At 36.2% G+C, this 72,089-nt stretch overlaps 1 protein-coding gene across 3 annotated transcripts; it reads right to left on the reverse strand.

Moving 5' to 3' along the window:
• Positions 1-2,679: 2,679 nt before the first annotated feature.
• Positions 2,680-22,997, reverse strand: LOC138304864 (serine/threonine-protein kinase WNK-like). 3 transcript variants are annotated; one of them, XM_069245199.1, is made up of 16 exons: positions 21,105-22,997; positions 18,491-18,666; positions 17,965-18,185; positions 16,932-17,089; positions 16,663-16,751; positions 15,658-15,883; positions 14,827-15,187; positions 14,534-14,598; positions 14,142-14,204; positions 12,744-12,857; positions 10,869-11,029; positions 10,300-10,513; positions 9,864-10,052; positions 6,569-8,383; positions 4,649-4,860; positions 2,680-4,097 (listed from the first exon to the last, which is right to left on the reverse strand). In XM_069245199.1, the coding sequence occupies exons 1-16, from the start codon at positions 22,128-22,130 to the stop codon at positions 3,104-3,106; spliced, it is 6,084 nt and encodes a 2,027-aa protein (XP_069101300.1). In that variant the 5' UTR covers positions 22,131-22,997; the 3' UTR covers positions 2,680-3,103. The 3 variants fall into 3 exon arrangements, with proteins under 3 accessions (XP_069101300.1, XP_069101297.1, XP_069101299.1); XM_069245196.1 differs by having other exon boundaries at positions 6,182-8,383; XM_069245198.1 differs by lacking the exon at positions 12,744-12,857 and having other exon boundaries at positions 6,182-8,383.
• Between the last annotated feature and the right edge of the window lie 49,092 nt (positions 22,998-72,089).

Raw genomic sequence — 72,089 nt, forward strand, 5'->3', positions numbered from 1 at the left:
GTAACTTTTTTTGAACTGAAGTAAATTATTCTCTAAAACAATACAGCTGTTTCTCCCTCTAAATAAATATTGCAAAAATAGCAAATTTGATTAATTTCTAGACAAAACTAGCAACTCTAATTAAAAGGTGAATAAACAATAAATTTCAGCTCATTAAAACAAAACAATCAAACATATTGCCAGAAAGTTAGATACTATATAATACAGTTTCTCATTGAATTTGTAAAAGTAATTTATTCAAGAGTATTGAAGATTTGAGCAAATGGTTGTGTGTTATAGGGAAATCATTTGTTAAAAAGACTAAATTTTCCTCTTGTCAATGTCAAATTCAAAAAGCAGGATTCATTTTCCAAAGGTGAGGGTTTAGAACTTGCATGTGTAATAAAGACAGTGTGAAACTGGACAACTAGACAAAGCTTCCACGCCGCTAACAATACTCACGAAAATAATTGTCTTTTGTTTTAGCTTTGTTCACACTCATTGTTCCAATAAATTGATCAAACAGATTGTTTTCCTTTATAATTGATTTTATTATTCCTTATTAAATAATTTTGAATGAAAAAGAGAATAATGCATGAATTTCAAAATTTACAAAAAATATCTTGTTCTAAGATTTATAGAGTAGGTCATAAAAACACTTCAAACAGCACGTATGTGTTTTGTTTGTCGATCCAAACAACAGCAATATTGGGTGTATCGAAAACCCATAATCATACACTGAATGATATTTAACAGATCATTTTCGTGTGAAACTACAGCTTGATTTTTTTCCAACAAGTGATCAACTACATCATATTTACTACATATATATATCTCAACACTTGTTTTGATACAAAACACATGTCACCTTGATCGTATGCATCAAACTCAATATTGCTGTTGAACATTGTATTACTACTCAACCTTGACACCTGGACAATGTTATGTCAAAAGTCACAGACCCATGAAATCACATGACAGGACATGCAAAATGTTGGTAAAGGAATAAATAGGAGCGAAATGAAAAACTGCTCTGCAAATGTTTTTGTTATTTTTAAATAATGAGTTTTCGAAATGTCAGAATCCGAAAGGAAATTGTTTCACTGACAAAAAAAACAGAGAGATGTTTGATGAAACTAAAGCACACTCGTTTTGAATTTTAAATTATCAGAGTTTTAGCCAATTTTCACATTCCTCCACATTATCACTGAGGGCCACCTGTGTTGATGCAATTAAAAGGAAAAGATGTAGATATCTAACAAATTTGGACTAGCAACATTTCACTTACTCAACAGAACCTAACATATTACCGGGATGTTTCTTCACAAAATTAACAATATGTATGTAAAACAGTAACGAAATGAGTAAATGAAAGTTGGGGGCCATTACATAACATTACATAATAACACATCCTTGCCTAACAACATCTAACCATTTAGATTTAGGGGAAGTGCAATTTGGCGACCAGTTGATGCTTTTCTTATTAGGATGTACATTTGTTGTGTGTTTGATTAAAACAAAAGATTACTGAAACATTAATGTAGGGTATATGGATGACACATAAAATGCAGAATTCAAATGCATATATATAAAATAAATTTTGACAAATGACATTATTCTATAATACTGAACCACTTCAGTCAATCAACCACCTTGGCAATGTTAGTTAAGTGTGTATCACGAATCGTATCACCAGTAATATAATCAAATGACAATCAAATGTCTTTTTTCTTCAAATGTCAAATTGGACACCAGCACGCACTGAACAACATAACTTGAGTAAAATCATTTCAATCTTAATCGCTTGTAACATGTGCTATTGTATGAATGGATGGCTTAATTCTAGAAGACTTGATAAAAGATGCGAGTGCTAGGGTATGCCGAGTATGTACAGCACAGGAGTCTTTTGAAATAGTGACTTTTTCTCCGTTATTGCAACAGTGTCAAGCTCAAATTAGAGGTGATTCCAAGTGCATAATGATCAAACTTCATAAAATATTGTGCTTAGTTTTCAAGGAATGATCAATTTTGTAAGACAAAACATATGAGAGATTACCCTAAAATACACAGTACTTATTATATTCAAAATGTATCCTGAATGTTTTCAATTTACTAGAAATGGTATTTAAACAATCCATACAAGGCTTTTTAATGCCCAACTCAAATCAAATCTTTCTTTTAAAACTTTAGTATGATTCATAAGAATAAAATACTAATTACATATCAATAAATTAAAGTCTCGAATTTTAAGATTTTAAAGGAATCCGGGGCCTTTTACATAACTTTGTAGCACATACGATGTAATCATGTTATCAAAAGAAAATAATTAGCTTGTTTATAACCATGAATTATACAAATTAAAGCTGTAATTCTGATGTTTTGGTTTCAAAATAGAAATAATTCAAATATTTTTATTGATAATTCCTACACAGACGACCAACATATTCTATGCCACTATATATATATATATATATAAATTGCAATAATGTTGTTGGTCTTTGGATTTCGATACAATATGTATACAAAATTTTCTTATTTTCTTTCATAGGAACTAACGGCCAGCAAAAAAACTATTACGTATATACATATCATCAATTGATTTGTTATTAAGTGTATGTCACGCGGCATTCAAAGCTTTTGAAGACAAAGTCAATATCTCCTTCCTCTATATCAACATTTTAAACATACAGATTGTCAACATTTTAAACATAAAATACAGATTGTCGTTCTCATTTTGCTTTACCCATAATGATTGAATTAACGAAAGTTGCAATGAAACTAATACATCTGAAATCGATAAACATACTCGCATTCAACCACTCAAGAAAACAATCGCCCTGCATTACGTACGTAGATGATATATGACGCAATGGTTTGATTATATACCAATTCCAGGTTGGATACACATATATGCAAAATACAAATATAATCATAATAATAATACTTTTGTTACATGACCCTTGAAGAGCCATTTTGTTCCCTTTTCACCAGACAGACCAACATCAATAATTTCATTATCTCGTCAAGTCTGTTTTGAATGAATGTAAGTTACTTTATATAGTAATATAGTAGCCAGGTGCATAAAACACTATTAACATATGAAAGACCTTTGGCAAAGAATGAGTTAGCTAGAGGAGTCCTTGGCTTGCGCAGGCACCGCCTGGGTTGTGGTGCTTTGTGTGGTGGTGTAATTCATGTTGGGTAAGATCGGATACTGACTGTATGGATTGCTTTGTAGTTGATTAAATCCCATTGGCATAAAGCTTGAGGAGGGCAGGTATACTGAACTCCCTTGAGGAAAATTGCTAGGCACTTGAGTTTGGACATTAGTAGGAAGCATCTGACCTCCTCCTTGAAACTGAAAGCTCGGGCTATAAAAGAATGGTGCTTGTTGGTACTGCTGTTGTTGTTGTTGGTACAGAAACTGTAATTGCTGTGCAGAGAGCTGTGAAACATTCTGTTGTTTTGGCTGTAAACTGCCAGCTCCCCCGGGATACGAAGACATGTCCGTACTTGTTTTCCTACTCACTGACGTACTAGAACTCAATTTAGTGTCACTTTCTTCTCCTTCTTCTGAACTAAACACATTGCTTTTAATGCCATCAGAACTGTCTAGTTTTTGGTCAGAAATTTCTCCACTCTCCAGCGAATCTGTCCTATTGACGAGATACTCTGTATCTAGTAACTGTGTAGAGGATAACTGTTGTGACTTGCCAGTGACATCCCCTACACCACTACCCTCAGTCTGTTTATCAGATTGCACATTTTGACTATCCTTGGAAGAATTGGGATCGTCCACTGCCACCTTTGGTTTTGATTTCAGAGGACTCATTGAAAACTTTGAAGACGAAGGCATACCTTCCGATGAAGAAACAGAAGAACATGACGACACAAGCTGAGTTGCAAGAGGATTTGGAAGCGTGGCAAAATTTAAGGGACTTAACATATTCCCGTTGCTACATCGGCCCATGCCTGGTAGAGGAGGAGGAGGTGGAGGAGCAGGAATCATGAATTTTATCTTATATCCTTTAGTCTTCATGAAATCCTTCAGTTCGTCATCATGTTTTTTATGAAGTCGAGTCATCATCTCACGAAGTTCAGTCATTTCTTCCCGATGCCTAAAAATATCAGGAAAAAAAAAGTTATTAGAAACAGTCATCAATATTAATAGAAATACAATCAGTCTGGTGTGTCTAAATCACAAGAATTCAACGGAAGTGGATGTGTCGCCTGCAAAGACTCATAAAAAATATTTATCTACAGTTGAAAATATTGTTACTAATTAGGTAAAGTTATAAAGTCCTGTTACTCTTGCAAATATTGCTGGATTTTGACCAGTATCGAACCCATCTAAGATCTCATTGATATAAAATATACCAAATTTGGTTGAAATCGGACAATAAATACTATTAAAAGTTATCGAGCAGAAACTATGAATTTATCTGTTTTGACGATTTTAAAGTCCCGTAACCCTTGCAAATATTGACGGATCTTGACCATTATTGAACTCATCCAAGATCTCACTGATATAAAACAATTTATAAAATTTGGTTGAAATTGGACGATAAATATTTAAGTTATCGAGCGCAAATCATGGATTTACCTGAACTTACAGAACCTTGGATAATGAGCACCGTTATTTACAAAATTTCTTGTTGTAAATAATTACCTTAACATCATGGTATTGTATTCTGGATCCTTAGCCATGCGTTGATAGGAATCATCTTTTACTTGTTTCTGTGTTGTATCCACCTGAATCGGAGTGTTCTTGTCTGTAGAGTCTTCCTTAACACTTGCGTCTTCCAAGAATTCTTTTTCAATCACATCTTCCATTATGTCCTCTCCAGTTGCGGAATTGGACTTCTGGCCCCCGTCTTGCTCCTAACAAAATAATATTTGTTATTTGCATATGAAATTTAATAGTCCTCAATAATACAGTAAAACATGGGGACAAAACGAAACACACAAAAAAATATCTGTGTTTCCGGTAACATGACCAACCCTAAAAAATCAGGTTGAATAAATGTTATTTAAGCATTTTTACTGTAAGAAACTGGGATGATGACAAAAATATCAAAAAAAATAAATAAAAAAATCCTTCCTATCAACACTTCATTTTTAAAGGGTGTTACCGGAAACAAGAATATTTTTTAACTTTGCCTTAGAAACATTCTTCATTATACACACATAATATTTCATAATATATAAAACACAAATTCGACTGAAATTCCCAATAAGTGTGTTCTTTATAAACGCCTTTACTGCACTAATTAAACCAAACATGTACCGGTATAGGAAAGAAAACAAAGAAACAAAATTAAAGGAGCAGAATAGAAACAGGTACAATATTTTAAGCAATATTGAAATAGAACTTCTCAAGAGAACAAATACCGGTAAACAATTTCTTAATACATAGCATGCATAAAATCATTATTAAAAACTATAACCTCACTTTAACTTTCCTTAGGAAACAATATATAAAACTTAAAGTATACACCTGATGATTTATTACCAGATTGCACTTGGTTTCAAAAGCAGAATTCTTAACAAGAAAACAACAAGATGTATCCTGGGACATAAATGCTCCTTCCTCAATCTTTCAAAGTGGGAAAGGACAGTACAAAATAGATATATGGTTATTAACACTATTTGCCCTCCACCACATTTCATTTACAAAGAGCCAGGACTTTCTAATTGAACAACATTTAACAAATCTAAAAACGTTCTAATTTAAACGTTATTAGTTATTTTAGTGAGATTTTAAGTGATTCAACGTGTATGGTTTCATGTCAAAAATAATATGAAAAGGTAAAGAATTAAGTAAAGAGTCGATAACAATATAAATGAAAGCGAAACTCAATATTATAAAGGTTGTCTCGACAAAATTACTCCATTTTCCCTTTAATTGGCTTTATACTACATTCTGAAACTCCTGCAATGATAACTTGCGTTACTTCCTCTTCCTTCAAAACCCAATTTGAAGCACAATATTTTTTTTTTTCTCTTTGCAATAAAGTACCGACCATGTCATCAGACTCTTTGTGTTCAGCCCTCAATGTGAAGTGAAAAGCTCTCACTTGTGATGTTAATCACTAAGACATGTTAGTCGAGTGTTATTAGGAAGTATAGATTTTCTACTCTAGGACTAGCAGAACTAGCACGCACTTGAGTATACATGGTTTTAAATTAATCTTAAAAGTACCTTGGACTTTTTCGACGATACCCGTGGCAAGACATTGAGCAATGCTGGTGAGGTTTGAATACCACTATCTACACTCTTTAATTTGGGACCTATCCCATGATAAGAACTATCCTCTGATAGGGGACCATTGGATTCCAACTTCACTGTAGGCAACTCGGCATCTTTCACCTCCTGATGCTCGTGGAGGCCATAAGAAGGATCGCTGACATTACCACACTCAGGACAGTTAAAGGACAGATCGAAGCTGCCCGTTGATTTGATTCGACGCCGTAAAAGATAATGCTGTCTAGAATATTTTCTATTAACATTACTACATGCAGGAGGAAAAGTAGACACCATACCACCATCCCCAACCAAAAAGCTCATGCATTTTTTCCGATTACTTACTAGGTCATTCATATTAAGTTGGCTAGAATCAGAGGGATCTTGACTACTAGAAGCCCCACCACCACCAGCTTCACTATCAACCACCACCTCAGTCGTAGACTGCGATGATGTTTCTTCACTCTTCTTTTCCTCTGAAACTTTTGTCACAAGGAAACGGCTTTTCCTGTGACTTTTTGGAGTGTCTACTGAATTAGATCTTACTTTTACATCGTCAATAGCAACATTTTTCAGTATCTTTTCTAATGTTGCTTTCACCTCAACATCATCACTTTCCGATTTCGTTGTGTCTGTTGCACCGTCAGGAACGTCCATGTCCTGTTTATTTAGGGAGTCCTCGTTCACTTTACTGACACTAAACCTCGACTTTACAGCCTGAGTTTGTTTACACACCGAGTCTCCATCTTCTCTAACATCACTCACACTACCGTCGTCTGACAATTGATCTATTTGTGACTGAGAAGTATCAGTTCCAACATCTAGTCCTTGTTTCTGGCCATCTTGCCCATTAGCACCAAGTAATTCCTTCTCTTTTGCTCTGCCGTGTATCTTTTTTAATCCTTCCTCCAGGCTCTTAATGCTGTACTCCGCTTTTTTTGGCATCGGAGAGGGCAGATCTACACCATCGATAATATCAAGTCTTTTCCTACTTTGTGAGGGAGAAGGTGGCTTAGAATCAGTCAGAGGCGCACCAGCTACACCATCGACCTGCTGTGGAGGCATTGGCTGCTGTTGACCTGGTGCTTGTTGAGCCGGAGTGGTCTGCATCTGAGGATAAAATCCCATCTGTCCTGGCATAAATACCGGAGGCATAAACATCTGGGGCCCAAACTGATTCATTGACTGTGCGTTTGGCTGCTGAACTTGACCTTGCTGTTGTTGTTGTTGTTGCTGCTGTTGCTGCATTTGTCTCAGAACCATTTGCTGCAGAACCTGCTGATTATAGAACTGCATCTGTAGCATGTACGGATCCGAGTACAATGGTGGGGGAGGCATCATCATGCCCGGGTACTGCGCAAACATCTGTTGCTGTTGTGGCATATTACCCACACTGGAGTCCAGATTCTGCCCTTGTGCCATGAACTGTTGTAGCATAGCTTGAGAGACAGACCCACCTTGGGAGGTCTGGCCCTGCCCTTGGAATTGTTGCTGATAAGCATCTATTGACTGCGGAGGCTGTGACTGCACTGTCGGCCCAGACACACTCTGTGGAATTTGTTGTTGTGGCTGTGCTTGCGAGGTCTGAAGAGATTTTGGTTGTTGATCCGACTGTGGTGGCTTCCCCTGATTTTGGAGATCCACCATACTCCCATGTGTGTCACCGACAGGGGTGGGAGCGGCGCCACTACCAGTGGTTGGTGGCGGGAATGGCATCCCTTCTGGTAACTGGAGAGAACCAACACCTTGACCTGGAGCAGATTTCTGGGTCAGTTGGTTAAGCTTTTCATTTAGATCACTAATGTCCACAGGAACCTTAGACGATCCCTTTAACGACTTTTCTGAATCTGACAGGGCTGAACCGTCCCCTTCTGCAGGATAATGGTTAACTGTTGTAGTGCTGGAAGATGGCAACGACTTTTGTGTATTTTCTGGCGACACATAGTTGTCCCACTCTCCTCCATCATCCTCAGAAATTTTGGAATCTAACACAGTCTTTTCTGGAACTCTGCTAACGATGAAGCTCCTGTTTTTACTCTCCACTACACGGGACTCCTCAGTCTCTGTCGACTGGTCTTGTTTTCTCTCTGTTATCACATGAACTCCCACCTCTGATCGACCATCGTCCGATGTCTGCTCCAAATCAGCATCAAACAGTTTCTAAAAAGAAAAAACGAAATTGTTTTATTTCTCGGATATCCCATGAGAATCTATGCAAGTATATAGTTTTATGCACTACATATGTACACGTAAGAGAGTTATAAAAATAAAATAGTTATGTTTTTAAGAAACAATCCTTCAATACAAATAATTTAAAGCATTTTTTAAGTTCAATGAGAAACAGAATTTTTCCTTATTACAGAAATTTAGGTCAGGTGGATTTCTGCAAAGGAAATTAAATGAAAATTTAGTTAAAAATTGCAAACAAAATGATTAAATCCATAAATATTTGCAAATTTGCTAAGAAAAGAATATGCATTATATGTTTCAAAACAAATTATTAAATCTAATAGCTTTTTTCTGCAGCCATCAATAATGCAATGAATAGTTGCCAAATGATTTGATCATGACTAAAAATATTTCTCTTGCTTCTTTTTTCCACAGTTCTGGGAAATAAAGGAATTATCTACCAAAAAATGCCAAGATTTCATCATCACTTAACGACACTGATTGGATTTGCACATTGAATTTTCAGCTCCACAGGAGGGATATAAAAACACAAGGACTAACTAAACAATACAGTGGAATGATTGTCAAAGATGACTAGGTGACATGAAATCAGACTTATTATTTAAGTGATAATCATGAAGATACAGACTTAAAGTATAAATTACTGATTATCTACCAAAAAATGCCAAGATTTCATCATCACTTAACGACACTGATTGGATTTGCACATTGAAAATAGGAATGAATTTTCAGCTCCACAGGAGGGATATAAAAACACAAGGACTAACTAAACAATACAGTGGAATGATTGTCAAAGATGACTAGGTGACATGAAATCAGACTTCTTATTTACGTGATAATCATGAAGATACAGACTTAAAGTATGACAACAAATTCTTAAACATTTCAGTCTTATAATAACAGTTATTAACTGGTAATGAAAATTGAGATGGAAAGATGAGATTCAGCTTGACGCAAAAAACAAATATCGGAAGCCTAAAAGTGAAATAATCCAAGTATGAAATGTATAAAACAAAAGGCATTAGCGTGTACATCTGTAAGCTTACATGCAACAAAAGAAATGATCTAATGTTGTGGTAACCTACTAATGTAACACACCTTCAAGTATCTGCGCTTCCATAAGCCTCTCATTTTGTTTTTCCAAACCTTCAGTAATATGCAAAGAAATTAAATGATCACCCTGATTTTTCATGCATTAATTTTAAAAAGGAAAGGAAACTCTAAAACACCAACATTCAAAAATTTCAAATTGAATAATTTACTTTCTCAAAATAACTACAACTTTGAGCAATTCACTGCAATATATACATCGAATAATATGAATCAAAACACCTATCAGAACTAACTATACGAACATAAAATCACAAATTTTTACTGTAAATTTTTATTGCACCTAGACAATAGTAAACAGTGCTACAGCTCTACAGCCTGTTCCTTCAGTAATCCCTACCTTAGCAGCGTCTGAATCAGTGAGTGGTCTCGCCTTTCTGATGGAGCTAGGACTTGACGACGGGGTGCTGACATAGCTAAGACAAACATTGACTGCCTTGACTGGGTCCTCCGTCACCATCTTTATCACTTCTTGTAGAAGTTTGATGATCATGATAGATTGTACCTCTGGTAAAATATCTTCTTGTACCTGAAAAAATTAATTTCCTGACATGTAAGAATTTTAATATATGAAAACTTGAAATAGAATATTTCAATCGTTCAAGTTTAAAAACAGGAATAAAATCTTAATACCATGAAATCAAAAACCTATATTTTTTGATTTAATGATTTCCATTCGATTAACTTCATAAATAGAAATGATAGTCTTAAGTAATTGCTGACCCTGTTTTTGCTTTGTAAGCTTTACAACTAGTCATCACAAAATTAAAACTAACCAGGCTTTCAGCAATTTCTGTCGGCTTGTCATTTTCTAGTGCGAATTTGAATGTGACAGTGTTTCTGTTTGCCAAATCCAATCGGCATTCCACTTCCTCGTCATCTGCTTCGTAACTAAGAATTGTAAGTCTTGGTGCCCTTTCCAACGTCTTCCTTCGTTTAGGACGAGTTCGTCTTTTTCGGTCTTCGCCTTTACTGCTCATCTCACTTTCACTACAAAAATGAAAAATATATAAAGATGTGAAGATTAGAAAAGCAAATACTATGTCATTGGGATATTTACTAAAACATGCTAAGATCAACAGCTTCCAAATACGATCTGACAGCAGATAAACTTTTGTATGATAAATGTGGCCGAGATTCCTCTGTGCTATAAACAATGGCACCATTATCATACAACGTAACAAACTCGTATTGAAATTTCAAAACTAATAACTATCCAATCTTATAATATCCACATTTGTGATATTAGAAGAGTTACTTCATTCACATAAATCGGATTTGTACAAAAAATTTCTGGATATACTTTTAGAGAATCAGTTTTCACTAATTCCATGAAATAGCTTACCTCTCTCTGTGATCCTCGTTGAGATTTCCAGAGGACAGACTGTTGGTAATTGTAGAGGAGGGAGTTGCTACCACACTGCTAGAAGGAACTGCCTTGGTTGGTCCTGCCTGCTGCTGGTGTTGCTGGGCAGCAGATATGTTCAACTGTTCCAGATTTGCAGCCTGATTAAATGAAAGCCATTATAAGCAAACACCACATCATATTTTGTCGGTATAAGAAAATTTGTTAATTTTCAAAAAACATGCCAATAATCTCAAAAGTTCACAAACTTCAAACAATGAAATCTCGCAACAAGAAAATCTAAAAGCAAACTAGAGTGTAATAAATCAATAATTTATAATAATGAATGAAAAAACTAGTTTTAGTGCAAACTTTTTGGCCTAAAGCAAGAATTATGCACATAATATATATACTTGCACTATACTGGTATTTGAAATGATATTAAATTTCAGTAATGATTCAGGCATAGGTAATTTTTACACTATCATCAAATTAATCAAAACAACCTTATAAATAGAACAAATCTTTTTTTACCTCCACTACATATGACTTTTTGGGGAAAAACGAATGTAAAATGAAGGTGCTTGAAATAGATGAAAATATTGGGATATGAGTGCAAAAGAAAACAAACATATAACCTAATAGTTTCAATGCGGAAAATGGCCATGACTAATAGATGGGAAACTTATTCTTGTCCTTAGAAGCAAATACACAATCAGCTACAGCTTCTACTGGAGAAATCTTACTCTCTGTGCGATACAACCAACATGCTGGAACTGCCTTTGTAATACTCTTTTCTGTTATATATCCATGAAATAATGACTACTCTTTTTAAACTTAAATATATTTTACAGTTTGTCACTAAATCAGAAATTATATAATTTATCATATTCAGTGAAAGAGGTCAACTCTAAGAATAGATGTTACTGGAAGTATATAGATATATTGTATCAACACTCCAAAAGGGACTAGTAGCAATATCCTTATAACCATAACTATATTAGGATGGAATGAATCATGCCTTACTGGTGTCAAAACAATTGATGCCACAATGAATATGAACATTTTCCTCTGCGAAAGATATCTTTTATATATATATATACTACATGGATATTTACCTAGAATGTCTCTAAATAATTTTACTTCATAATTTTCAAATAAATGTGCTTGAAATATGAAAATAATAGCGTAAAATTTTCCATTCATAACACAGTATTCGTCTATGCCTACAAAAGACACATTTCATTGATGTAGGAATTTATTATAAGATACAGAGAAAAGTTTTGGTAAGGAATCAAAGACCTCAGACTTAGATGAAAATATTTCAAAAGAATACAGCATTTCAAAGAAAAAAGACCCAGTGACTACTCGGATTGGTGACAAAATTTATGTAAGATAAGGCTGGTCTACATATTATTCAGAGAGAGATCTTTTGTTACTATTATTTCTGAAACCAATACAAGATATATTCATCTATGTACAAATGTGTTATATGATACAGATTTTTATCAAAGTTATCAAAGACCACAGACTAGGATGAAAATATTTTAAAAGAAAAGACCTTTCAAAGAAGACAGGCCCAGTTACCACCCAATTGGCGACAAAAGAAAAGAGTATTGTACAGTTCCTGTATAGCTCTGGTCTATAGAGAGAAATCTAATAATTGTGAAACCAACATAAGAGATATATCGTGTATTTACATCGGAACAACAGAAGATAAGCATATAAAGAAAATAAAGCTGTGTATTATGTCAACAAAAAGACACGACACCACAAAATAAAGAGTGTCAATTAAAAAGAAATATCCAGGCAACTAAAAAAACAAACGACTACATGTTAGTACACTAAATGACAGTTAATGCCTAATTATCACACCTTCATTTGAATTCGACTGGAAGAGCCTGCAGCACTAATTTGTTGTGTTGTTATAGGTTTCAGTGGAGACATTGCTTCTACAGGACCTGGGGATAAGGCTGAATGAGCTGGAACCTGCAGATGGGTGAATAACAATGAGGAACAGACCAACAAGGTTTGGTCACGCTTGGAGAAACACATGAATAATGAGAATTGTCAATGATGATCTATACACAAAATACTGCTGGATGAATGATGATAGTCACTGGAATTTAGAAATAAACATGAGAAAATTACATGAATGGATGGAAAATATTATTGTGATGGTCAGTGTTTGTTTAGATCTTTATTGCATGCATCAATGATTACAACAATTATTAATTTTATATCTCCAACCAATTTTCTATAATAAATATAAAAGCACATTAAATATATCACAAATACAAAACCACCAAACTCTCTACTTTTTTTATGAAGAATATGCACTTTCATTATTGCAGCATACATGTACAATACTAACCCGTTTGCGATATTTTTTCCAGGTCTTAGCAACTTACAAAACTTTGTGACAAAACAGAAATAATTAAGAGTCACCTTAACATAATTTTTCTACTAAATCAATGTTTTATGTTTTGACAGTACAAGACAATTTTTACAATGTCCAAGTTCATGTTAGATGTCCCTTCATTTTGCAATGAATAAAAGAAAATTCTTGAAAATATTGTTAGTTAGGAGATGTGCCCAAAAGAAATACAATTACTGAATATCACTGATTAAATCACCATACAAGTTATTTAGGGAATTAATCTTTAATGAAGCAGGATGTCATATTCTTGATAAAAAAAGTTAACTAATATATAGATGCAAATGTTCTTGAAATTCTATTTTGAACTCCAACACACAGGGGTCAACAATTGGCTGTATTTGATAAGTCCGCCATTTTATAACTCCTCACTTTGAAGTGTATCATTGGTGTAACTAGATAACGGAACCCAAACATACTGAAGCTATATATCGTCTTTTCTTTTTAACACAATATTTTATTTGCTAGATTACCATATCTCATAATTGTCAACACATGTGCGACATGGACGAGGTAATCCAACGATCATAGTATTTTATGAATGAAGTAAGATGACACATAGCTTCAGTGTGTTTATATCGGTTCCATGATACTGTTATTTTTCTCAGCAGTGTTTGCTAAATATGATTGATATGACACACCTATCAGCAAGGCGATACAAAATGGTGGATTTCAATCCAAAATACAGCCAATTGATGATATACACTTTTAAATCAAAGTTATTCTTTGATATATTGAGAATATTATGTTTTGTGACATATTCTTTACTTTTAGAATTTCAGGAATCATGTGTATATAGTATTAGTGTTAATCTCTTCTTTGTTTCATTTTTATACCTGTATACTTTGCCCATCTTGGAGAGGTTCCCCTTCAGCTTTTTCTTGCAAAGGTTTGGTTGCCTGTTAAAAATACAAAGAAAATATTATAAAAGATCATACAGACTTCCTTCGATTTTTCATATTAAAATCAATATATATATATCAATAACTTCAATTTCAATATAAAATGTTACAACAATGATTTCAATTTAAATATAATTCATAATCTATATGCTTAGATATCAAAAAGACTTTTAGTCACATTATGACAATTATTTTTCAGTTATCATTTTGTACTCAACATCTAGATAAAGACATATATTTATAAAATAAGATTACAGAATTTCTCGGGGGCTGACAGGGATTTAAATCCTACAATGGGTAAAGCAAAATGCTTGCTAATGTATTACCTGCTGTTGAACAGGCTGGGGATGGTGAGCCGGAAGTTTTGTGTCTCCATCGGGACTTGCCGTGGCTGTATTGTAAAACAAAGCTTATAATGAAGTACACAACAACATTATCTAATAAATGAAGTATCAAAACATTGATATGTCAAAATGATTAATGTGCACTAATGGTTATATGAATATAATTTACGAAGCCCTAATCACTATTTCAGTTGATTCATAATCCAATAATTACACAGTTAAAATGTCCTTGCCATAATGATAAATAATGAAGTGCCTGATTGAGCGGAGCATACCTAGTGCCTCCTCACTGGAATTGGTCTGCTGAGTGAAGGACTGGTGCTGAGACAAAGACTGAGAGACAGAAGACTGGGACTGGATAACCTGGCTCTGGGATACACTAGGTTGCTGTGACTGTTGCTGTAGTTGTGTTTGTGACGGTGCCTGGCTATCACCTGACACGTCCGTTGTACTGGTACTGTGGGAGATCTGCTGTTGGGAGGAATGAAGCTGTAACTGTGATCCACCGTGTTGCTCACTTTTACTTTGGGCCTCTGCAGCTTTGCGGCCTATGTCCCTTCTGACCACACTAATCCTATCGCGAATCTGTTTGCTTACAATTTTTACATCTTCCTCCTGAAGAAAGCCAGACTTCACCTGAAAAATCACCAAGTTAAAGATTATAGATTATAAAACAAGGTAAACAAAAAAGCATACTTGTAACGGTTACTAGTATAAATATTTTTCAAAATGTTTTGAGACCTTTGGTAATATCTAGCCTCTTCTATTCCAATGATCAATCTACCTTAGCTAACAGTGCTGTAAAATTCCAAAATGAATCCTATCTCTGGTTGGATTTCTCTCTGGTATCCGCAATAATCTTATAGATTCTAAGATAACTAAGGGATGGAAGTTTTATGTGAATATTATAGATCCAATCACTTAAATTATTTAGTGTACATTAAGTTTGAGAGACATTTCAACAACATCAAGTTATCCATTTCCTCTACTTAACACCATGATGCAAACATAAAGTGATATATATGTACATGGTGCAAAGCGGAAATTTTGTTATTTTTTTTAATGAACCTTCTGAAACTATAAATTGAAATCATCATTAACATTACCATCTCTTGAGCAACCTCTTCTGGCACGTCATTTTCAATATCAAAGTCAAACTGAATGGCTTCGTTCTCCTTATGTCTGTCTTTACGCTTTTTTGGATCAACAACACGCAATCTAAGCTGAACAGACGATAAGTCAATTTCCTCCTCTTCTCTCGTAACCACTTCAACTTTCAGTCCATTATCTTCCAGGAAGAAGTTGTGTTGAAGCAAATCTTTCACTGTGTATCTGTAATATTATATCATACATCTTTTAACATTTTTATACAAATCAAAATTTTTGACAAAACACAATATTTCTAAAATTTATGAATAATTTGTATTTTCTTTTTGTATGACATTAAAAGCATATCATCTTTTTTTAAAGCTTTCAGTTCAGTAAATTAAAGTCAAAAGGAATATAAATGATTTTAATACAGATAGCAATTACTGTAATTGTGTAAGAGTTCACATGCTTTTTTTCTCAATCATTTAATAACTTCCTTACTTTGGAAGCAAAATAACTTAAAAACAAGCAATTTGAATTATAGAAAATGATTTCTATTTTCCTTGTCAAACTGCATTATGGCCTTCAGGTCGACATGGTCGCAAAGTCACCTAATTACATATGAATTTTTCACTTACATTGTTCAAGGCTTTAGAAGTTAAGGTCAAGGTAAAGACTTATTAGAAGAACCAGTTATAACACTTTATATATCCCTTCATTACTACAGGTGGAGAGTCAGAAAAATGTCAGGAACACTGAGAAATATTTACCTTACCTTTCACTAATATTTTCATTTTGAATTTTTCCAAGCGTTACTTGTTTGAAATCACGCAAGAGTGTGATTTTGTAATCATTTGAGAGTGTGACTTTGGATACTGTCTTGCGCAACGCTAGATCTTGTGTTGACTTCCTGTTTCCGGTTTTTGAGAAAGTTTTCCAACTCTACATATATTGGATGATTTACATAGAATAACTTTACCGAGACACGTCTATCACAAGAGTTCGCTTCGCGAACTATTTACCTGTCTTCTATCTTGGATCTGATACAAGCGTCAATGATTTCCTTGATTTCAGCACCATCCACTTTAGAGAAGGCTTCAGGTCGCACTCCCTATAGATAATAAATTTAATCAATAATGATTATTGTAAATTTTCATAGACCAACAGTAATCAGTGACACTACACATCACAAAGACTATCTCAAAATAATTTCAAATGTAGAGTTGTGGCAGCATTAATTTATTATTTCATAGAAACCATAAAACAAAAACAAATCTGTATATGTACTTACGCTAGTAACACGCCGATAGATCTGTGCTGCATTAGAGCATTCCTTGTAGGGGTACTCGGACGTTGCCATCTCCAACATGCACATCCCAAAAGCGTATACATCCACGGACTCATCATAGTGTTCTTCATACATTTCAGGAGCCATAAATTCTGGCGTACCTTAAATTATATAAAGATGGTGCTTTGTACCGTTGGCAGCAGTCTACAATGGGAAAAGATGGGTAAAGGGAAACCCAGATTAGTATTTTTCATCAGGTTGGGTATGCCTGCATCTGCAAGAGGAAACAAACTTGAAAACTGAACAGTGGTAAAAGGTCATGCCTAGTACCCGATAAACTGCGGTCTTACCTCCTTCCTCAGTATAAGGGAGATGACGGGTCTATAAGAAAATGGAAAAAGGCAAAGCATAACAGTGTCACAAGAGATTAATTCAAAATGGCAGCTTTTTCACTTCTTTCCAGGGATTAATTTAACATGATCAACAACTTTTGGACTAATTTTGAAAATTATCAAAACGATTCTGTAAGAACAGATGACTTTATTCTTTATAACAATATCTATTGGATATTGAGATATCGTCTCATACTTTTGTTTTTCTTTTTTATTTATTTATTTTTTTTAAGTTAAGATGTCAAAATTATTTTCATGTTGATTACAAGTGATAAGAACTTTCTTGAATTTTGAATGATGATAAAAAATTGTCCAAAATGTTACCAAAATATGAAATCTGGTTTAATAACTTAAACCTTGACACAAACTCACTGTAACATTGACCAATAAAACACTTTGAAACCATTAAGCACATAACTTATACTTACACACATCATGCTATTTCTGTGATCTGTCCTTTTGGCTAAAATAAACTGTAGCAATTGGGATAGATGGGAAAAAAACAAAAATAAAAGTAATATCATGTACATGTTTGCCACATGCACATGAAATCAATATGTTCTACATAATACCTTAATGATCTAAGCCTTAATTAAGAACTTAATTAATTAAAAATTTGTTGTTTACAAAATCAATAAACATACCTATCACACTTTTAGCAAAGGATTTGTTCTTCAGTGTTGCCAACCCCAAGTCGCCAATCTTTACAGAGCCTGTTGTACCCGTGATGAAGATGTTGTCACATTTGAGATCACGATGGATAACCGGTGGTGTTCTCATATGTAGGTAGTAAAGGCCCTTCAATATCTGCTTACACCAGTTCTTCAGTACCTTAGGGTAAATCTTCTTCAGCCTTTTGATGTACCTGAAATTAGAAATATATTTTATGGATCAATATATTTTTAACGACAGGGCTTTTTCAATGGGTTTTTTGGGCCAATAATGGGCCCTGGCGTCCATTCCCAATGGAAGTTATTTCAAATTTATGCCCAATGAAGTGGAAAAGAGCCCTGATTAAGATTGTTATCTACGTGCTAAATTTGGTCAAACTATTGCAAATGACTGATATCGATCATGATCATGCAATTTATAACATATGAAAATGATATGGAACTTAAAACTGGTTGACATTAACATGTTGCCTGCAATCTTTTTGCTTTTATAACTTACGTTTTCAGTGTGCCTGAAGTCATGAGCTCAGTCACAAGCACAATAACTTTCCTGTTCCTTGGATTTGGTTCTTCCCATGAGTCATAGAATCTCACAATATTTGGGTGTTGCAGTTCTTTCAACATTTCTGCTTCTTCTCGAAACCTTTGTCTTTCTGTTTTATTCCATTTCTTATCCTGAAAAATCAGAAGTTGATATAGTTAACTTTTCTATCAATTTTAAAGTGTTCCAAATGGCAAAACCTCTAATTTTTCTCTAATTTAGGCCTTAAATTTCCCAACATAAGCAACTTGAATATTATCCAAAATTTTGGATTTTTAATAAATGTCAAAATATTTGCAGCCGTAACAAAACTTCAATGCCATTTCATTCTTCTGACTTTACAACAACATTCACATGTTATTAGTTTTTGCTGAATCTTGATTTTGCTATACTTTTACAAAAGCCACAGGCCCCATTCCCAAAGTAGTTTTGTAATAAAAGCCCTGGTATTAATTAGCAAGGTTTGCATTTACGCCATCCCAATGTTATTTTTAAGCATAGAAATTCCTAATGAAAAATTAAAAGACCCCACTTTTTTTCTGAATATACAGAGGTATCCCATTTCATTCGAGAAGGGCCAGGCCACATTATTGAAATAACCTGTGCAAACCATGGATAAGCATACTGAAACTACTGAAAACACTGTCTGCTTCAACCCACATAAATAACAACTGACACATACTACATACAGTGCTTACTGCTAGTGTCATAAATATAAAACTTTTTACAAGAGGTGTTGACGCTACTAGTTACCTTATACAAGCATATTTTTAATTAGTATGTATACGCTGTGATAAACTAAAGTTCATTGGAATAAATAGCGCATCAATATCATTTTCCTTAAACTACTATGTTCATGTGGTATAAATAAAGTATACCCCCCTGGGCCAACTATTTTGACAATATTTTCTAGTAACAAAATAAAGAAATTTTGTACAGTCATAACAACTGCAAAGTCTGTAATGAGTAATTTGATTTACAACAGTAAAGTTATAACATCTTTCTCTGTTTAATTTGGTTGGATTAGTTTAATATCCCATTACATAATTAGCAGCCAGTGTCATTTAATAAGGGACATGCCAGATTGCTAGGTTTAGGAAGTGGAGAAAAGCCTGAGTATCGGGAAAAAAACCTCAAACCAGCAGTCAGTACCAGGCAGCTGCCCCAAATGGGATTTTACCCCTCGACCAAGACTGTGTTATTTAAAACCAGGACATTTTAACCACTGATTCGGCCACCGCAGTCTTTCTCCAGTAAATACCAGCTAATTAATAACTAACAATATTTTAATTGATTAATGTATCATTAAGTACTTAAAAGCTATAAAGCTAAAAGTTAAATGAACTAGAACAAACAAATTTAACAATACCTCCCCATTTTGTTATCATATTCACTGGTTGGTAATAATACTTAATTTTTTTTTATAAATGCGACTATGACCAGACTATTAAAGTTCTACATGGCTTGAGACCAAAATTTGGCCTCATTCCCACAAAGCTAGCTAGTTTCCCCCAAATCCAAAACAAGCCATTCAGTACTTCATAATTGGTCCTGAATAATGAGAAGAATCCCTGTCCCTAAGCTATATTGTATATATACGGATCTATGTAAAAATACATTATTTGTCTGGCAATGAGCCTGTGTAGTGTCACTTTGCTAGCTATATCTATGCTATACAGCAAATATAATAATTATAAATTCAGTTCATTTTGCTTGTTAGAACCTCAAGAGAGTTACTTAAACCGATCACGAACTCAGGTACGTTACGTTAATAAATAAACATACTTCAAAGTGCAAATGCTTTAATTAGATGTTTGAGTCAGTGAATATACTAAAGTTATGATCAACCGCTGCTGATGTAAATCGTAACAGCGTCGAATACCTTTGCAGATTCATGCATAAAATAACAAGCAATACTATAACATTAATCTGTTACCAGGATGATTTCTAGTAAAAGCGAAGTATTTTGAAACATATATCGGCAAATTTCGCTAAAAATATATTGCAAAATTGAAAAATATTCGATTTTATTTTTAGAATTTCCCAAATATTTTATTCAAATAACCGGAGGTCATGTAAAAGTCTATGCAAATACACGGAGTTGAAAAACAAAGATAAAGAAGGAAAAAATCGGGACCGCAGAATTTTATGCAAATAACCGAAATATTTGAATAACCGTTATTCGATTATGTGGAGTCCTCTGTATTGGGTTGGTACCTGATATACGTACCAGTACAAATGTAAATAGGTAGGCAATTGTTGTGTTATCTTTCAAGTATTTTTAAGGTGGATATTGGACAATTATAAGTTAATTCTGTGACTTCGAAAGGGGGAAACTGTGACGATAATTTTTTGGGATAAATATTGTACAGTGTTATTATATATACCTGGTATGCAGAACAATTTTGAACTGAGTGAATGAAGAAAACCTTTGATTTGATTTTGTTTATAAATTAAATGTAGTAACATGGCCGATTAGACCAATTCAAGCAGACTATATTTTTAGGCAACTGCAGATGCTTAGTTTTAGGAACCATTTAGAAAAGACAATAATATAGTGACTGTGTAGTACCTGTAATTCACACCATGCAACTGCTACGCCTGTTTCTGTGTCTAATCCTTTATAAACAGTCTTGAAAGAACCTCTTCCAATTTCCACATCAAATTTCATAAAACGTCCATCTGGAGAAGTTGCTACTGCTTTTTCAGCCTTCTCATCACCCTCATCCTCCTTTTTTGCAACCTCGCCATCAACTTTCTTGTCGATCTTTTCGGATATTCCTGCATCTAATAAAGAATCCCTCTGTACTTCACCAGATTCTAACTCTTTAATGGATGTGCTACTAAGCACTCCGAGACTAATAGCACTATCTGCAGTACTTTGAGAAGAAATGTCAGGAAATATTGCAGGTTTGTCGGTGTCATTGATATCTAAATCAGTAGTAGAACCTTCTATAACAGGTTTGGGGCTACTACTTTTCACAGTACACACTTCAAATGATCTTCTCTTTGCTGGCTGCTTCAGTTTCCTTCCAGTATAGGAACTGATTTTTCTTTCTTTCTTACCCATATCGTCATTTTCTTCAACTTTCTTTATTTGAAATGATTTTGTTACCGAATCCTCCGAGTTATTGCTGGTATCGCTAGTTCTTGATTTATTATCCATAGTAGGAGAACTTTTTCCTGCAAGTTCCACATCTGATGTATCAGATTTTATACTCGATGATCGATCTCTTTTCAAATTGACACCACTGTCTTTTGTGTTGAAACGTCCTGGAAAACATGAAGTTTTCCCACTTTTCTCATATGATGGTTCCACTTTCCCTGTAATATCCTCTGAAATGCACTTTCTGCGATCACGTATTTTATTACGATTATTTGTTCTTAACACAGGACTAGGATCAGCAGAATAAGACTGTGAATCTCCTTTATCAGACTTATGAGTGATTTTCTGGCCCATTCCCGTTTGTAATCGTCTTGTTCGACCTATGGAATACGATGGTTTGACAGACCCCGATACTGTCGTATCATCTGCATTTTCAATCTGTTTATGAGATAAATCTCCATTAATAGCAATAGAAGAATGGTTTTTACTCATCTTCACTCAATTAACACTCAAAAGAAAATAAAATTGCACACAAACAAACTAATAAATAAAATGGATCTAATTATCCAAGTCACAAACTAGTTATTTACACTTTATAGCAACACTCACTATCAATGCCATGGCTTATGGTCATTGATTTAGGTCCTATATCACGAATTAATCCAAATGTGATTCATGATAAAGTAATATTACCAACACGCAGTCCGAAAACCACTGTGAATTCCGTATGTTTCAGTTTCCTTGCAAATGGAATACATAACCTGTTAGCTGACATGTGTCTAAACGAATCAGACACAACGGCATTTATTCAGTTAATGTTACTACTGAATAAGTATTCCACTAGTTAGCAATCGCTACGTGGTATGATGTATGATAAAAGAGTCGTTCCACAAAAAGTGTTCACTGAATGACCTATTTTTTGGTAGACTTGAATGAAAAATAGATCCGTCAATAGAAAAGTTGGGAAGAGAGACTGCGTAAGGCGGATCTCCGTTTGCAGTGTCCTCAAAATTTCGCCAACACTTACAGCACCTTGTGACTGATCCCACGTCCGTCATATCTGACACAGTTTTATAGTTCCTTTCAATATGCTCAGCAAACATGGTGAAGGAACACAAGAGGCCGAGATTGAACAAGACATATCCTTTCCTAGTTCACAACACAAATTAAATTCCGTCCTTCAGTGGGTTATCACACCCTAACTGGAGTAGTCTGCGAACAGACTAATCTTTGTAAATATCACATATCCATATCGAACACAGGAACATTCTTACCAACACAAAATGACATACAAATCCTTTAGCCACTCTTGTAATGGCGATTTATCTCGTCACTCGAAAATAGTACCCGACAATTTCTGTGTATTGGCGTATGAAATATAGACAGGCAAGCTATTTGTAACTTTGTCATATATTTGCTGTTTGATAGCAAAAACAATTATGAACCAATTATATAGATTGCATTATGGAGTATTCATATAGAATCTTACAACAATTAACAATGTAAAATTACGAATTCCTGCGGACTATATTCCTCAGAATGATGCATTTGAAATTCGCCGGATATCAGCGAAGGCAAGGTCGTCTGCAAGGATTTCGGTCACGAGGGGCGCATGCGGGGTAATTCATGTAAAAGGTTCATGTTCGGTACAACCTTACTAGAGGACACGTTGGGGGTAAATCAAAGTTCACAAGGAGCGCTGACCATTTCGAATTTAATGTCATTCAAACATGTCTGATGCATTTTGAGAACCTCGGGTTTTTTAAACATTCATGCTCACATATTGGTAAAAGTGACTGTCTTTATAAATAGCTTCTAGTTATTTCGAGAGTGAATAAACGTGTATGAACTCACTGTTTCATAGTACTAATCATATGTACAGTGTAGTAAAAGAGAAAATTATCCCCTAGGTTTTAATTTAAGAATAAATCGTTTTCCGATAAAAAGACCAATTTAATAAGAAAGTAAACAGGTGTCGAACTAAAAGAGATCTCCTTCGAAGAAATCGAATATGTAAAATAATGGTAGAAAAGTATTTTTCATAAAATTCAACATTTCGGTGAGTTGATGATGATTATTTGAATGATGAGTGATCATTATTCACTTGGCTGAGATGAACTTAGTTCATTCATGATTTCAGGGATGGTCTTAGCTGGCATACGGTCATGTACTTAACATTTAGGTGTGCGAGTGTTGCGACCTCGACCAGGTTTGTTTAAATGTTTAAGATTCCAGTGAGTCAGTCAAAACGACGCGGATCTTATATCTATTTACCTGTATACCTATGTACCGTGTATTAGCAGTGAAGTGTGTGTATTATCAGTTAGTAGACTCAGCAGATTTCATTCATGGATGGTGTAATACCCATAGATCTCAAGAATAAACATAGACGAAGCCTAGATTGTGTAGCTCAGACATGGTAAACCTTTACCATAATGTTATGGGAAATAATGTCATTACAGGTACCAAAAACGAACGAAGGACGGAAAGAGAAAGAACAGAAAGAAACCTAAAGAACGAAATATAAAAAGACAGAAAAAAATAGTACAAATAAATTTACGATATTTCCAAGCACGAACTATAAGGAAAGAACGAAAGAGCAACGGAAAGATAAAGAAAGGAAAGAACTAGAAATAATAATAATAATAAAACAGATAGTAAATGGCAGAATGACTATTTACGATAGTACCTCATATATTTTTAAGATGTGAAGAAATAAAATTGCGGTTACGAACTTATCCTTAATACATGCAACTGACTTATGAACCAACCGATATGATAATTAATGAGGTAATAATAAAATAATTGATATTAATGTAATCAGTAATCATGAACAAACGCATTTTCTATATTCCAGGGGTTGATACTAACCCAGTTTTTATGGAAATACTGATATCATGATCACATGAGCGTATATTAAAATGAAAAAAAAAATCAATTAAAATTAAAAATCAATAACTAATTAATTAAAATGACATGTGTCGTTCTTTGTAGATTTCACGTATAAGATTAATAAATATAGGCCATACTGTTCGTATTTTTTTTTCACGTCGATTGTAGTACTTCAATATAGGTCAGCTGTGAACATTCGTTTGTTAAGAATATTGTACACATGATGTGATAGGCATGTACTATATGTGCATATATTCTAATGTAAATGCCATGCATGTTACATTAATGAATATGCATGAGCACGGACGGCGTGCACTTTGCGCGCTCACGCACGCTGTAGTAGAAGTCCAATAGCGGATTAGATCAGATAAGAATTTGTCACGTATAAGTTTACATATTTGAAATTGCACAATAGACGGAGCGCCCGATCATATGACCCCGTTCGCTCAGTCGAACAAGTATTCCAAGTATTTTAGTACAGCGTGTGTGTAGGCTAGTAGTCATCTAACAATGGGAATTTAAACATCCAAGCGGGGTCTTTGTAAAATATAAGAAAAATTTCAAATGAATTTCCGTTACAAGATCAACAATCTAACGGTTCCTCTTTGTAATATGGTTAATAGATAAAATCGAAGACTTAAATCATCGGACTGTCAAAACCTCAAAACACTCCTTCACTATATGTGATGTCACAAACCTTGGAAAAGTGATGCCTTCAAAATCTAAATTCAGATGAAATTTAAATGCAGACTTATATCAAAAACTACTTAGCAATATATATTATAACCAGTTCTCTAGAAACAAAAATCTGGCCTATTTAATGAAAATACGAACAGATATTTAACCTTGGTTTACCCAGCTGGGTTCGTGTATTGCTTGTACTACATACCTAAACCGCGTTCCCCCCTCGATCACCCCCCTCATCCCAATCATCACCACCAACCGCCACCATCATCACCCTCCCTCTCCCCCCCCCTAAAGGTCTACAGAATTGACTAACGCTGATAAAGGGGAAAGTTTCGTGATTTTTTTTTCTGACAGAGCAATGGTCATGACTCACTGCATGTGAAGCTGAGCCGGAGGGGGAACTACAGCGGTGATCGGGATATGTACATTTCGAGTTATGGGAGAGGGGGTAAATACGTGATGTTAGGACAGATGGAGCTTGGGGATGGGATTGTGAGGTACTAGGAGCTTTTCACTCTATCATTCATGGTGCGCCTTTAGGTGGAGGAAAATCGGAGTACCCGGAAAAAACTGACTTGCAATTTTCCCACATAAGAACTTATAAACACGAAATCCCGAGATGGATGTATCGCCCGCGATTACTCACAGGTGCTTGAGATATTGTGTTTATATACATGTATAGTATATAGGGGATATCTATATATCTTTATGCTATATATACTATTGACAGAACGTCAAGCCCCTGTGGACTACCGTAGTTATGTGACATTGGTATAGAAAAAAACGAATAATAGGAATTATATGTACGATACATCTAGTCAGATATTAGGAAGATGATGGAAAAACGTGAAGTCCATCGACAAAGTCTGCTACAACATGGTGTTTGTGCCACTATACGTCTCTTCGTGTCCGACTCCTAGAACACGTGTAGACCGTATGTCTATTAGTATTATATAAAGCATAACAAATGCTATTCCATAGTTTGTATTAGTTCCTTTGGACTGGTCACTGAGACTCTTCGTACACTTTAAAGGGCATCATCGTCGAGACTGTCTCATATTTGGATTGCCAAAGTATCGCACATGATTTCATATATAATGATACGCTTTGGGGTTTTTTCAGAAATTGCCGAAAACCGTCTGAAAAAGACAATAAAAGAAATTTCTTGTTCACAAAAAGGCAATAAGCTTGACGCAGTGCTCGGTTTGGTACTTTGGTGCACCATCTTCAAATATAAAGTGCGGCTCGGATCGATACAGGCGAGAGAGAAATAACGGACAAGCCAGGTTCACTTTGAATATTTTCACGATATAAGACAAAGCTACCCATAGATGATCTGCTGGAGTCTTGCATTGCAATGTACATGTGTCGGAGACTGACTCATTTTCCTGCCAGTCCGCCGGCTGCACATACTAGAAAGATAAGGATATTGATCGACGGGGGTACCGATCGACTGCAGCCTTTGTGCTGTATCGACTTAGCTGTACACGCACACTATAGAGACCGGGTTTAAAAGGACAACTCAATTCTTACACACGACAACACGCGTCCTATGTGACAGGCTTTTGCACTTGTATAAATAACACACAGACATATATATGAATAAGTTGTTTACGAGGGTCTCTATTACTCAGTAATAATGCTGAACAAAGACAAACCGAAATAGCTAATAACATAAGTAGAGCCATCTGTTGTGCATCATCTAATAATGCGTGCCAAAAGGTGCTACCCGAAAAAAAGTTCGTCAATTTCATAAATAATGATCCTGACCAAAATCTTTAAAGATGGTCAACATTTAGAGCTTGCTAATGTACTGAAACATCGCGGTAAATATTGGACCAGGTGCTCAATAAGAATAACCGTCGGAAGCTTCTACGCCAAATTTAGAAATAATGTCAACTTCGGTAAGGTATTTGATGTAAACATATTTTACTTGTATCAGCGTTAACTGTATACAATTGCAGGTGAGGTATATCGACTATCATAAATATATCTACTAGTATAACTGGTCAATTTCAAACCTTTGGAATATTACGTAAATCCACGAGGACTGACGGAAATTACCGACGGTTTTCATCGAGTACTCATGCTACAATGTAGTTGCTATAAGCGACCTACTGACCTACATTTGCATCATTAAATTCCGCCTTGGATGACTAGTGAAGTGTAAACGGATCACGTCCTTGGTCGTGGGTATCCGTCGGCTGCCGAGACTGAATGTCTGACATTATATGCTGAATACAATAAGTTTCCGATAAAGCAAATAAATCGATATACATTTTACAGCTAAAGTATGCGTTACTAACAATGCAGGCAGGGATATACTAATAAACATATATATATATATATATGTATTATGTAGGCTACATGGCCATATGCAACTGTTGCTGCTATTGAATCAGTAACCGTTATACACTATAAGGTCGAGACACTGTCACACAGGTGCAAAATTACCATTAATCACCCAGTTATTATTTTCTAATTACCGTAAAGCTCCTATGAATCATTATAACATAAACTAGCCCTGACAATATAAATTACTTGGTTGACGATATAAATTGTACTGAACATATTTTCTAGTCAAAACCACAAGAATTACCGTATATCCATCTAGTTATTAGGAAGAGACTCAAGAGTAAACCATGGATCACCTATGTGATCAATAGCATCGTAACACGTCAAATTTCAGGCCCGCTTAAGATGAAAAATGTGCTGTTTTGTTTATGTTTTACTGGACCGAGTGGTTTGCGGTGTTGTATGCACTACGTCAGTTGTGACATGTAAATTACTCAACTAGTGTATTTACGGTATAGAGGATAGCCGGAAAAAACTTCACTACTTTAAAAGATATTTGTATAATTCTACCAATTCTGATGATAATCTCAGAGGATCCGGGTTATATTCCTGGTTGGAATTTTCGACATAGCGTTTTTTTCTGGATCCTTTCACATAACGGGTTTAGGATGAGGATTCTTCTTGTAAAATGTAACAAATGTATATAATTACAGTGTATATGATATAATGATAGGAAACCGGAGTGCCCAGGGCAAACTCATCGACCAGATGACTTCTAATCTTTTCACTTCCATGCCAGGAATCGAACTTCATCCGATCATTCAGACTTTGCAAGGTCGTTTTGGGGAAAGGAGATCTTATGATTTTTTTTTCGTTTGGTGCTACCAACTGAAGAGCATTGAGTCGGAAAAGTGTTTGACAACTATCACAGTTCCTTCATTTATGGGTCATGACATTAATCGTTGGATGTTTTGCCAATAAAACGAAATTCTCCATAAATATGAATTGATTTTCTTTTTGAAATTCAAGAATCAACTGTCATTGATCATTAATCCATTATCAAATTGAATTGACATAACCTTTCAATGATGCTGCATGCAGAACTACATAAATGTAATGCATGTAGAACAATTCATTCATCACATATCGATTGCAGTTGCAGATAAGACTTTTTCTTCGCGGCCGGTGAGAGTAAAAAGCAGCCATCGCCATTTTCCAAAACTTTTCTCAACTTTTAATACAAAAGAGTTCCACCAAGGGTGATAATACATATCGACACGTGATGGCTGTGACACGTGGATACGGTACTGTATGTATCATATAACGTTCTCAGCGATATAGTACACAAGTAATCATAGCCTAGTTTTTAGCATTCATTTTAAGGAAAGATATAGGGGGACAAAAATAACAATGTAGTCTACAATTCATACATGTACCTTCAAATGTAACATTGCATGCAGAACTGGTCATTGAATCTAAATCCAATAGCATAGTGAAAACTCATTGTGGCAAAAAGGAAGACGATTTTTTTCTCCGTACTTTAACTAAAACATACATGTATGAAGAACTAATTTATAATGATCAACTTTCTAATATTATCTCATTTACTTGTCTCTCTCAAGGTCTGAAATATCTCGTGTAATATTTTGAAGAAAACTTCCCAAAACTTCGTATGATCTATATATGTTCCATATGAATTTGAGGACTACAAATTTCAGTCAGTCATATGAACCAGATGAAACTGGTTTTAGTGAACGCTTTAAAGATATCGGTCAACATTTCCAGTGTCATGATTAAGGACACCTGATCGTAACCCCGTGACTGCTATAGAAATTCTGGGCCAGACAATCACCCTTCTTCACGGCGATGCAGATACACACGAGACATTATAACTGAACTCCTCGTTACCTCTCGGTCGTTCACTTGTGAACGTGTCGAATTGAGCCGGGAACGAGGTGTCCTCTTTCTCGCAGGGACATGATACCCTCCATATTGTACACTTGTATCGATATTTATGTTATATAGACATGACAAACTCACACGCTTCATATATTGGTTCATATAATTCCCAAAAAGAAAAGAAAAGCAGCATGTTCCTGCCGAACGTCCCAGTGGTAGTCGAACCTGGATCTTGATTAACGATGTTCACAACTATTTAATTCACACATTTAATTCTACCTGTGTTATGATAACGTTGATATTTGGTGCTAGATATCGAATCCCATGTTTTATGTGAGTCGCATTCGGTACGACCGAGTCATATTCCTGTGTAATGTGAGTCGTGTCATGTGAGTAGGCCGAGTGAGTTGTTGTGCCACGTCGTGAGTCGTTGGTAAAGGGAACGATTGAGTCATATCCCTGTGTCATGTGAGTTGAACTTTATTAAATGGTACCGCTGAGTCATATCCCTTTGTCTTGTGATTCGTTGATAAATGTTACGATTGAGTCATATCCCTGTGTAATGTGAATCATTTGACATTGGATAAGATTGAGTCATATCCCTGTGTCATGCGAGTTGTTAGTAAATGGTACGACTGAGTCGTATTCCTTTGTCATGTGATTCGTCGAAAAAATGTTACGATTGAGTCATATCCCTGTGTAATGTGAATCATTTGCATTGAGTACGATTGAGTCATTTCCCTATGTCATTTGAGTCATTTGGCATTTGGTACGATTGAGTCATATCCCTGTGTCATGTGAGTCATTTGCAAAGGCACAATTGAGTCATATCCCTGTGTCACGTGAGTCGTTAGGAAAGGATAGTATTAAGTCATATCCCTGTGTCACACGAGTCATTGGCAATAAGTATTTACCATATCATGCGAGTCATATTGAGCTGCGATCGAGTCGAGTGGTATTTCTCTTATATATGTGCTACATTTTTCCTGTAGGTTTTTTTCTCTCGTTTACATATTTCACCAGTTATGTAGTGGAATTAAAGGGACAATTCACTCACGCTAATTCTTTTACATAACCAAGAAGCAAAATATGGCATAAATGTATTGTTCTACATTTCTTATGAAACATATAACATAAGATATTGACAAATTCCACGTCATTGTTTAGTATTTTAATTGATACCGTTGTAATTACAAATCGTTGATCAATACGATTAAGCAGGTACAATATGTACGCTGTACCAATATCCGAGCCAAAGTCACGCACGTTAAACAAATGAACTACATAACCACTGTGGAGGTGATATAATGATTTTTAGGCAAGACAATTCACCCAATAAGGTAAACACACTTCTGTCAGAGCGATTTGAGCTGTTCTAGACAAAAGTAGCATTACTCTACGAGCAAGGGACTGGGTTCGGCATACAAGATATTCGACCACAATGTGTAATGGCGGACAGCGAGTGAGTTTGAATATTTCACACGCATTTCACCACCATGGGATTTTCTGACATATCACAGTAAAACCGACTGATCTAATTTGCATTAGAACTGGGGGTTTCCCGATATATATACAAATTTTAATGTTCTCGTAAAATGATTTCACCAGTTATGTTATGAAATGACAAGGCAAAGACATCTTTGTAGTTATGAATACTTGATTAACACATATACATACTGTAGAACGTCCTTCCTTGCTGTTTATATCATCAACACATTGAACATTATTTAAGACGTTGATTAGAGCGAGGAAATACAGTTTTTATTTCCGTTCGGAGATCAATCATTAAAGAATTAAAATTGCCGACTTCCACTTCCAAACATACCCTTTAAAAACTCTTTGGAATGAAATGTTTGCGTTGAGTGAGAAAATCAATATGTCCCATTATAGGAGATTCCTTGAAGAAAACTGTCTTCGTGTATTTGTTTGCGTGTCTGTTCTATTAATTTACTTGTGTAGAATGTTTGGCTGTAGATAATTATTTCCATTTACGTGTAGACTGAAAACCTGCAGCAAATGTCTGTTTGAATATAGTCCATACGAAAACATTTTTAGTTTCATATTACATGTAATTGTCTATAATTCATAATTATTATTTTTGGTCCTTGGTGCGAACGCATGGGGATTTGAGTTGTTTATTTCGAACTTTGGCGAGGTATTGAAATCTCGATGACGAGTAGCTAGGGTGCCATACAAAAGAGTCATATACATGTACAGCTGTATAGGTCTTGCAGTAATTTTAGTGCTCACGAACTAATATCAAAGTTCCAACCCACATACAAAAACACTTTATGAAAGAAACATGAAAACGTAAACTAGAAAATTATACTTTATTTTGATCACTTTTTTTGTGTCCCGAATGGCTAGGTAATCGAATCCGATGTCCTATAAGAAGTCCATTTTTGTAGACAATAAAGTCAACAAAGATGACAAATAAATTGAAGACTTAAATGGAACACAACGTTAAATTAAAACCATAAACATTTTATGGAGGTACCGCAATCTTGGCTATAGACACAGCTTATCTGTACTTGTTCAGAGACAGACTAGCGGGCCGTGGTCAGTGGTGTTACTAAGTATATATAGCTTGTGACCAGTGATGGACAGTGGTCAGAATGACCCGAGGCATGTGTTTTACTGTCGCTGTTATTATTGACGGCGTGTTTACGTCTAAATTCCCAGACGAGACGTGACCCGAATGACGTCACTTCTCTGTAATGAATTGTCAACAAATACGGTTATCAAGACAATGTTTTGAGACAGTGAGTTTGTTTTTATATCTTAGGTAATCTCGGCATAAGGTCTTATAACATATATTGGCAAACAGTTTTAGTTTGTAGCCTACGAGACTGCAAAGGCTAGGGTCATCTTCGGGGCGAGTTGACAATACCTCACTTCTGAGGACGAGTGTCACGTAACGTCCCACATCATCTTCGGGGCGAGTTGATAACACCTCACTTCTAAGGAAGAGTGTCACGTAACGTCCCACATCATCTTCGGGGCGAGTTGATAACACCTCACTTCTGAGGACGAGTGTCACGTAACGTCCCACATCATCTTCGGGGCGAGTTGACAACGCCTCACTTCTGTGAAGTTCTGAGGACGAGTGTCACGTAACGTCCCACAACATCTTCAGGGCGAGTTGACAACACCTCACTTCTGGGAAGTTCTGAGGACGAGTGTCACGTAACGTTCAACAACATCTTCGGGGCGAGTTGACAACGCCTCACTTCTGTGAAGTTCTGAGGACGAGTGTCACGTAACGTTCCACAACATCTCCGGGGCGAGTTGACAACACCTCACTTCTGTGAAGGTCTGAAGACGAGTGTCACGTAACGTCCCACAACATCTTCGGGGCGAGTTGACAATATCTCACTTCTGAGGACGGTTGTCACGTAACGTCCCACACCACCTTCGGGGAGAGTTGGCAACACCTCACTTCTGAGGATGAGGGTCACGTATAGCCCCACAACATCTTTGGGTGCACGCGTCTGAAAATATAGGTAATTGTAAGAACAAGTTTCTTTTTGGTGCAGGTTAACGTTCATTTTAAAACTGTTTACATACCATTTAGTTATTTTTCATTGCTCAACACATTGAACACAATTCCGTAGACTTCGTATGTGTGTAAAATTAATGTTAGTGAAGATGGAAACACCATCTTATATGTATGTATTGATAGAATAACATTGGTCTTAGGACGCCACCCTGAGCAACTCAACGTCTGAATTGTGAAACACGAGCATACTGAGACTATACAATATCTCTATGAAGCAAGGAAATGCAAATATCATTAAAAGTAAATAAGTGTTGTTTACTTTCCATAACAATTGCAATTTTTTCCTTCAAATAAAACATTGGGCCCATTTCCAAATGTTCGTTTCTAGATTGTGTAACTATTTTAACTATTTTGTTTTTCACCATATCAATAGACAGGGCGATTTAATGACGAGTCATGTATAGGTGGTGAAGGAAACCCGTAGTATCCGTAAAAAATCATCGATCTACAGCTGTCAGTATCTGGCAACTTCCCCCACGAGAGAACATGCGCCTCTAATGAGTCTGTGGCGCTGTATTCCCACGTCCGTTTGTTTACCTGTATATATGGAATATACCTATATGTACTTACTCAATATAAGTCCTGTTATCTATCGCTATCGTTTGTACTTAACACAAGAATACACCGACAGTGTACACTGGAAACTGCGCGTGCTTCATAACATGACGTAATAACGGTTTATCAAGGGGAGATAACCCCAAATCTGACCTCTGAATGAATGGTACGAGAACACCTCATGTAGTTATAGTGTATTATACTATATATAGTGAATATCAACAGTGGACCTTTATAGATAAAATAAATAAAGGGTCGGTTTGAACTTGTGACATTCGTTTGATCTTTTAATCTTGTTATCTGTCAGAGATACTAAACTATGATAAAACAGCGGGATAATTTAGAAACAACAATTTATTCTAATAACTGATATATATTTCATTAATGATAAAATATGATAAAAAATGTGAACAAAATAATGGTACTGACGCAAGGCGTCGACATGAGGCTATCATCATTGAATATTCAACAACGGAGAAAATATCTGGTGACCCCATTGGGAACCCTATAAGAGGTCATTACGTGGCGCCTTATTTATTCCTGGACAATCCAGACTCCTTTTAGTCTGGTTAAGTTCACGTCACATTGCGATAGTAGGATAAACATTGGTACAAGCCGGACATACAGTGTGGATAAATTAAAGGGACGTGGCTTTAAAGACAAGCGGATTGCGTCACAATGTATAGACAATTTTACTTACATAAGCGATGGCATAATCTTTTAACATTAGACGCAACACCTGTCATTGTGTGACTTTTAAAGACCCTAAATTATGGTCTTTGTAATAAGTTCATTTAGAGGATAATCGTTGTATTTCGGCCTTTTCCGTCAATGGTCGGAATAACTTCGTAGCCGTGACGCAATTTGCCGAGATATTATTTTGGCAGGAAAATGAGATTAACTTACAGTTTATATATATTTGGACTTATCCTATGATATTAACGTTTTTCTATAGATCATTTTAAACGTTTTATCGGATCTAGGTCAAAATTTGGCAAAAATCATTCCAGTCATCCTCGGTAACTCAGGCGATGTATACGTATTTAACTATATGCTGAACAAAAAGAAATTGATTCTATGTAAAGGGATATTCGTTTTTACCGAGTTTTGGCATAGGCCCCTAAAAGCATGTAAATGACACTAGAAACGGTCAAAATAAACTCTCAGATCCCTGTGGTACCCTTGTGCTCTAGTAGTCTCGTCGCCTTGATTGGGCTCTGCATTATTGATAGATTTTATGTGTTGGCTTTTAGGATTCTATACACGCGGAGAAGTAATTACAAATACACAGGGCAGTGTTGATTATCACAAACATTGGTTCTGTAAGGAGATTTTATCACGCTAGCTGAATTAGATGATCAGTAGTAGAAAAAAGGTATAATAAAGAAAACGTACATTATTGTTATCAAAAGCATACACGTACAGTCAAACCTGTCTATAAAGACCGCCCAGGGGATAAATGGAATATGGTCTTAATATCCAAGTGGTCTTTATAGACAGGTTGAATTGTGTTGGAAATGATCATTTAGGACCCTAAGAGAGTGGTCTTATTAAGCAGATGGTGTTTATAGACAGGTTAAATTGTGATGTGATTGACCATTTAGGTCCCTATGAAAGTGGCCGTATTAAGCAGGTGGCTTTGTAGGTTTCGGGGATCCTTATTCAAGGCTTGAACTTTTGCATCCCACAGATGTCTTCTGGTTCCTGAATCAAGTGAAATTGGGGTCAAGGTTAGAATGGCAAAATCTTGTTCCCGTACCAAAGGAAAATTGGGGTCAAGGTTACAATAACCAAATCTGGTTCCTGTAACAAAGGAAATTTTGTTGTTTTCAAGGGGAGCTATGTGCCAGTACGGCAAATTTGGTTAAAGTTTTCGGTTCAAACTACGATATGGTTACTTGTTGTATTTTCTTTAAAGATGCTCCACCGCCGACAGAGCATGAATGATATTTATTATTTGAACAATAATTGGTGTTTAATCGTGTATATATGTGCCTAATTAACACAAAAAATATATGAAATGATTTATTTTGCTTTTGATGCATGCGCAATCAGTATTTCATTCCATATAGGATATAGTGCCACGGAATTTTTATGGGATGCAAAAAATTATATTTGATATTTTTATCTTGAAGTGGAATGAGAAGCTCAAATTTTTCAATTGTGGTAATGGTGTGAAGTAAGTAACTTTTGTGACCGAAGAAAAATACTTAGCCTGCTTCTGTATTTGATAGAAAAAAAATGCCGTTTGTCAGCGGTGGAGCATCTTTAAAGGACCCAGGTTCAAACTACGATCTGGTTGCTTGTTGTATTTTAAATACTGTATTAACACTTTACGTTATCTCAATTCTATTAACATTTATCTCTAATCACACAGAAACTTGCGAACAAACCAAACCCAGAGTTAAAGTGGGTTCTCAGGTGAGGTGGTCGTGGATGAGGTAGTAGGTCGGGGTTGGAAGGGGTTCTCAGTCGGGTGGGTAGGGTCGGGTGGAGTGGTTCTGTCGTGGATGGGTAGGTCGGGATGGAGTGGGAGGGTCGGGTCGTGGGGGGGTTGGAGTGGGTTCTCAGGTCGTGGATGGGGTAGGGTCGGGTTGGAGTGGGTTCTCAGGTCGTGGATGGTGGGTTAGGGTTCGGGGTGGAGTGGGTTCTCGGTCGTGGATGGGGTAGGGTCGGGTTGGAGTGGGTTCTCAGGTCGTGGTGGGGGAGGGTGGGGTTGGAGTGGTTCTCAGGTCGTGGATGGGGTAGGGTCTGGAGTGGGTTCTTAGGTCGTCGTGGATAGGGTAGGGTCGGTAGGGGAGTGTTAAGGACATTCATTACGTAAATAACACCCACTATCCTTGTTATCTATGTAGATGCATGTATATAGTCCTAGACAAGTCGGGTAACATGTTACAGTTATATACATAAGATTCCGCTTGGCTCATCAGACGGTAGGCTCGCGGTCATCTGTTTCAGACGTCTGTGTGCGTAGAGGAATGTTAATCCTTTCACTGCTTCTTAATGCACTATTGAGTGAGTGGGCTGGCTTGAGCCGTGTTAAATAGGAGCGCAGCTGGCAGCTCCAAGTGTTAAAGGTTATTCTTGGCTGAATACACCACAGGGACCCGAGAATCTGATGGCTCCTTGTGTGAAGGTCATCCTTGATTTGAATAGATCACAGGGGTGTGAGAATATGTCTACTAGTTTGAAACATTATCATTTGGTTGGTTTTTATATCATGTACTACAAGAGCTTGTGTGGGAATCGGGATAGCTCAGAGTGTGAAAAGTTATTTTTGATAGATATAGGTCACAGGGGCCAGAACGCTCCGATTACGAAAAATTATCTGTAATTTGAACATCATGTATATATAGCACAGGATGATTACTCTTGGTTGTATAAACTACATGGACATGAAAATAGCGTGAAATGTTTAAAGATCACAGGGACATGGGAATGGGTAACAGTTTGAACGTGTGTATGTTGGTTTATTCTAGTCACAGGGACATGGAAATAGTAACAAGCTACAAACGTTAAAGTTTTCGTTTGGGGATGGAGTATGGGGGCATAGATTACAAGTTTCCCATGCCTTCATATCAGTATCCGTTATGCCGATCTAATTTACTCTCTTAAACGTTGGGATATATTTTACAGAGTCCATGAATTGTTTTTTTTCTGTTTTTTTTTTGTTGTTCTTTTTTTTTTTTTTTTTTTTCATAGGCTCGCAAATTCCCGCGTCCCTGTGTTTTAGAAGTCAGGTTAACGTAAAAACTAAATTTAAAATGAGCCCAAACAAAATTACCAAGTACTTTTATGAATTGCGTACGAAACACGATACCTACAAAATCAACTTTGACATCAGATTTATTCAGTGTGATGAGCACTTAACTGAGACATGCGATCTTTACTACCAAACTGATTTGTTTACTATTCAAATCTGGGTATCATTATCACTCAAACTCTCCATTCAGCATTTGAATTTTGTCTTTCACTCCGACTCACATAAAAGTTTAAGCAAATAAAGGCGTTAAAGCCAAACGCATGTGGTCCGCCGTTAATTTGTCAAATACTGTCAGGGATTCTGCAGAGAAAAACTGGAGCATGGTTTCTTTTTAAGTCACATAGTAAATACTGTCCATTTATTGAGTTTAAAATGCGGTTGCTGCGTTGTTAAGATCTCTCGACATATTACCATAAGCCCTCTTCATCTGGGTTGCGAGATCGAATCCCTTTTGGGTAGTTGCCAGATATTGACTGCTGGTCGATGGTTTTTATATATTTCCAAATATCTAATTTTTAGTTTCATTTCGGCACTCTTCAACTATTTCAAACGAGGAAATGTCCCTTTATTGACGTGTGTGTGCTTTTGCTGAAGTCTTGCCTAACCAAGATCAACAATGTCTCTCCTCACAAATACCGTAATACTAATATCATGTTGAAATATAATAACATCATATATATATACGGATGTGGTGTTTTTTGATATATATATATCTTCTAATGACTTCAAATACACATGACTAGAAACCATTTACGTCAATTAAATTATCACATTTATTGACTTGGTGTATATATATAATGTATATCCGTTTTTTAATATTAAGCGAGCTATTAAGCTGTGAGACACACGATGTGAACACCTGTTGTGCTCCGGATTTGTAACATGATCAACGATTTTTAAAAAAAGCACAACATCCGCTTTCATGGCGGATAAAAAATATCATAGTTCAAGGAGACAATTCAGCATCCGTGTGGATTGAAAATTGGGTTTATAAATGTAAATAAGCTCGGACATATTCAAATGAAAGTTGCCGTAGTTACTAATTAGTATTGCTTTGAATTGTACGCAAATGCCCATAGCGATCAGTTTGTGCAACGTTCAAAAATTGCTCGCTATCTGGCAATCGAATTTTCTCGGGAAAATTTCCGGCAATCTTCGGAGATATTTCCGTAGATTGCCGGAAATTACTCCGAGAAGTCACGATTGCCGTATCCGTTGGTAGCTAGCAAAGCCCGCACCTATGCACAACAACTTGGAGGAATTCAGGTGTTTTATCTATAACTACTCAAATCGTTTTGTGTAAAATGGATATATGAAAATATCAGCATCACCACAATTTTATTAAACTTAATCTCAAGTCCCTGTGGAGTGATATAAAAGAGAAATGGTTGCCTGGTCTAGCTAGTAAGATGACCTTATCGGTTCTAATAACGTTCGAGGTTTGTGCTCTAGAAATGAGGTCAAATGTAATAGCTTAACTATCTAATAAACACTATGTGATCATCTGCATTACGCCGTGAACGCTATGTAAGCTGTTGAGGTCGGGATGGCCTATATCTAGATCGTAATTAAAATCCACTAAAACCACCGCTATTTATCTGTGACACTTCATTGCAAATTACCGCGAGTAAACAACCAAACTCGTAATAAAATGTAATAACCATGTCACAAACAGTCCAGCCATACACAATAAGGGAGTGACTGAAATCCGGAATTTGTATACCAGAACCGGTTCTGTCTACTAGTAAAGACCCTATCTATTCATTGTCAAACGGCACTTGACCAGCACACGCTATATATGTATTACGATGATATTCACTACGGATCCAGCTGATTATACGATAATAATTAAAGGCCTTTTGTTGACAAGAGATTCTTATCGGTTTTCTGTAGGGATTTCCGGTTCGTAATTTTAGACAGGAACTTTTGTTTCCAATAGATTCTGTGAACCGTAAGTGTTCTGTGTGTACTATTAAGTGTCGTTCGAGCGAAAACGTTTACCTAAAGGTGCAGACTAATTTTCATTGTATCAGTGAATACTTTAAAGGTACATGTGGAAATATTGACCTGGTTCTAGTCGGAATATTTAAACACGTTTATATAGGCATAGTAAACGTATACCAAGACATATTGGTGATCTTGTCATTTGAAATTACTGCGCTATTCATTAGAGACTTGTGAATTAGTTTACATACTTTTTCACCTTGTGATAGTGTCTATGTATGATTTTTACACTTTTTCATTATCTTATTTCACGTATAATTTGTATAGCACAAGAAGGAATTTCCTATTTTAAACTAGATCCTAAATAAGAGTTACTGGCTACAGGATAAGTTGAAATATCCGTAAACTGTGGCTATATCCCTATGCGTTACACTCATATCCTTGTGCAACATGCGTTGGTTCACAGATTATTTGAAACCCACGTTATATAAGCATGCGTTAGTTCCCGGAACTACGATCAGTAAATATTGAGAGATTTTTGACAGCGCGATTTTTTCTCTCATGATGTCAGACTTTAATGCGATTTATATGAAAATAATGCGAGAATATCGTGAAATTGCGCCCAAAAATGAACCCTGTAGATCACAGGGACTTGAAACTCACGTAACATAATCATTATCATTATATGGTCGAAATATTACGGATATATGAAAGAGAGAAAAGAAAGAGAGAAATTGAAAAGAGAGAGAAAAATGAATATTTTGACGGAAAAAAATCAAGTTTCACCCCCAGGTTTCTTCCTCTGATGACCCGTGCGCGATGACCTTTAAAACAACTTCCGGTGAACAAAGCAACGAATCAAAATAAAGACAAACTTGTCTTTCAAAAGATTTTATTTATTTTAACCTTCTATCAAAGTCGGGTTAGAATATCAAAGTAATTGACAGCTGTTTTAAAGACGACAAATCAAATTACAACAATTTTTAATTCGGTGAAATGACACCTAGCAAAACTTATTTGATTAAGCTCTGTCTTTTTAAAAGGTCGAGTTTAGGTCGAGTTTAAGGACGAGTCTGTTCAACCACAAGGACAGTGTACCCAGAACCTTCAACACGTAAAGCACATTTTACAATAACCGCAAGTACATATCTTCTTAAACAAATTACTTTCATGAATCTACAAGTTATATAAATGTTTAAATAGCAATCGAAGATTTTATATTGCCGTTTGTGGTATCTAAAGCTGTATTGATTTTAAAATTCTGCCGTTGCTAATTATTATCTACTTTAAATACATAATAAATATCTTTTTCTCTGAGCAGAGTCTAAAATATACGTGATCGTTTTCACGTTGCGGTTTCACGAAGTCAATGTGCAAATGTCGACACCGATTGGTAAATCGGCTATTTCCTTTAGTATATAGATACCGAGCTACAACTAGTACCTAATTTCCGTCATCGATTCCGAATCTTAACTTATTTCTACACTTTTTCAGTTGGACAGACATCGCAGGAAAACTGACTTATGACTTTAGGTTCTACGAACTCCTTGGAATTCGTTAAAACAAATAGCAGAAAAAGTTTGAATCATATCATCGCCGTGAAAAAAATAATTTATGTTTAATTTCTTAAAATCATTTTGACTTAAACTTAATGTCGGGTGTTTGCTAAGGCGATGTTTTTTATGTGCTGCTCTTAAATTTGAAATAACCAGAGCGTCCAATTTTAGACATTTTAAAGGTCTAGATAACACATAGGTATGATCATATATATATATACCATTACCATGTAGACTATGCTTTGTACCGCTTTGTTTCTCTAAACCACTAAAATGCTTTAAATGGCCTATGATTTCTTTGGTAGGTCAATGTATATATAAAAAAACTGTGGCTATTTCTCAAGCCCCTGTGATCGGAACAACAAATTTCAATGGTCATCTTTGAATATGCGATTTCTTGAAACAGCGTCCTTCTTCATCTTGCAACCAAATTGGCAAGACAAATATTCATATTTTGCATCGTTATCCTTTCTTTTCTTTCGTTTTTTTCTGTTTGACTTTCTTTCATTTTTTGTGTGCTGACACGCAGATACAGAGAATGATGTTGGTGACGAGTCAGTATCAAGCCATTTACCAGCTGTGACAATCAACACTCACACAAACTTATAGGCAACGATTCGTTAACAATGCACAGTTTATTGTGTATATGATACACACTCTCTCCGACTTTTTGTGTTTCTAACAACTATAGCCATTGTCGAGACGTTATCTGTAGGTGGTGACTCATGCGACAATTACACATTTTATTTACTTCGTAACAAATACACAATCAGTCCCGCATATGTTAATTAAAATCAAAAAAAAAAAAGTTCTATATTTTGGACATCTTCATAATAAATCAAATGTTCAAAATATCATGCTTACTGAACATAAAAATCTTTTTAAAAGAATTCTCTCCCCCATTAAGTTTAAAAGATTAACAATCAAATCATTCGTATGCAGTATACTGCTTTGGAAGCAAACGCTTCAATACCATATGAACTTATCTGATGAAAGCAAACACATACTTTAAGTAGAACTAATTGATCACACCTGAATTCAAAGAAATAGGCGTTGAATAGCATTCGTAATAACACATTTATTTTTGACGTGAATGTCAAACAACTCTTTTCATATGCGAATGAAGCAATATCGTTATAAAATTTTCCATATGCCATTTTCAGTTGAAAATATGTATTGTATTTGGATATAATGAAAACAAAATTAAAAGTTTGCTAGTAACACTAACATTGATTTCATATATAGTACACGATCAAAGAATTTAACACGACGCTGTAATTTATCATTATTAATTGAGAAATCAGGTATTAAAAGCCAGATGAAGCAGTCATACTGCAATCGGGAATCTATATCTATCGGGAATATACTTCCTTAAAGTATATAACGAAGGTTTCCGAAGGTAAATATTTACTGATTCATTACACTTATTCGGACCTCGTTAATTCGATCATTAAAAAAGATAAAGCAGTTATACTGCAATCGAGAATCATCGGCATTTTCCGTAAAGTATATTACGAAGGTTTCCGAAGGTTAATGTTTACTGATTCATTACAAGTTATTCGGACCTCGTTAATTCGACCATTAACGTATAAGCATGTTTAATTCGAAGTACATATATTTAGTTTTCATAGGTCCATATAACATTTTTGTCTTATTTAGTAAATTTTACTCGAATAGTTGGATAACTCGAAGTGTCACCATAGTCTGGTCGATTTCGAGTTAACGGGATTTGACTAATCATTCAATACTCCGAGCCATTAATACTATATTTAGGACCAAACTGTCGGTATTTCCTATTTCTTACCGAATGATCTATATGGTTGATGTAATTAGTTTAAATAAGATTTGTCCATTTCCTGACAAGTGTCTTTACCACCGCCATACTACCCAGATTGATGAGAATTGACCGTTCACTGATCACCGTCTCTCTGTGTCCGGTATATTAGACTAACATAATCAACGATTCTATATCGGACAGCGGTCAATAATAGGGCACTCTATGTAGATTTCCATCACGTCGAAGGAAAGTGAACAAGCTGGCAGTTAGAAGGTAATTTAAAAGTTGTAAACGGGCCTGTAGATTGTCACTGAAGTAAAGTTAGGTATCCTATTTGGTCAGGTAATCTAACACTTGTCTCGCGGGTTCGTGCAATGCAATTATATTGCATTGCGGTGATTTTTCTCCTGATACTCCTATTGTTCAGACCTCCGAAAGCTGATGTGTCCTTAATACGATAATACAAATATCAAGCAAAACAATAGAATATCTTTTAAATCAAAGGAAATATTAAGAATACTCCAAGGGTTATGATCACTGATAGCAACCCTTAGAGTATCGAGGATAGGCAAAACAGTATTGGTCTAAAACTGAGCCCTGTGGTACTCCTGAGCTAACCCATTCATACCTGAACATATACAGAAAACAATAGTGGATTTTAACCATAATCGGTCTTATATTCGCAAATCACTGAAATCCATTTATATCACAAAGGAAATATACAACAATAAGAAAATATATATGTATATATAGGTTATACTTCGACCTGGTTTGAAAGGACAGATGACAAGGATGATATAGTAAAGTACATTGTTTTGTACGGGCTATTGTTTTGATGGTTCGTGCCAAGAATTTTGAAGATATCCCGATTGTGTTATCATTCTATATATAGTAAATATAATTCTGTCCTCTTTACGGGTACTCGGCGATATATCTAGGTCAAATCAAGGGGTTATACATAGATAGCATTGTCAGTTTGAAATCTTTTAGCTTGAAATTTAAATTTTGATTACTTATGACTTAAACAATATTTTACAACTATTTAATAAAGAGGTTCGTTTGTGTGTATTCTGAATCAACATATATATACATATTCTGTTTATGTTATGTTTTGCAACATTATAATTTACTAAGTTGAATTTGATCCAATAAGACATCAAGCTGTCAATGCGTTGTACTCAGTACTTTGTCCAGATATAGGTAGCAATATATTTGGAGCCAGCTGTGTAAACTTTGTTTACCCTTTATACAGATACGAACACTTTAAGAACGATTTATGTATATGCAATTCAGCATTTCTGCCAAAAACAAACGAATGAGTCTACTATGTGATCAGACTCTGATGTTCTTCTGCAGACAGTAATATGCTTTTCGTACTAATTTAAAAAATATTCTGTATGCAGTAAAAAAATGTGAATTTATTATGACAAAAAACCTCACGTTCCGAAATCTATTTGGGTTTTCATGACAGATCGATTTTGTTTTATTTCGGGGTTTTTTAAGATTGACATCAACCTCGATACGGCAGTGATAGTAAACTCTGGGATATCGAGGATGGATGACCACATAATCCAGCTCTTTTAAGTTTGCCTGTTTCATATGGTTTAACTACTAACCTATCTCTAGTGAAAAACCCTGAAGTATCGAGGATGTCATATGCTGTGCTTTGTAAACTGGTGAAACAGTGGCTTGACATCACTTCCTTATATCGCTTCGTACAAAGGTGCACTAATTGACTCAGATCCAATATTCTGATCGGAAGTTCCCTGACCAATGGTCAGTTTATCTCGGTTCTCGAACGTGGGTGGCATTAGCTTATTTTTCTACACACCACCACAGATACTGCAATCGCAATATCGCGGGGAAAAATTCGGCAATCTTCGGATATTTATTTCCGGAGATTGCCGGAAATTTCTCCGAGATCTTGCGATTGACAGATATATACTGATGGCTTAGTAAATAAAATTCGCATGTTCTGCAACAAAACATCTTTTAATGTTTGTGAATAAATACAAGTTCGCGTATTTCCGGAAGATGACATTCCGAAAAGTGGAAATACAGAGACTGAAAAACAGGCAATATTTTTAACCATACTAATTATAATTTACAATTTACACGTATTTGTCTTCGGGCCATCGGGTTCAAATGGAATAATAGAATAACCAAATATCAAAATATACTTGAGTGTTTCTGGTTGCGTGGTAAATGCTATTATGCCGACAAGTTAGAAACAGACGCCCGGTTTGGTTTTGTAAGTTTATTTTGTATATTGGCCAAGACTGCACATTTATACTGACATGAAACAGAGACAGAATGGCAACAAAAAGCCAAACATTAGATAACACATACATGTAAAATTATGTTTAATGAATTAGCCTTTGTATTAATTATCGCTTTGTTAATTGAACCTGCTTAGTTTATGAGAACTCATTATAGTCATACTACACTTAAACTTGGCGTGATACCATGAACTTTGACCTTAGTTGAACACGGATCGATAAACATAGGCTCGAAGCCAAAACAATAGCATGTGGGTAATTATAATGCTTCCTTTTGTCTGGTATGTACAGTTAAACTTTGTTGTCACAAAATAGTACATTTAAAACTACTCTGTCTTTATATATGTACCATTTGAGGAGCAGATCGGTACAACCGGCTTTATCTCAAAATTGCATTCCGATAAATTTTTGCATTCGTTTGATGTGCTCGAGTGTGGTGGTAAAATTATCGTTATCAGCTGTTTGATACACGCGAAGCCTATCTATTACCTGCTTATCTGACCATCTCTATTGATGAAAATAATTAAGCCTGCTTAGTTTTTTAATACATAAATATACATCAATATATTTTTACTTGTGCGCTTTTGACGAACAAAAAAATGAAAAGCAACATGTGACCTTTTCATTTGGATCGGTTCAGGTTCAAACTTCAAGACGTACTAAGCTAAAGCAAAAAGCAAGCTGCCTTTACCATTACACATACTGACGGTAATGGATATTTTCGTGTTGATCACCTTTGGCGGAACTAGCCGATATGTCTCGATTTCAACGCTTCGGCTTCGACGAACATTGGCGGAAGATATCGGAACTTGCCGATTCGAAGTGTTGACGCCTTTGACAGATGAAATTGCATGCCAATAACGTTCGTTATTTCGTCTTTAATTCCCCAACACCGATATATTCGTCTTGATTCTATATGCCAGAATATGCTGAATATCACTTAGATTTCACATTAACAGTCGTACATCTACTCAAGTTGATCAACACGCTTAATCGGAAAACTTCGGCACTTTCCTTAAAAGAGTAGTTCCTCGTTCACGGAAGGTGCCGAAGGTTCCCGATGGTCTTCCGCTGAGATGTTGAGTGCATTCCTAACTTGTTCATTACGGGTTTTTTTCAGACGTAAAGATCCAATTTATAACTGATGAGCTATATATGTCAGTCTTTCGGAAATTGATTAGTAGTAGGGCGGTTTTTTTCTGCAGAACTGTTACATGTATAAGTCTGTTTTGCTTGAAATGTTCCAGAGTTGTAGCGATCGTAAGTGAACGTAACCCCTGGGAATCGAGGATGATAGTTGTTTATCCATTGATTGGCTAATCTGGAAGAAAATGATTTTACCTCTTTTGACCCATTACAAGGTGATTGCAGAAAAGTATGGTATGGTTTTTACATATGCTTGATAACTTGAACACCTCTTTAACATGTTTGTATAATAGACAAATGACACACAAACGGCATATGTCTGCATGGTATAAAGGTCAAAGGAAGTTCTAAGACCACAGGCTTTTGACCTTTCAATGTGTAATATTGCTATTACACATAAACTGTAGGGGTGTCCGTGAATCTATATTGTCAAAAGCCTGTGCAAAGGCTTAGATTATCTACATAGTGTCATTTGTATATTATGAAAAAAATGAAGTGAAAGTTATTCTTATTTTTTGATGTGCCAGATGATAAATTTATTGAAAATGACGTTACAGTATTACACATACCACGAATAGTTGGTGTTTATTTATAGGGGAGATGTACAGATTGGCCATGTCTGTAGGTTATGTGACTCGTTAACGACATAACTGCGGATCGCATTCTGGGGGTATGTCGTGACCCCGATTTCATAAAACGAACACACAGAAGCAATACACAACAGGATGTGCCATCTTGTGATAAAAAAAACAACATTGTCACTAATATTTCCGGAAACTCACTTCGTATCTTGCCGGCGGTGTGATTTAGTTGTTAGTTCATGGGTTAATGTTAGTATTAAGTTATTTCCGACGTCCATGGAAGGAAAATATTCGTTTAACCGAAACTTGCGATGCTCCGAAAGAAGTTCAAGAGCATCACTGAGATTAAAGGTTTTTTTTGGTCTTTGCATGCTGCAGAATTATCTACCCTAATGGATAAGTATCTATTGTGATTTCAAATATCAAAGAAATGCAATTTAACAAAGCATGACAATTTATTGACTCGTGCCCTATCCGGGCCTCGAACTAAAGATCTATGGCACCCAATCGCCTAGCCAAACATACCAGCGCCTTCTACCACTGCACCACACCCACACGGGAACCTTCGGTACTTTCCGTAAACGAATATTTTTTTTTTTTGTTAACGGAAAGTGCCGAAGGTTCCCGATTGCAACCAATATCTACCCACAAGGGCAGATAACTCTGTAATATGCAGATGAAAAGGTGTCGCACGTTATATATAAAAAGTGTACAAAGTCGCAAGCACTGTTACATTTGAATGGTGACGTCATCGTGAAAAAAAAACAAACGAAAAATATATATCAGACGTTCGGAGTAAGGATGGTGTTGTTTTAAAACAGTAGATTTGATCACCTCAGAGAAATTTTCGGAAATCCGGAAATTACTTCGAGATGTTGCGATTGAGAGCGGAGCCCAGCCTGACGGGGGATAGCGAAAGGAAAACTAACTGGCACATGTACATATTTCGGATTATGCCCTTATATGGACTGTTACGAAACGTAAAACACTCCAAATGACGTGTTAAAATATATCTGATGAGTCAGCAGATTTCTCTGAAGCGCAACATATTTAGAGCAATATGTTAACAACAACAAAAACTCATTGAAAATCACTTGATATTTCCATGAAATACGAGTAATATAGCTTAATTAGCTTTAATACCCATGGAAATGGTACATATATTCCTGACCTTTGATATATAGGTATATAGCGCTGTAATTATTCTAACAGGCACGGAGTACTGAGCGTGTTTTATGCCTGCGTTAACATCATGATATCTAGGGATGCTGATCGTTCATAAAATATATGTCACACTTACTTAAGGTCCATTGTACAAAGTGGTCAGTAGGCAACGTCTCGGGGTCAATGAACCTTGGGTCACGTAGACATTGTGAGTAGATTACAATGGGGAACATCTTAACATTGGTGAACCCTCAGTTTACTGGTCAGGACTATTACAATGGGGAACATCTTAACATTGGTGAACCTTCAGTTTACTGGTCAGGACTATTACAATGGGGAACATCTTAACATTGGTGAACCTTCAGTTTACTGGTCAGGACTATTACAATGGGGACATCTTATCATTGGTGAACCTTTCGTTTACTGGTCAGGACTATTACAATGGGGGAACATCTTAACATTGGTGAACCTTCAGTTTACTGGTCAGGACTATTACAATGGGGAACATCTTAACATTGGTGAACCTTCAGTTTACTGGTCAGGACTATTACAATGGGGAACATCTTAACATTGGTGAACCTTCAGTTTACTGGTCAGGACTATTACAATGGGGAACATCTTAACATTGGTGAACCTTCAGTTTACTGGTCAGGACTATTACAATGGGGGAACATCTTAACATTGGTGAACCTTCAGTTTACTGGTCAGGACTATTACAATGGGGAACATCTTAACATTGGTGAACCTTCAGTTTACTGGTCAGGACTATTACAATGGGGAACATCTTAACATTGGTGAACCTTCAGTTTACTGGTCAGGACTATTACAATGGGGAACATCTTAACATTGGTGAACCTTCAGTTTACTGGTCAGGACTATTACAATGGGGAACATCTTAACATTGGTGAACCTTCAGTTTACTGGTCAGTACTATTACAATAAACATCTTAACATTGGTGAACCTTCAGTTTACTGGTCAGGACTATTACAATGGGGAACATCTTAACATTGGTGAACCTTCAGTTTACTGGTCAGGACTATTACAATGGGGAACATCTTAACATTGGTGAACCTTCAGTTTACTGGTCAGGACTATTACAATGGGGAACATCTTAACATTGGTGAACCTTCAGTTTACTGGTCAGGACTATTACAATGGGGAACATCTTAACATTGGTGAACCTTCAGTTTACTGGTCAGGACTATTACAATGGGGAACATCTTAACATTGGTGAACCTTCAGTTTACTGGTCAGGACTATTACAATGGGGAACATCTTAACATTGGTGAACCTTCAGTTTACTGGTCAGGACTATTACAATGGGAACATCTTAACATTGGTGAACCTTCAGTTTACTGGTCAGGACTATTACAATGGGGAACATCTTAACATTGGTGAACCTTCAGTTTACTGGTCAGGACTATTACAATGGGGAACATCTTAACATTGGTGAACCTTCAGTTTACTGGTCAGGACTATTACAATGGGGAACATCTTAACATTGGTGAACCTTCAGTTTACTGGTCAGGACTATTACAATGGGGACATCTTAACATTGGTGAACCTTCAGTTTACTGGTCAGGACTATTACAATGGGGAACATCTTAACATTGGTGAACCTTCAGTTTACTGGTCAGGACTATTACAATGGGGAACATCTTAACATTGGTGAACCTTCAGTTTACTGGTCAGTACTATTACAATGGGGAACATCTTAACATTGGTGAACCTTCAGTTTACTGGTCAGGACTATTACAATGGGGAACATCTTAACATTGGTGAACCTTCAGTTTACTGGTCAGGACTATTACAATGGGGAACATCTTAACATTGGTGAACCTTCAGTTTATGGTCAGGACTATTACAATGGGGAACATCTTAACATTGGTGAACCTTCAGTTTACTGGTCAGGACTATTACAATGGGGAACATCTTAACATTGGTGAACCTTCAGTTTACTGGTCAGGACTATTACAATGGGGAACATCTTAACATTGGTGAACCTTCAGTTTACTGGTCAGGACTATTACAATGGGGAACATCTTAACATTGGTGAACCTTCAGTTTACTGGTCAGGACTATTACAATGGGGAACATCTTAACATTGGTGAACCTTCAGTTTACTGGTCAGGACTATTACAATGGGGAACATCTTAACATTGGTGAACCTTCAGTTTACTGGTCAGGACTATTACAATGGGGAACATCTTAACATTGGTGAACCTTCAGTTTACTGGTCAGGACTATTACAATGGGGAACATCTTAACATTGGTGAACCTTCAGTTTACTGGTCAGGACTATTACAATGGGGAACATCTTAACATTGGTGAACCTTCAGTTTACTGGTCAGTACTATTACAATGGGGAACATCTTAACATTGGTGAACCTTCAGTTTACTGGTCAGGACTATTACAATGGGGAACATCTTAACATTGGTGAACCTTCAGTTTACTGGTCAGAACTATTACAATGGGGAACTTCTTAACATTGGTGAACCTTCAGGTTACTGGTCACACTCGGATGAAAGGACCAGGGAACAATTTGTAGTGGATATTCCCATAAAAGAATCGCTGGACTGGTGAGAACTTTAGATAAGAGGAACGCTGGGCTATAGAAACGTCGGAAAAGTGAGAATTCGGATTATAGAAACGTCGGACAAGTGAAAATTCGGTTTATAGAAACGTCGGACAAGTGAACATTCGGTTTATAGAAACGTCGGACTAGTGGAATTTTTTACCTTAAAAGGTCAAATGAGATTTCGGAGTACACTAATGTTGTTATACATATATAAATATGTGTATGAGATGGAGCTTATAACTCAATACAACATAAACAGGATAGTCGGGGATAGGCTATTGATATCAATAATGGATTTGGCCTGGTGAGACACAATATCGTCTGTGGTTTAATCCGATATATGTGTGTATTCACGAGGAGACCCCCACTTAGTCGCTGATAGATAATGTACTCTATGTATGTCCCCAGGCCAGGTAGCCCATCTATGTTGACAAACGAGGTGTTGTGTATTGAAATTGAGGGAGTGTGAAGGACTCCCGTAACAGCACCCTGTCACCCGACGTTGGTTAGCTACCTCTAATATATTGATGATGACTGACTAGACACAGGGGCATGGGAATTTGTTTTATTTTATTAGTTTCTAAAACGTCCTATTATTAAGGACATGTCAAGTTTGTTAGTGGTGGAAAGCCGGAGTGCCGGAGAAAAACCACCGTAATCCATCTATGATACTAACTCCTTGAGTATCGAGAATGAGGTACGATTTATAACTTTTTATCAGGACCCTTTAAACGTCTGAAACGATCTATCAATATATAATTATAGATATTGCAAGTGATTCTTAGATCCCTGTGATTTAAGATTATATTTCAGGTTTATGTCCTATCGTAACGTGCACAGGGACTAATTCCAAAGTTCCTGTGTATTTTGTACTGCATATTTTAATGTCTATCAACGACTTTCATAATTATGAACTGCTGTAAGCTTTCTTCAAACAGCAATAAAATGTAATATAAACAATGGTAGGCTCATGTGATATATATCTCAAATTTTGTTAATAGGTTTCCTCATGTTTCTCACCTGATTTTGAGCATTTGAACTGACGGCAGTTCTTGTCCTGATGCGAAAAGTACGATGCTATTTACCGGAAGCGGTATAATCAAGTTTGCCGTGCTTCTTCAGCATAATGATGTCATAATGAATGATGTCATAATGAAGAGGAAAAAGCAGAAAAATAAAAAAATAAAAAGTATTTCATACCGAATTTATCCCACGGATAACAATGTACCCTTATTTTATCGCAAACGATGCAGATGGTCGATGTTTTCAAAGGCGATATCGTGCATTAAAAGCCAGTTACACAGTTACAGTGTTATTTGCGTATTTTCTGTACATAATTTATGGGGACGTAACATCACATTTGGAAACTTATTTTCGTACTTTTGTTGATGTTAATGTAAACTCTTTGCTATTTATACACAACAAAGAAAACAAACAACCATTGTTCGTGCGATTTCAGAGATCGAAACACTTAAAAGCTGTTCCCCTGAGGCGTAAGGCCTTCAAATCAGATACGTCAGCATATCTAGTACACAATGCGTTATTCTTCAACCACAACCTGTTAAAAGTACATAAAATAATGGAATTTTTTTCTTAGAAGTATTCTATCCTTTATTTTAATCGGTTTTTATATTTTTGATAAAGAAGAAGAAAAAGAAAGAAGAAGAAAAAGATGAAGAAAAAGAAGGAAGAAGAAGATATCTTTTACTTGATTATTTGATCTTAAATATATTTTAAACCCCTCTATATATTTTAACGAGAAGAAAGAAAGAAAAGAATACAAAAAAAAATATAAAGTTTTGTTTTTCGGTTCAGTAAACTTCGCGTGCCTCCGTGCATTCAAATAAACGATATATCAATAAACCATATGGATTTAATCAACCATAAATGACCACTGTTCCGTAATAAGAAATTTTTGCTATTATACATATTTTTTTCGGTAGCTACGTTAACCATGACACAAACAAATTTGTCATGTTTGTAATTATAGGTGTGTCGAGTGGTAAATAGTAAGGGAAGGGTTGGCCTTGTCATGCTGTGAAAGTGCTAACCCTTGCAATACACATGATCACGAGTAGGTATATTACACACACACTAGCCGACCTACATCATACTGATAGCCAGACAGCAAGGTAGAAAATGCGAACTAGATCTAATGTCTGAAAGTTGGTCCTTGAGTTGATTTTTTTTTTATCTAGGATGTGCCAGGTTTATTGGAGAAAAGTCGAAGAACCCGGAGAAAAACTACCAACCAACGGTTAGTACCTACGTAACCCACATGGGATTCAAGCTCACAAACCAATGGTGGATTGTTTGAATAGTGGTAATATGTCGGGGCATCTTAACCACTCTGCCATCGTTGCCCCTCTTTCGGGACATGGCGATAATTTTGAGGAAAAATAAAAAAAGGTTTATAGAAAAAAGGCTTCGATTTATTCAAACAATAGTAATTGATTCTGATATATGTTTGGCCATAGCCAATCACTGAACGTAGGTCGGTGATTTATCTCTTGGTCTTTCGACTTTCTTCTGTTATTAAGACCTGGTCGTTCTTATATAATCGTCTGTACTTTAGTCTCTATGAATAAGATTGTTATATGAGTCCACTGAGCCTTTTTGACGACCGAGATATATTCAATATTTGACGGCATGCCATTTGGAGTGTTATACAAGTTGTGGGACGCTTCATTTCACATCGCCGTAGTTAAGTAAATATCATATAAATCATATCTAACTGTGGCGTCTGACCATATATTGTACCAAAAACATCTCAAACACTCAACATCGGCTTTGTTACTCGAATAACTCCGTGCCTCTTTAAAAAAACATCCCGTACTCGATACTCCAGGGGTTACTATCACTGACGTTATATCCACGATAGTGATAGTAACCACTTGAGTATCGAGGATGGAAATAAAAAAAAACTTATTTTAAAACTTATCTTAAGCAAGTTTGGAGTGATTGAATCCACATGGATATAAGAATTAGCTACATTTTATATAATTATGGACTCACTCGTGCCCATTGACCATTTTTAAACGTTTTAATGGTACGAATTTTACCATTTTTGATCTATACGTTTTAGGGGTGTAGATAAAAAAAAAATCGGTAAAAATCCGTGTACTATAGATCCCTGTGATCGGATCGGCTTTGGATTATCAAAATTAGTTTTTGTTTGTTGTTTTTAATTGTTGATTTTGTTTGTTGTATTTTAGTTTTTGTTGTTTAAGTTGTGTTTTCTGTTGCTCGTTGTTGCTGTTTGTTGCTTTCTGTATCCTTGGCTTCATGGCCATTAATAAAACATCTTTATGTCAATGATAGTGGAAAACACTTCTCAAGTCCCTGTGCTGGATTGATTGTGTCATCCATGAGTAGTTAATTTATAATTAGCAGAGTAATTAAATCAAAGTTATGTAAGTAAGGTGCGGTCGATCTATTTATAACTTTGTCTGCTGCTCGTTCTTATATAACTCTTACACAAAAACAAAGACATCATTTGTCATGGGTCTTAACCACGAGGGCGGGGACACTTCACGATTTGTCCACATCCTTTTCATTTTTTATACAATAAATTAAGTTTAAGCTTAAATTAGATTCATTCATAAAGATTATACCAATCCTTTTGTAATAGATTATGATAGAAGAGCTAATTCATGACATTGTTAACAACATCTCCACAAAACAGAAAAAAATTACACTATCTCAATAAATATTTACTTTCATTTTATTTACATTTCCTATTTTTAAACAACATCTTGGTCAATAAAGGCGTATACAGAAATAAATAAAAATTTTGCCTATAAATAACAGGATCGTAAAACACGTTTATTTATATAAGAATTTGGTTCAACAGTCTTCTAATAGCCAGGGCTACGTACAGACTTGCCAGGTTTAGGAGAAAGAGGAAAGGCAGAGCTCCTGAAGAAAACCTCCGACCAGCGGTCTCACACTTCCTCGCATCTGCACCACACAGGATTCGAACTCACAACCCAAAAGTGGAGGGCTTGTGATAATATATGTGTGCAATGACAAACACAGCAAGCCAAGTCTGTCACTAAAATTTAAAATCTCAGAATGTGTATTAGGAACATGTGTTTTGGGTTCGATTCGCAGCGATCCCTGTTAAATTCGCAGGGATCTTCTGAGACCGTTGTACATGTTTTAGGGGTATATAGATCAATTCGGTAAAATTATATTGTACATGCCACTATTATATATCAAGTACCAGGCCACTATTATATATCAAGTACCAGGATAGGTTCAAATAATCATATCCGTGTTTAATCGTGTGCTCTACTGCATTTCGTCAACGAGTAGCAAGTATCCGTGCGCATGCATTCCATCCGGAATTTATCGGGTTATTTCGGATCAGTTAAGGATGTCGTGTGTCCTTTTTTAAATGCGTCCTCTTTAAAGAGATGTCGATTACGACAGGTTTCTCTGACCCCCGTGACGTCTGACAGATATTTGTCTCGTAAACCGGTATCTGACTCTATCAGTAGTAGCTCAAAGTCTGGTGTCAGCACCACAGGAAATTTCGGCTAAATACACATTAAAATATAAAGTTATACTCTGTGACATGGCTAAAGTAAACAAATACGAACGAAAAAATAAATAAATAAAATAAAAAATGTCAACCGACTTCATGAACGAACCAGGAAGATAAATTCAGTGTAACCAATGAGCACTGTTTGTGAAGGTCGTACAAAACGTATAAGAAAAAACATAAAGCAGAGAAAAAAGAAAGAAAAACAACAGCATGGCAAATAAAAATAATTAGTTTTACAAATGAACCAGGAAGCCCCGCTTGTCGTGGTCCTTTGGTATTTTCCGTAAATATCACGTCAATATTGTCATTGTACGTCATCTGTTGTGATTAGGCAGACGATAGCGGGAGTGACCGGTCCATACAAAGCTGTTGACCACTTATAGTATTGTGTCTGTCCGAAACTGTCTGGTATGTTAGTGCATTCATAATTGAACCGACGCATCAGTGTTATTGTGTTACCGTTATTCATTAAAAATGTTGGGGTGAGAAGTTCACCGCCATCCACAACTGTAATGAGCAAGTCAGATAATAATAGAGGAATATAAACTTCTTTACATACCATTTATGTATAAATATAGTATACTTATACAGTAAAACCTATTATATACACACCTACTTACGGACATGGTGAAATAATAAACAATAAGTATTGTCAGCATAGCAACATCCTCGATACTCTAGGGGTTACTATCACTGACGTTATATCCACAGCATTAGTGATAGTAACCCCTGAAGTATCGAGGATGTCTTAACAACGAACTGAATGTCTACGCTGGTCTTTTTAGAAATTCAATATTAAAATAAAAAAAAGATCATGTTAAAGCTGGGTTTGGCAGTAAAGCTCCTGGCGCAAAAAAGAGTAGAAAAACGAGGATCCAAATAAAGGGAAAGTATTTTTGTTATACACATAATAAAATGAATGACAGATTATATCAGAATAAAAATTGAATTATAATTGACATATTTGAAATACTTAATCAGATTGCGTTTCAGAGCTAGTTAATGTGAGCAATTTTTGGCGGTGAATAACGTATTAATAGCTCTTCTAAATGTAAGATTGAAATTATGGAACAATATAACTTTAAGCTGGCAATCGCAACATTTCGGAAAAATCTCCGGCAATCTTCGGAAATATAATAATTTCTCCGAGATGTTGCGATTGGTTAAGCTGAAAAACATCGGAGCACTCTTATGCTAATTGGATTTTGATTGGTCACTATAAATTGACTTAGTATTGCTAAAAATATCACACGGACCACAGACGATAATAGAATTATAAAAACCTATTATCCATTTATTTATCAACATCGATCAGAGCGAGATTTGCCCTACAGAAGTACACTCCTATACCGTCTAGGTTAAGGATTGATGGATTTGAAAATCTGCAGTCAAATTGTTGATTTGAAGTCGAGATTGACGTTTGCTTTTTTTAACGTTCTATTAACATTCAGTCATTTGTCAGCTTTAGGAGGTGGATGAAAGTCGGAGTACCAGGAGAAAAACCATCGACCTACGGTCAGTTTAAACTCGAAAACTAGGGATGGAGGGTATTTTGGTAATATATCGGGACATTTTTATCGCTCGTTATTGCAGCACGAGAGGAACACGTTTAAAGTAAGTAAAACTCGAGCTAAGATATAACGATATCGAATCAACACGGCGCCACACATTTCGAATATATTGTTTCATGTACCTTACTTCTTCCCTCCGTACATAGAAATTCAGCTTTTATATAACATTGACATCGTCAAGCTGAAAATAATTTCCAGGATCATTCTCTATACGGCCAGACAGAACTTTAACTTTGTTCGTTTTATCTGAATACAGGCACTGTACCAGTCAAAAAACTTTCGTTATCGTACAGCAAAAATGTCTGGATGCCGGATACGACAGGAGAGGGTATTTTATTGCAAAAATGGGACCACTGAAACAGCCAAAGTCTGGAAATGTCCAGATACCATTTTTGACATCTTAGATAAGGGTCTAGAGCGGAAATCGAAATCACGATTCTTCATGCTGTGTAATAGAAGGAAGGGACGTTCGCCGAATATAAATTATAGAAGTAGTGCGTACAAAACCTACAAACCAGTCGTCCTACTCCGCCTATCACTAACACAGGGATCTGGGAATAAGTTACAGTTTACATCAATTTTGACCACCAGAGAACTTATATTAAATGACGTTTTATGGGTAAAGATAAAAAATGGTTAAATTCGTATTCTAAAATGAAAATGATTTTACCAACTTTTGACTCATAGAACGTCAAAAATAGTCTATGGTGTACTCTGGTGGGTCCAAATTGATATAAAGTAAAACTAAATAATTCTCAGATCCCTGTGATAACAAAGCGTTAAGCAAAACAAAGATTTAGTACCTATTTAAACAATGCAAAATAAAAGATATGAGAGCATTTGTCGATCGAAGTCCAGGACCTACATCTATATGCACTTATCTTATCTTTATATTAATTTTCCTGGGTTCTCCTATTTGGGCTAATTTACGCAATCGCTATACACCATGATGCTCTCATCGAATCATTTGATACTCCGCATGCAATCCAGAGTGCACCAGTTGGGGATTATTTGATTACTTGCAATAACGATCTAACAGAGAGATGAAGAATGCAGCCCCCGACACTTAAACTGGTTCACACCAATTCCATTAAGATCAATACAAAATGCATATTGCATGATTTCGTGTGAACACTATGCACACATTGGTTTTGGTCTAGACGAGCGGATATTGCCAAGTGAATCTAGTAAAGGAAACGGAGGCGGTTCCGGAGAAAAGCTATTTAGGACGATTAATACGATTTAATTTTCATTACTAAATTGTTCCCTGCGCGTATTTTCTGCATTTCTGTTATCGGAGATTTGAGTTATGTCGTCTGGAAGGTGTGGCTTATCAATTATGTTGTAAAATTCCATATCTAAGCGAAATTCTTTCTCGCTGATGCACAAGGTTGGCTGGTTACATTCGTTTTGTCTTTGAACAGCATAATATATTAACGATTTTACGCTTATCAACCATGCATCAGGCAGCTCACCAAACAAACGGACATTCATACATACAACACATTGCTTACAGAAGACGCCGTCCTAAACGACCCTATTACACTGTATATAGGACGCTGCAGGGGGACGCCCTCTTACATGACTCCATTAGAACGCTATATAACGCTATAATATGTAGATGAGGTATCAAGTGATCTTCGCATATACATTGTTGTTTATTTCCATTTTTAGCAGAATAAATAAATAAATAACAATAATTGATATTCACAGAAGAATTGTCCTACAACGTAAACACTTCAAACGGAAGTAGACACGTGCATTACGTTACAGGTGACGTATATATGTGACGTCTAAACATTTTCTACAGGGGATTGCGATTCGTTTACTGGGTCTAAATCTGACATGTTCAGATCTATATACTTATATCATTGATTGTCCTGTCCCAGAAGTTGTTGTAGTCGTTATTGGAATACGCAGTCTATTTGTCATTTCTGGTAAAAATTTCCACAGACGTGTCGCCAGCATCCTATACATCGCGGGAATAATTTTACACTTACACTTTCTCGTGTGACGTCATTTTGAACTCTCGCGAGACCACATCGACACCAAGACAAGCAGTAAATGTCAATACTATCAAATGTACTTGAATTTCAATGAAAATGATCAACATAATATTCAAATATCTTATACTACCAGATAAAACTATATGTGTCTGATTAACACAAAAATACATATAAAATGATTAATTTTGCTTTGGTGGATGCGCAATCAGTACTTCATTCCATACAGAAGAGATAGTTGGCCATGCAGTCTGACTGCTTCAGACCATTACAATTCTTTGGGTTTCATGTTTGCAGTTTGATATCGGAATTTAACAGATGTTCCAATTCAAAATATGTTGATGACAGTTTTTCTTTACAAGTATATGCATTGCATGTATCAAAGGAAAACTGCCATTCCACTTCAATATGTCTTAGCCCGAATGTTCAGCAACTTGGCAGTTTGCAGTGCTGTTTGTTTAGGTAAGATTTAATATAATCATGCTTTGCAGAAATTTAAGACCTTCAATCTAACACAAACACATGTTAAGGCTGAAAACATCACAGAATTTACAGAAAAGTATACGACCTTGCAGCGCGCGTGCAACGGCAATTAAATGCGTTGACCGTGAAGTCATTCTGCGCATGTTTTACCCGATAACGTCAAATCCTTTACATTATGGCGTGAAATATTACCAATGTTGCTTGTTTGAAAGTTTTTAACGACTGTTTCGTCGTTGTGCACGAAATTCTTTCGTGATTTCCGTTTGCGCATGACCGGAAGTAGGAATGTAGTTTCCCACTGAACATAATTATGGAAGTTTATAGGAAGAGGCACTTTGCTGGGGACTAGCTTTTCTATCAGCAGAAACATAACTGTTAATTTATTTAAAATTCCAACATGTATCCCTCCTACAAAAACACAAGTTTATGTGTCGTACTGAATTGCATCAAATTAAACCTAAGTAGCTCGCATCTTTAATTCTTTAACATACACTAACTGCATACCTTCGTGTGTTAACGTATATTATAAAATGAGCAGCTACTTATCTGGAATAAAAAAGAGGAAAAAAAGGAAAGAAGAAAGAAAGAGAAAGAAAAAAAAAGATTGAAAAAAAGGAAAAACTCTTTTCTTCTGCCTGATATGAACGCCTGATATGAACTCTGCTGTTGCAATTATCAGATTATTCAACAATACAGTGTACTTCATTGTTTGTTATTCTTAATTAATGAATATTAAAACCACAGACAAGCATTGTTTTAACATTAGTTCTTATTATTCTGCTGTTATGCCGTCTTTTTGCATCTCCTCATGGCCTACATATCATTCTCGATATTCCAGAGGTTACTAGCACTGTCTTTGATATCACAATAGTGATAGTAACCCCTGAAATATCGAGAATGATGCTTTTTAAAACATAAACTTAGGAATGTTGACTGTATTTAATCACAAAGCACCGGTCTTCATTTATAAATTACACTTACCTTTTTTTAATTTGTTATCAAACTAACGCCACATTCTATAGCCATTTGGTGGTGAGCTATAGTGAAGATGTAAATAAAAACAAAATGAAACCGAACTTCTGTTTTGATTACAAGATGATATAAACATCAGCAGTCAGTGCAACCAGCCTAAACACATGCCTTAGTTGAAATCGATGCCAGATGTGGATTTCTTACATTGGTTTGGGATTTTGTTTACGATGAAGTCGCGCTCTGTGCTGAACGCTTGTAATCGAGTGTTTTATGTAGCCAAAGATGATCGTATGCGAACAGGTGTTTTTCTGTTATTACAAAACCTTCATTCAAAAACAATGGATCTGCAGGTGTGTTTTTGATTTTTTAATTGAACGGAAATAAGGGGGTATAGAAGGTGGTTTGAGTTTACCTTTAAAAGCCTGGTTTATACTAGGTAATAAACACAATTAGTTTAGAATACTTCACATTTCTGACGAGAAGTGCAATAGATTATGCAATTTATAAACTCTAAATTTCATTGGAATACACCACAGTTAACCACAGGGATCTGAGAATTATTTACAGTTGGTAAAATTATGGACCCAACAGAGTGCCCAATGGCGGGTCCATAATCATACCAACTGTACCTAATTATCAGATCCGTATTGTGCAATAAACGTCTTATCCCAAAAACACTTAAAACATTCCAAGTTTCATACAGAAACAGTTATCATAAAACTATATGGAAGTATTAGCTTTCACTTCACCAATACTAATTATTGGTGAGAACCTTACTTCCGCTCCAGACACTACCGAACATAAGATATTTCCGTGCACTTCCGGTAGCAAGTTTCAAATGTGGATTCATGACACTTAAGTATTCGTATTCAACGTTTATGACTCACAAACGAGCCAGTTGATACTTTATCGCCAAAATAATAAACCCTAAAAGCTTCCGCATAACAATGATAAAAAACAAAGGGCGGAAAATGGAATGGCTCTTATTGCAATTTGCAAACCTGAAATGTCAAGGTCACTGTAAATCGGAGATTCAACGCAATGCATGTACATTTGCCATTATCCACATGAACATTTTATCATTTATCGATAACAATTATAAGATATCAAATAACTTCTGCAGAAATATTCATAATAGCATCGATAAACCTTTACTATTGTCGTTGTTTTTTCCAACTATGGACCTTATTTTAGGTTAATATGCTGTTATATCATTCTGGTGGAATCAAATGGTAACCGAGGGTGTCGCTTGAGTTTATTATGCTAGGTTTTATTAGGTTGGCATAACACCAAACCAAACCAAAACAATTCTACTCTACAAAAGAATGATTGATTGTTTGATTGATTTAAGTCCTATGAACAGCCAAGATCATGTAAGGTCAGTCGTTATAACGAGATACTAAGTTGTTATAACGAGATAGTAAGTCGTTATAACGAGATAGTTAAGTCGTTATAACGAGATGCTAAGTCGTGTTAACGAGATACTAAGTTGTTTTAACGAGATAACTAAGTCGTTATAACGAGATACTAAGTCGTTATAACGAGATACTAAGTCGTTATAACGGGATAAGTAAGTCGTTATAACGAGATAGTTAAGTCGTTATAACGAGATGCTAAGTCGTGTTAACGAGATACTAAGTTGTTTTAACGAGATAACTAAGTCGTTATAACGAGATAACTAAGTCGTTATAACGAGATACTAAGTCGTTATAACGGGATAAGTAAGTCGTTATAACGGGATACTAAGTCGTTATAACGGGATAAGTAAGTCGTTATAACGAGATACTAAGTCGTTATAACGGGATAGTAAAGTCGTTATAACGAGATAAAATATTTATTGTGTGTCCTCAATCAGCCACCATAGAAAACAATAGTATTCCGATTTCGACAAAGTTGTGAAAAGTTTTTGGCTCAGTTTGGGTGTTTTTAAGAAAAAAGTTTGAAATGACGAGACAGATTTCGATGTGCTTAATCATATGAGGGTTTGTATACGTACCAGTTTTATGTGAGAAATCTGAAACATAATACGGGTGATTATACACAATTCATTTGTTTACTTATTGTGGAGAAAGGAATTTTGGCAGATCCGGATACCAAAGTGGGACGAGTTAGTTATGCTATAAGATCGCCTTACATTCATATCATATGAAATAACACTCATCATTTCGAAAGATGAAACGAACCGGTCACGTGATACTTCAACTAAAATAGTATCAAAATGATATAATGTATTCAATATGTCATCTAGATAAGTTAGGTCAGAAAATAATAACAATATATTATACAGTTGTTTCATGGCTTTTCAGTCAACAGTCAAAACTCTTTCTCGAGGTGTTGGGACGAACCCGATGAACTGTTTCCCGAGGCCGGACACCGAGTGAAAGACTAAACATCTGTTTTGTTACCTGCACCGCAATCTTAAACTTATTACTGAGCTTCTTGTGAGAAAGACTTTCGCCGAAAGAATACCGGCATTTGGGTCGATCCGGCACGCCGATGTTTATGACGTCACATCTAACTATGACGTCAACAATAAACGCATGCAAACGTTCCGCCCTGGTCAACAGTCAAACTATTGACCGGTCAATAGGCGAAATTACTTCATTTACATTTATATAGAGAGTCAGGTAACAATGTTTACTGTTTATTCTGTCGACTGCACTTACATTAGATATATAACATGTAAATTGAGTGGTCCCAAATGAATTGAACAGATATGACACGATGAGTTGGGGTCCTGGGTTTCTCAAAATAAGCAAACGATTTATTTCATAGATTCGCTAATAATTTAAATTAAAACGCTAATAATTCAAATTCAAACTCGCGACCAAGAGGTGATGAGCTGATATACATAAAGTATTCCCGGGTACGGAATGTTTATGGTGTCACAAGTTTGATATGCATGGTTGGATATCGTGCTTATATTGAGAGAGAAATGCCATTCATAAATGTTCATGTACATTCAGACGAAGTTCAAATTTAACAAGGTTCACATGATACTCTTAAACGCAGCGAAGCACACTTGGTCCAATTAATCTTCGCGAATATTGCATGTCAATATCCTCGCTCGTGGAAGTTTCTACGCAGAAGATATTTTCGCAATCACATGCCAGGTTTTAGAAGTGGAGGGAAGCTGGAGCATCGGTAGAAAACCCACCGACCAACAGTCAATACCTGGCAACTGTCCCACATGAAATTCAAACTCGCGACCCAGAGGTGATGAGCTTGTGGTGATATGTCGACATCTTAACCTCTCAGTCATTGCGGCAACCGTTTAGAAAATGAATATTTTTTCTTCGAAAAAACCAACATTTCTAATCTATGTGCTGTAGACGCAGCTGTTGTAATCGATTTGCTAAACACCTGATCCAGATGTTTCACATCTAATATAGAAAATGAGAAATTTCAAAAGACTTGTCTGGGTTGATCGAATGTGTTTCTAGCATCATGCAGTTGTTCTGTTTAAACTTGTTTCTGTATCTGAGTGAATCAGTGAACAGAAAGTTTATAATCACATGAACTGACATTCTCAATACTCCAGGGGTTCCGATCACTTACGATCTCTACATCCCTAGACTTTATCATAGTAAAACTAAATGCAGCTCAGGGAAACAAATCTGAACCAATCATACGCCTTAAAAATTTTCTTTGATGTCTACAGAGAGAGCGCCTCCCAACTCCAAAGCCACATAGTCAACCACAGTGTACCGTTATACGGCCCTTTTGATGTATTAGATAGTCCAGGCCTCGATTTCTCGAAACAAAAGGGCAGACTTAAGTTAAAACTGAAGTTTTTCTCCTTATGTAACTTATATGGCAATTTATGACTTAAGTCAGTTTTTGACTTAAGTTTGTTTCGAGAAATCGAGGCCAGGGGTGTAGATATCGTATGTGATCAGAACCCCTGGAGTATCGAAGATGGTGATTCGGTTTAAGCTATCGGTATCATTTTGACGATTTATGCCTGCTGCAGTCCATCACCGTTTAATTTCCCCTAAAGGGTCCGAGGAATAATGCTGTGCTGGCATTGTAATGGGAAAAAAATAAAATAAAACTTAAAACAATTTCGCGATTTTGATTTCAACAAAATAAATTAAAATTTTAACGAATGAAGATTTTGCATTTTAGCTTTAAAAATACGGACGATTTACACTTTATACCATATTTTATGGATTAATTTTTCACGAACTCAACAAAAATAATGCTCCGCGAAATCGCTAATACATTGTACACAGAATAACTTTACAAACCGCCTTTTATAATACATCTATATGATAAACAACTTGGCTAGCTTGGACAGGATTTTCTGTAATCGATATAGGATACCGTTTTAGTGAATAACCTTCACCTTTTGACTGATTCATCCGCCATTTGTCTGTACTCATATTACACTGCGTAAGCGGATAATGTTATAATGCCGTGATGCTCTTCATCTGGGAGTCACGTGGACACCGACAGGCGCGATCTCCCATAATGCATCACGTCTTTTTTTTCCACGTGATCACTTCTTGTAATTTGTTTTACATGAGCTTAGCACTCTCTAACGCGATTATCATGGAAATGGAAGTCAGCTCAATCACGATACAAGGTCAACGATTTGGAATCGGGAATCATCGGTATTTTCCGTGAACGACACTCAGAAATCCTCTGCAATTTGTTTAAATACCAAACATGAGTATAGACTGCCGTAGTTTTTCTGCTCTCCGCTACGCTTCGCTTCGAAAATACAATAGTATTTATGAGCGAATCCTACCGGAGAGAATTTGTACAAAGACAGGTAATCCAGTCTAATAGGATAGTACAATCGAGGATCATCTGTACCTTTGCCTGACAACTTGGTAGTCACCAAATGATAGTGTCATCTCATTTCAGTTTTCTATGGGAGTTGAGTGCTGGACCATGAACAGAATTTGTATTGAACGATACTTTCTTAATAGATTACCAGTAATGCATTTTGGTAAAGGCCTGGTGGGGTGCGTTGCTCGGTGTCTTTGGCTGCAGCATACTTCAAATCGACACATTTTCGTGGTGACTTCATTTCCGTAGTGCCCGGAGACAACCTATGCGTGATCGGGCAGATGACTCAAGATTGAATCTCGGTCGACTTGGCGTAAGCGCTATCACGCCTCTTTATACACGGGTATGTTATATGTATTTGCTTTACGACAAAAAGAGAGCGCACTATCTTGATCTATGCTCCAATATCTTACAATCAATATCTATCCGTATACACCTAAACATCCATGAACGAAAATATAAATCATCATATGGTATCGATTGCAACGATTCGATTTGTTGATTTTCTCGTCCCTAGCAACGGTCAAGGTCGCTTGGTGTCATAGATGTAAATCACTTACTGATAAGACATTGGAGAGACGGTCGTTGTTCAGCTTCGACAACCATCATATTTTATAGATTTTACGATAAATATACAAACGCAATGTTTATCACCGCATCATTAATATTTCAAGGCCGTCATTGTTGATATTTTTTACTGTACGTCTAATATTTGGGTCAATATTTCACAGCTCGTATATCTTCACGCATGCGTACAACATATCATCGTTTTATTTTATATATTCAGACATATGTAGGTCACCATTGATCTGGTTAGGACTGTATCATAATTATAGATATACATAGGTATATGTAAATATTATTTATTTATGTATCTTGTTTATGGAGATGTGATCGGTACGTTCATATGATTAAGAGATATAATGCTCGTTACCGACATCTCCTGTTACAGTGCCTTTTCTATCAGGAGACAAATATTTAAAGTTAAATGTGCCGTAACTGGGCGAAAATTTTGACGGGCTATTTTTTCATCGTTAATCTATTAAAAACCATAAGGTTTGATGAATAAAGCTGTAAAAATCATTCAAATGGCTTCAGATGACTTATAAACGTTAGTTATAACACAGAAATTTTGTACTGTAAAATTGTTGTTTTCATGCCTTAAATATGTTTACATGGAAACATACCTGCAGAAATCACTTTACAATTACTAATAACATTGTAAAAATGTGTAATGAAATTGTAGACCACAATTTGGCTTCATGGTCTGACCGTATGTACTCATTTCACTTCACTATTAATGTAAATAAATGATTTTTGGCAGTACTGCCAAAATTCATTTTCAGCTCTTATTTGTACATGTAAAATTAAAACCTATGCATTGAAAGTACTGTAATTTTCAAACAGTTGGTAAATTTTGGTGATGAATAACATATTAAAAACTCATCTTGATTCGTGAGTATGAAAAATACGGCACATATAACTTTAATTATATATATAATGTACCTTTCTAAAGCGTAACGTCCATAGCTGATGAGGAAATGAATGGATTCAAAACCCCGCAAGTAAAGCACATTGAGACTATGCTAATGCTAATGGAATCGTATCCGTTTACATATCATATTCAATCTGTCCTCTTTTGCCCGAAAATATTTAAAACATTTAGAAAATAATTTTTACAAACTTTCCATGCCTCGCGAATTCGGCGTTGGATATCGACAACATATATGAACCCAAAACTTGATAACTTAGGTATGTGGTTATATTAGTTTAACGTCCTATTAACAGCCAGGGTCATGTAAGGACATGCCAGGTTTGTTGGTGGAGAAAGACGGAGTACTCGGAAAAAAACCCTATTGACTAGCCCACGGTTGATTCGAACTCGCGAGCCAGAGGTAATACGTCGAAATATCTTTACCACTCAGCCACCGCAGAAGAATGATGATACATGTAAATATATTTTCAGTAGTGTGTATCGGTGAGATTGTACTATAGATACGGCAACTTCCGCGCCATCATGAACTTCACATAGCTCCCCGAAAGACACATGTGTTTCGAATGAACATTTGATTTGTTTAGTTTGTTTAGCCAGGGTCATGTAAGGACGTGCCAGGCTTGATGGTGGAGGAAAACCGGAGTACCCGGAGAAAAACACCGACCAGCTGTCAGTACTTGGCAACTGCCCCACATGAGATTCGAACTCGCGACCCGGTTGTTACCGAACAGTGTGTTTAAGAAATCGTTTAAAAGTAAGGGTCCTACAGCTTCTCCTTGGTTTACACCATTACCAAATACCAAACAAAAATATCATTATGTACCGTAGCCCCCCAAAACACTCAGACATCCACACACACAACATATGGCACACATGGGAGGGTGTTCTTAAAATCATAGCCGTTAATAGGATGTTAAGCCATCAACCACTTATCTAACAAAATATATATACATAATCTGTAACTAATTCTCAGACCCCTGTGCTATTTACCGTTTCCAAACCCGTCAGTAGTATACATATCTCGGCTAGGGACATAACCAAAAAGCCTCTCTTAGAAGGACGAGTTCATAAATTATGCTACGGCAAGGAATATCTTATATATATTTCAATGTCTTTTCCAGTATCATACATGTTTAATGTATCAAAAAATATATTTTCATGAAATCATATCCAATTATAAGTGTATTTGTGATTCGATTCAGGGGGTCGGTAAGTATTGCTTTGCAAAATAATGTTAATGAAAAGAGGATTTATAAAACTTAAACTTCCTTTTCCAGCTGGCTTCATATTGAAGAATGTTATCAATTCTATCGAACTCATCAGAGATTTTCTCCGATACTGCTATATTTGTTGCACATTAGGGAAAGGCGAGAGGTGTTTTCTTGGAAAAGCTCACAGTCGTGTTTACATCAGGATCTTCTCATATGAACTGAGTAAGCAAACATTAGAAATATTTCTCCTTTTTACCAATTAAGCATAATTTTAATAAACGTCTACTCAGATAAACACATTTATGGTGATGACGAGTTTACGTATGTTAAGCTTGTCATACTTTGTCAACAGCGTGCGTCATTTTTCATGATATTGTCGGTCAAGGATGAAAAAATGCAACAGGCTTAGCCTTGTTAGTTTTATATGCTTAAAAGATGGTAACTGGATAGTGGGCCAATTATATCAGTGGTGACTGGATCGTGGGACAGCCAGATTACTGGTGACTGGATAGTGGGACAACCAGATTACTGGTGACTGGATAGTGGGACAACCAGATAAGTGGTGACTGGATAGGTGGTAAATCAGATTAGTGGTGACTGGATGGTGTGACAACCAGATTAGTGGTGACTGGATGGTGTGACAACCAGATTAGTGGTGACTGGATAGTGGGTCAACCAAATAAGTGGTGACTGGATAGGTGGTAAACCAGATTAGTGGTGACTGGATAGTGGGGCAACCAGATTAGTGGTGACTGGATACTGGGACAACCAGATTAGTGGTGACTAGATAGTGGGACAACCAGATTAGTGGTGACTGGATAGTGGGACAACCAGATTAGTGGTGTCTGTATAGTGGGCCAATTATATCAGTGGTGACTGGATAGTGGGGCAACCAAATAAGTGGTGACTGGATAGGTGGTAAACCAGATTAGTGGTGACTGGATAGTGGGGCAACCAGATTAGTGGTGACTGGATAGTGGGGCAACCAGATTAGTGGTGACTGGATAGTGGTACAACCAGATTAGTGGTGACTGGATAGTGGGGCAACCATATTAGTGGTGTCTGGATAGTGGGACAACCATATCAGTGGTGACTGGATAGTGGGACAACCAGATTAGTGGTGACTGGATAGTGGCATAAGCAGATTAGTGGTGACTGGATAGTGGTACCACCAGATAAGTGGTGACTGGAGAGTGGTACCACAAGACTAGTGGTGACTGGATAGTGGTACCACCAGATTAGTGGTGACTGGAGAGTGGTACCACAAGACTAGTGGTGACTGGAGAGTGGTACCACAAGACTAGTGGTGACTGGAGAGTGGTACCACCAGATTAGTGGTGACTGGATAGTGGTACCACCAGACTAGTGGTGACTGGAGAGTGGTACCACCAGACTAGTGGTGACTGGAGAGTGGTACCACAAGACTAGTGGTGACTGGAGAGTGGTACCACCAGATTAGTGGTGACTGGATAGTGGTACCACCAGATAAGTGGTGACTGGAGAGTGGTACCACAAGACTAGTGGTGTGGTGACTGGAGAGTGGTACCACAAGACTAGTGGTGACTGGAGAGTGGTACCACCAGATGAGTGGTGACTGGAGAGTGGTACCACAAGACTAGTGGTGACTGGAGATTGGGTCACGAAGAACCTACTTTTGTTCAACTATAACATGGTAATTTTTAATTCTAATTTTTGCCTTCGGAGGCGACAAACAAAGGTTGAAGATAATTTATCTGCCGGTTTTATAAATATTAACTGACACATACCAACAGCGTAAGGTGTGAAGTTAATGGAGTTTGTCCCAGATTTATATTTAGTCTACCATCTTACGTACCAAAACAATCGCTGTGTCGCGTGGACACGTGTGATGGATGACGTTTTTACCTGGAAACAGAACAACACGTCAGTCAATGTACATTTCATGTTAGACGAGAGTTATTACCTGTGGAAACAAACAAGCCCGTCACAACACTGTCTCGTTTATAATAGCATCACAGGGGATTGGGGGTTAGTAACATTAAATGTTTATTAGAATCACAGGGGCCTGGGGGTTAGTATCTTATACACTTATTAGAATCACAGGGGCCTGGGGGTAAGTAACATTATATGTTTATTAGAATCACAGGGGCCTGGGGGTAAGTAACATTATATGTTTATTAGAATCACAGGGGCCTGGGGGTAATACATTATATGTTTATTAGAATCACAGGGGCCTGGGGGTTAGTATCTTATACATTTATTAGAATCACAGGGGCCTGGGGGTAAGTAACATTATATGTTTATTAGAATCACAGGGGCCTGGGAGTAAGTAACATTATATGTTTATTAGAATCACAGGGGCCTGGGGGTTAGTATCTCATACATTTATTAGAATCAAAGGGGCCTGGGGGTAAGTAACATTATATGTTTATTAGAATCACAGGGGCCTGGGGGTAAGTAACATTATATGTTTATTAGAATCACAGGGGCCTGGGGGTTAGTATCTTATACACTTATTAGAATCATAGGGGTCTGGGAATAATTAACATTCTACTTTTATTAGAAATAAAATTAAAATATAAAATGTTACATGCAAGATCATATCATAAAATAACAACCATACACAAGAAAATGACCTAGCTTAAATACTATACCACATGATCACACCATATGCAGTGAAACACATGATTTTTACCTAAAAACGTTACCTTTCAAAAGACATAATTACACGAACCCAATAACGATTGACATTACATGTATTTTTTTCATAATTCGCCATGGCATACGGGTTAACGTGTCTGACCTTTTATGGCTTGTCCCAATTTCCATGATCGCCGTGGCAGAATAGTTAAAATGTTTGATATCTTAGCTCTAATTTATTCACTTTAAGAACATAATATTGATACTATAACTTTTAAACATTCCAAGAAATAAATATTGGACTTCGATAAAAGCATCTGAACCCCGCAACTTTGCTATTTTAAGTACTACCGGTCTCTTGTACGCGCGTAATAAGATAACGATATCTGCTGTGTAATCGAACACGGTGATGTCACTTTCATTTGTCGATTTCAGGAGGATTCCCAGTTCGATACACCAACAAAAGATTCAGGAAGGCATTCACAAAATAAAAGTACACATGGTGTATCCGGAACTCCTCGGGGAATTATTCAAAATCCCGATGAGTTCAGGATAATTCAATAATATTTTGGATGTCGGCATATTTTAACATCTTGAAGATTATAATTTACTTCTATGAACTTCACAGTTTTCAAAATACGTTTATTTCTTATTCATTGTAAAGATGGAGCGATACATGCCTATTCGGCCTCTTGTTTATCTTTGACGAGTTTAAGTTCTTCAGTGCCTGTTTTTATCTATCAAACGTCTTCTCCCGGTAAAACTAGCGGTAAAAAAGTCAACCAGGAAATACGATCGTTTAAATTTTATTTTCTGAACTTCCTCGTTACGTAAGATGATACACGTAGTAAACAATGTCATTGTGGCTGCACGTGCCGATGTGTTACAGCAAATAAGGAAGATTTGGATGACGCTGACATGGACATGTTATAAATAGATTTATTTATCTATCACTGAACTTAACAGCCGGTACATATATACAAAGTAGTATGTACATCGACGTATAAATATGTATAAATCTAAAAAAAAATAAAGAAAACGTATGATTATTTCCTGCTTTAAAGTAAAGGGCACTGAATGGATTTTCCCAGAACAAAATGAACATAATATGTACATCTGGTTTTCATACGGAGTTTACGGAGTAGATAATGAACACCGAATTTTAATTAGATTGCATCATTAATGAGTATGACGCGATACCACTTACGACGTAATATTTACCATTTCTCGATTAATCTGAATAGTTATCACATATGCTTTTTGCATGAATCGAAGAGATTTTTTCCAAATTTCTGCAAATAAAATATGGCGCCCACAGATTCGTTAAGGAGATTAGTTGTGAACTGTTTTCTCTAAACATTCTCTGCCCGCCTATTTTTTTTAACTGCTCTTTGGGTTCTTTGGCGAATATTCTAGTAACACTCTTGGAATTTCGCAGATCAACGATATGGTTGGGAAAATTGCATCCGCAAAATAATTAGGATATCATAAATCCCGCTTATTCCCATACAAAATCGCAAAATTTCAATCAGTTAAATTCCCTTCCCGATTGAAAAAATCGTGAAATTCATGACACGTGAAAAACAATCCCGGCTGTATGGTTTCCCTTTTCACGAACTATTTCGTTTGGAACATATCTTCATTGGACTTACTTTTATGAATGACTATGCATGTGTTAGTTCGTCTAATGTTGGAATAATAAAACCGGATTTCACATTATAGCGCCACCGAGTGCAATTTCAGTGGGACAACACTTTAAATCAATCGTTCAGTTCCCCCATTATCCGTAACACTTCATGTGTAGTGCTCGTAGGTCGTAAACAATGCAAAACAGGATATTTGGTGGAAATTTTAAATTTAAAACTTCGAATATAGCCCACTTTTTACCAGAACATATGTATCCCTACTCTAAGGAATGTAACCATAGCTCTCGTTACACACTTACTATAATAGCTACACCAGCCACTTTACGAAAACAACTGCAATGTCAGCTCTACTTGACCTTTTCTTACGAAACTAAATCGGATACTAGCTCCGTATTGTAAAACACGATACATCAAGCGTATCGCCGACC

This window comes from Argopecten irradians, chromosome 12 (assembly GCF_041381155.1).
Source record: "Argopecten irradians isolate NY chromosome 12, Ai_NY, whole genome shotgun sequence".
Taxonomy (NCBI): domain Eukaryota; kingdom Metazoa; phylum Mollusca; class Bivalvia; order Pectinida; family Pectinidae; genus Argopecten; species Argopecten irradians.

What these genes read in the sequence shown, in the direction of transcription:
- LOC138304864 (XM_069245196.1), bottom strand. Translation starts at nt 22,130, where the DNA reads ATGAGTAAAAACCATTCTTCTATTGCTATTAATGGAGATTTATCTCAT. An exon ending in TTCCAGTGAGGAGGCACTAG is followed by an intron (nt 14,599 to 14,826) that starts GTATGCTCCGCT and finishes TTTACAATACAG; the next exon opens with CCACGGCAAGTCCCGATGGA. An exon ending in CCAGTCGAATTCAAATGAAG is followed by an intron (nt 11,030 to 12,743) that starts GTGTGATAATTA and finishes TCATTTAATCAG; the next exon opens with GCTGCAAATCTGGAACAGTT.